The sequence below is a fragment of the Sorex araneus genome, chromosome 6, assembly GCF_027595985.1.
Source record: "Sorex araneus isolate mSorAra2 chromosome 6, mSorAra2.pri, whole genome shotgun sequence".
In the NCBI taxonomy this organism is placed as follows: Eukaryota; Metazoa; Chordata; class Mammalia; order Eulipotyphla; family Soricidae; genus Sorex; species Sorex araneus.
The window spans coordinates 29,319,632-29,391,720 of NC_073307.1; the positions used below are offsets into that span (position 1 = coordinate 29,319,632).

General features: G+C 40.8%; 1 protein-coding gene across 1 annotated transcript; it reads right to left on the reverse strand.

Annotated features, from left to right (window-relative positions):
• Positions 1–2,154: 2,154 nt before the first annotated feature.
• LOC101537729 (probable glutamate--tRNA ligase, mitochondrial) lies at positions 2,155–59,621 on the reverse strand. Its single transcript, XM_055142021.1, is given in 7 exon segments — positions 2,155–2,726; positions 2,729–2,935; positions 2,938–3,150; positions 3,153–3,234; positions 36,994–37,147; positions 43,946–44,133; positions 59,244–59,621. Coding segments are annotated over 7 exon segments (1,794 nt in total).
• Positions 59,622–72,089: the final 12,468 nt, after the last annotated feature.

A 72,089-nucleotide genomic window follows, 5' to 3' on the forward strand; every position in this document is an offset into this window, starting at 1 on the left:
CTAGTAACATCTCCATTCATCCTAGCCCTGAGATTTTAGCAGCCTCTCTTTACTCGTCCTTCCCAATGGTGCCACGTTAGAGGATCTTCAGGGTCCGGGGAATGAGACCCATCATTGTTACTGTATTTGGCATATGAATATGCCACGGGGAGCTTGCCAGGCATCCCGTGCAGGCAGTAAACTCTCGGTGGGTTGCCAGGTTCTCCAAGAGGGAGAACTAGGCTATCACATGTTGCGCAGCTGCTTGGTTTTATAGTCTCTGGATGTTGGCCGTTGATGGTATTACACAGTGCCGGGGGCTGTGGGGGGAGGGCAGTTTCTGGGTGTGATTGCCTAGCTACTAGAAAATGGGGAATCTTGGTGGAAGAAGCCCAGTCCCGATCTGAGCAGCCTTGGAGATCTCGGCACCAGGTCCCGCACACCTGGGTTCCTCTGCTGGTTCCTTCATGTGTGAGGCTCGTTTGAACATGTGGAGAGTGACCTTGAGCATGGCTGTGGCTGGGTTCCAGAGGTATTCCAGGTTAAAGATCGCAAATCATGATGCCCAAAATTAGAGAGAGAGTAAGAAAGACTGTACCTGCCACAGAGGCAGGGATTGGGGTAGGGTGGGGGTAGCGGGTGGACACTGGGAACAATGGTGGTAGAAAATGTGCACTGGTGGAGGGATGGGTGCTCGAGCATTGTTCAAATGAAATGTAATCATTCAAGTTGTAACTGTATCTCATGGTGATCCAATAAATTTTTTATTTTAAAAAAAAGATACAAAGGTGGTGTTAGTAAATGATAGAGTCAAATATTCAATCCACAGAGTCAATAACACTAACTTTCACAACTGAACTTGGAAAGATACCTATCAAGAGGACAGGCTGGAGGCAGGTGATGTGGGGAGAACCTGGGAACATTGGTGGAGGAAGATGACACTGGTGGTGGGATCGGTGCTGCAATATTGTATGTCTAAAATTCAACTATGAATGACTTTGTAAATCATGGTGCTTTAAGAAAAAATAACAAAAAATTGGACTGCTACTAACTAGGAGAAAATCTGATATTTTACATCAGATAATATCCAACATCTGTAGAGCATTCACAAAGTTCAACAACAGAAAAACCAATAATCCAACAAGAAATGGGGAAGGACATGAATAGACACTATCCTCAAAAGAAGATATAGATGGGCAGTTGGGAAATGAGAACATTTTACTGTCACATATTATTAGGGAAATACAAGTTAAAATGACAATGAGATAATCATGATACATGATAGGCATGTATCAAAATGAATGGAAACAACCAGTCTTTGGCTGGCAGTGTCTGTGGGGAAAAGGAAACCTCATTCACTGTTGGCAGGAGAGTTGTCTTCATTAGCCCCTGTGGAAAACAGTATGGCAACTAAAAATGTAAGAATAGTGGGACTGGAGAGATAGTACAGGAGATAAGCCACTTGCCTGGGTTAGATCCTGGACACTGCATGTGGCCTTCCAAATGCAATGCTAGAAGTGGTTCATAGAATGAGCCAAGAGCATAATTGTGTGTCCCTTTCCCCACCACCCAACAAAATATAAGAATAGTTTCCTTCTAACCCAATAATTCCATTTCTAGTCCTCTATCCCCTAAAACACATAAAATTAATTAAAAACGATATATGCATACCTATGTTAATTGTGGTGTTTAGTACAACAAATATACCAAATGTATTAATTGTGGTATTTAGTACAACAAATGAGGCCCATTATTGTTACTGTTTTTGGCATATCAAATACGCCACAGGGAACTTGCCAGGCTCTGTCTTCGTGGGCAGGGTACTCTTGGTAGCTTGCTGGGCTCTCCAAGAGGGATGGAGGCTTTTAGGGCGGCCTCCAGTCGCCCTTACAGGTGTTCCCATGATTCATACCATATTTGAAGCCCATCAAATATGGTGCAAAAATTATGGGAAATGTCCGATGCAGTCCAGAAAGCAGCTTGGAGTGTGGCGGTGGCTGGGTAGTGGAGGTAGTGGAGGTATTTAACTGGCTCTGGTAGGGTGGGGCATCTGCATTTGATGCCTGGAGCGCCAGAGATTGGAGAAGGCAGACAGAGGATGTTGTTTCCGGGTCTCGTTGAGCCTGGAGTCCAAGTTCGCAAAGGTTTTCTTTTCCTGGTTTTGTGGGGCTTCACTCATGCGTGAGGTTCGGCATGAGTGTCCACAAAGCGGCCTGGAACGTGGCAGTGGCTGTTGAATTCTGGAAGCTTCTCCTGGTCCAGCAGCGCTGAGTGGCAGGTGACCTGGGAGAGGTCAAACTGTGCGATCAGCTCCAGCAAGGTCCTGCCCATCTGGTTCTCCGGAAACCTCGAGCTGCAGTTGGTGATGATGTCGAGCAAGGCATCGGGCAGGAAGCTGGCGGCGGTGAAATGCTCTAGGAAGATGTCTCCCTGGCGCTTGGACAGTTTGCTGCTGTCCTGGTTGAGGAGCAGGGGCAGGTGGGCAAAGCGCGGCGGTCTCCAGCCCAGGTCCTGGTAGAGGAGCAGGTGCTTGGCGGTGGACACCAGCCACTCGGAGCCCTGTAGCACGTGGCTGACGCCCATGTGGTGGTCGTCCACCACGCAAGCCAGGTGGTAGGTGGGGAAGACGTCACTCTTGAGAAAGACTGGGTCCCCCTCCACGCTCACCACTGTGTGCCGGTTCCAGCTGTAGACCAGGTCCTGGAAGGTGGGCGCCTCCCCCTCCAGGTGGCAGTGGATGGTGGGCAGGGCTCCTGGGCCAGCTTCTGGGCCACCTGCACCTGGGTCAGGTGGCGGCAGTGGTTGTCGTACCAGGGCGTCTGGTGGTTCCACAGCGCCTCCTTCTTCAGGAGCTCCAGCCGCTGGGGTGAGCAGAAGCAGGGGTAGGCCGCGCAGGTCTTGAGCAGAGCTTTCGTGGCCCGGGCATACAGCTCCAACCGCTGGGATTGCTGGTAGGAGCTGCAGGACCGCCCTGGTGCAGGCTCTCATCTGGGGGGATGCCTGCCCACTCCAGCATGTCCGCAATATTCTCCGCGGCCCCAGGCACATGGCTGGGTCTGGTCTGTGTCCTCCGCAGCAGGATGAATCTCCCTCCATGCTTCTTGGCAAAGATGTAGTTGTACAAGGCAGTGTGGAGGCCGCCCATGTGCAGGAAGCCTTGCGGTTGTGGGTGAACCGCACGCGCACCACTGGTCTGGGGTCTGCGCCCTGGCTGGCCTTGCACCGTCTCTCCAGCTGGCCTGCGGGCCTCCGGGCCTTCAGGTGGGTGATACCATTTCACCAAAACTGTTCAGTGCCACCCTCGAGAACATCATGCAATGACTGGAATGGAAAGGAATGGGAGTGAAGATAGAGGGTCGGCAACTACACCACCTCCGCTTTGCTGATGGCATCGTTCTCATAATGCCAAACATTAGCCAAGTGGCACAAATGCTGGCTGACTTCAACCGCGAGTGTGGAAAGGTCAAGCTGCAGCTGAATCTCAACAAAACGATGTTTATGAAAAACGAACTAGTCCCTGACGTTCCATTTGCTCTCAATGGAACAAACATCTCCGAATGCAGCAGCTATGTGTACCTGGGTCGAGAACTCAACATGAGGAATGACTTGGTGCCAGAACTGCGCAGGAGGAAGAGAGCAGTGTGAATGCCTTCAAGAGCATCGAAGAAGTAGTTAAGAGGATGAAGAAACTCCAACTCCGGGCACATCTTTTCGACTCCACCGTTCTTCCTGCACTAACATACATCTCAGAGACCTGGGCCCTACGAAAACAGGATGAGAACACTATTTGGGTATCCCAAAGAGGAATCAAAGGAGGCATGCTAGGAGTATCACGTTTCACTCAAGTGAGAGAAGGAATCTGGAGTTCCGATCTTTGTAGACGATCAAGAATCAGGGACGCTGTCTTGTTTGCCAGGGCGTCAAAAATCAGGTGGGACAGACACGTATTGTGATTCAGAGATGACCGCTGGACTAGAGCTGTTACCGACTTGATTTCACAGGATGTCAAAAGACCGCGTGAGATGGTTAGACTTCTTCGTCAAAACCCTGAATGAAAGATTTGAGGCTCTTCCTGTTCCTGGAGCAAGCAGATATCATTGGGCTACACTCACACTCAACAGGGACAAATGGAAATGTTACTGGCGCCCGCTCAAGCAAATCGAAGATCAACAGGATGACAAGTTGATACAAGTGATACAAGTACAGCAGCCAAGGTATGAAAACAGACCAAATGTCTGCTGACAAATAAATGGATAAAGATGTAAAGAAACATAAACTATTGCCTAAAATGAACTGGAGGGTGTCATGTTAAGCAAAATAAGCGCAGAGGGGAGAACAAACATTGGGTAATCTCACTCATCTGTGGTATACAGAGAAGCTAAACAGGGGAATAGACAGTGCTGAACAATGATAAACCTGTGGTCTTGAATTACAAAGCAAAAATTATCGGGGTTGGAGAGCTAGTACTGGAGGGAAGGCCCTGGCCTTGTATATGACTGGCCCTGACTTGAATCCTTGGCACCACATATGGTTCCTGAGTACTTCTAGTGGTCACTCCTGAACAAGAGCTAGGAATACCCCTGAGCTTGGCCTGACTCCAAATCCTGCCTTCCTTAAAATAACAAAGTTGAAATGATCAAGAGGTAGGAAAAGGTGGGAGTAAAGGGTAAAGTTGTAGACTAGAAATAATACAACGATATTTGTAGAAGGTTTTGGACACTTTGGTATGGGGAGGGACAGTAACTGTAAATCAGAACCATAAACATTATTACTGTTGTAAACATGCTATCTTAGCTACAAAAATATTAAATAAAAAATTGGGTTTTATTCTTTTAAAAATTCAGTGTCATAAAGAACATCATGAGCACCACCATTATCAAAATCATAAACAATAATCACTATAAATAGGTTTGAGAACTATTCTAGAATAAAGGAGGACAAAGAGACCTAACATAATGCAGTGCATTAATAATAAATGGATCTTGGATTAAAAAGAGCTATGAAAGACATTTCTAGGACAATTGGGGAAATTTGAATATAAACCGTACTTTTGATGTTATTAAATTATTAATTTCCTTAGGTGAATAATTGTGTTGTGGTTTTATAATAAACTATCATTATTTCTAGGAGATGTATGCTTCATTAAATGATCTACTTCTCAGAAGACAAAGGAATAATTAAGTAGATTCCCAATATAGTATTTTTTGTTTGTTAGTATCACCTTTCTATCATTGAATATGGCTATAAATGAATCCAGTGAGAGAAGACAAGTATCATGGAATACTCATGTTTGTTAAATAGAGAATACAATCACTTTTGGGTGAGTGCTCACATAGATCAGTACTTGGGAAATACTGGCACAGTACCTAGTGGACATTGTGGTGCTGGGGAATGAACCCAGAGATCATCATAATAATAGTAACATATAAATAATAATAGTAACAATAATGTAGTAATATACAATTGTTATTATAATAATAATAATAATGACTCTCTACATATAGTCATTATTCATTGGTGCACTTAGTACAATAGTTAAGATGTGGAATCAACATGCATGTCCAACAACAGATAAGTGGAACATAAAGATATGGTATATAAACACAATAAAATACCGCAAGGAATGATGAAATCATGCAATTTATATATATATGTATATGTATATATATATATACATATATATATATATACATTGCTTTTTTGGGTCACACCTGGCGATGCACAGGGGTTATTCCTGGCTCTGCACTCAGGAATTACTCCTGGAGGTGCTCAGGGAGACCATATGGAATGCTAGGAATCGAACCTGGATTGGCCACGTGCAAGGCAAACGCCCTATCTGCTGTGTTATTGTTCCAGCCCCAATAGTAATAATGACTATTATAATCATGGCTCTCTTCTCAGATCACTTCTCATGGACTCAAGGGAACATACATGGTGCAGGGGATGGAACCTGGGTCAGCCATGAGTAGGGTAACTGCTGTACTATCTGTCTAGCTCCAACATGCTTTTGAAATCCCAGTGAAGAGCATTTCTCTTTGGAAAGTATGAAATAATTTTGTACTTCATTCTCTAACAGGCCTCAAATAAATATTTGCCTAAGTTTTGGAGAGAAAAGAAAATAAAGATTAAATACAGAGATCAAAAAACAAGGCTTGAGGGGTGGTTGGGAAAATTGGAAATAATGGTACAGGAAGGTGTAATGGTGGTAGTATTGGTGCTTGAATATTGAATGTAATAAATCATCATGAACAACTTTATGAAAATGAATAAATAAATAAATTTAAATTTAAAAACATTCAGTTTAAAGGACATATGAACACCAAGTATTCATTGGTGCACTTAGTACAATAGTTAAGATGTGGAATCAACATGCATGTCCAACAACAGATAAGTGGAACATAAAGATATGGTATATAAACACAATAAAATACTGCAAGGAATGATGAAATCATGCAATTTGCTGCCTGAGTTTTGGGCAAACAGAGAAAAGAAAACAAAGATTAATATAGAGGCAAAACCCCCATTCATTTAAAAGGGCACATGCACACCATTATTCATTGCTACACTTAGAACAATAGCTAAGTTGTGGAACCAACCTAGATGTCCAATGATAGATAAATGGATCCTTAAAGATGTGGTGTAATATACACAACAAAATACTACACAGCTGCAAGGAATGATAAAATCATGCAATTTGCTGTAATCTGGCTACAACTGGAAGGGAATCATGTTGAGTGAAGTAAACCAGAAGAAGAAAGATGAAAACATGTTGATCTCGCTTTTCTGTGTTATATAGAATAACTGGATGAGGAATTGTAATGTTACAAAGGGGATATGTCTTGATCATCCTTGACCCTAGAGTACAGAGAGGAGGACAGAGAAGAAGAAAAATCAAGAAGGGAAGGTAGAAGATGAGAAAGGAAAGTAGTGGAAAGCAGGACTCCAGTTAGACTGGTGAAGTGAGAGGGTGGTATATCTCCAAAGCACAGATTCAACGACACTGAAAACATGAAATCTAAGCTGCAACTATGGAACTTTGTAATGTGCCTGTCAATGTGGCAGTCGAGGGGGATTAGGGTGGGAAGAGGCAGGAGGGAGCATGAGAACACTGGTGAAGGGAAGTTGACTCTTGTCGTGGGATTGGTGCTGAAATAGCACATGTCAAAACCTCAACTACCAATAAATTTGTAAGTCATAGTTCCTTAATAAAAATTGTCACTGTCACTGTCATCCTGTTGCTCATTGATTTGCTTGAGTGGGCACCAGTGACGTCTCCATTGTGAGACTTGTTACTGTTTCTGGCATATCAAATACACCACAGGTAGCTTGCCAGGCTCTGCCGTGGGGGTGAGATACTCTTAGTAGCTTGCCAGGCTCTCTGAGAGGGGCGGAGGAATTGAATGCAGGTTGGTCGCGTGCAAGGCAAACACCCTATGCTATTGCTCCAGCCTTATAAAAATTATAAAATAAAATATATTATAAGGAAAAAAATGGAGATGATCATTTTGATTATGTTCTTACATCCTGAAGCTATGTGTCCTCGATAATATTCAACATACAATTAGACATTTTTGGCCCAGACTGGGGGAAGAGCAGGGAATGCGATCTCTATGAATGGAGCTGAGAATTTCCTTAGTGATCTTCCTTCACAGGATCAGGTAAATCTTTCCACCTGACTTGGGATGGAGGGAGAAAATGGGAAGGGCATAGGAAAAGGCATTTTATGGAAACCAGAAGAAGAAAGAAATTTATTCTCACATTCCCCAGTCTTAGTTTTTTTTCTTTGTCCCCACCCAGAAGTGTTTAGGGACTTCTCCCAGAGCAGTGAGTGGGTCTCAAATCCAGGTCTCCAGCATGCAAAGCTTGTTCAGTAGTGCTTTAAATTACCTCCCCAACCCAAGGGTTTCTTCTCAATCTACTGAATTAGCCACTAAACCCTCAGTCACAGTTTGTTCTGTCTTGTCACCCCTTCATAAGACTGCTCTTCCTAAACCAACTTTACATCACTCTGAAGTTGCTAGTGGGAATTCAGATTCTCTGGCTCCAGAAGGCTAAGAAATGATTGAGAAAAGAGACTAATGAATCTATACTAAAGACACTCTGTGGGAAATGACCCCATAAATGCAGGCCCAAAGATCTGGGCAATATCCTGGGTGAAGCAAGCTGAGGGCAAGGTCTTAAGGCTGCAAACATACATCTATACAGGAAACATCCTTCAGAGATAGTTTAGGCTCAGGCAGACTTAGGGGCATTACCACACAGATAGCCGGACAGGGAGAGTCATGACAAGAGAAGAGCAGAGCATTCTCATCATCTCAAGGCTTTTGCTTATCTACCCATTTGGGGGAAACTCACAATCAGTGCTTAGGCATACATGTGGTACCAAGGATTAGAACCTAGGACACCCGCATGCAACTCCAGTCCTCTGAGCTCTCTCCCCAGCCCATACCATAATTTCTTTTTAAAATTAAAAAAATCTCTTATTTATTGAGACATCATGATTTACAAAGTTATTTATAGTTGGATTTTAGACATATTATGTTCAGCACCAATCCCACCACCAGTGTCTTCTTTCCTCTGCCTAGATTCCCAGGCTCCCTCCACCAAGTTCATCTCTGGTTAATTTGAGAGTTAAAAAGAAGCATAGCTTCCAAATTTCAATCTTGAGGGGGAAAAAATGAGAGGATGAAACTGTTTGTCAAGTTTATTTCCAAAAGCAAGACAAAGTGTGTAGAGTTGGCAGTCTCAGGAGCACAACTGTTTGATTTCATACAGAAATAAAACACTACATAATCTTACTCAAATGTGGCATATAGGGAAATCAAACAAAAATGAAAAATACAAAAACAATTACTTTATCAAAAACAATTACTTTATCAAAGTAGCACACTAGACAAAACTTATGACCCAAACCAAATTTATTTGAAATTAATTATATATATCTCTTATAAAATGTGGGTATATTTAAAATTCTTTTTTTTGCTTTTTTTTGGGGTCACACCTGGCGATGCACAGGGGTTACTCCTGGCTCTGCACTCAGGAGTTACTCCTGGCGGTACTTAGGGGACCATATGGGATGCTGGGAATTGAACACGGGTCGGCTACGTACAAGGCAAACGCCCTACCTGCTGTGCTATCATTCCAGCCCCTATATTTAAAATTCTTGATGTGATAACTAGCTACTAAAAGGTATATACTTGTAAACTTAATAGAAAATAGATTGTTCAAGAAAATTATAATTTGCAATAGGTACTCATACAGAAAATTAAAATTTGTTACTAACCTGTGAAAATTAATCCATAATATAATCTCACTCATCTTCTTATAATACATTGACTATATATTATATGAAAATTTTATGCAATTATGAAAATTCTATAGCTATGATAGAAAGTACCCAAACTCAAAATTAAAAGATATCTCTTCTTGTTGGTTGGACAAATAAATATTGGCATCTCTAGAAATATATTTCCTAAAAGAACAAAAACATTTAATTCTTTAACAATAGTATGAAAATATCACAATACACTACTTACATACTAGTGAGCAGCAGATTAATTTGTACATTGATCTACTCAAACATCCTGTGACAAACACTTTAGTGCACTTTTTAGTAGATATTTACAAATATGTTCAAGTAGAAGAGATCTCTATAACTGGAATCTTTACGTCAAAATATATGTGACTTTTACATTTTGAAAAAGAGATTGTCCTCTTTAGACTAACACCCAAGAATAGTAGAAATAAGTACCAGGAGGCTGACTCCATGGCTTGGAGGCTGGCCTCACATTCTGGGGAGAGGGCAACTCAGAGAAGGGATCACCAAGTATAATGCGGTCAGAGGCCATGCGGGGGAAGGGTGATGCGGGCTGAATGTGGGCTAGAGACTGAACACAGTGGCCACTCAATACCTTTATTGCTAACCACAACACCTAATTTGAGAGAGAGAACAAAAGGGAATACCCTGCCACAGTGGCAGGGCGGGGTGTGGGGAGATGGGATTGGGGAGGGTGGGAGGGACGCTGGGTTTACTGGTGGTGGAGAAATGGGCACTGGTGAAGGGATGGGTTCTTGAACTTTGTATGAGGGAAACAAGAGCACAAATATCAGTAAATCTGTAAAAAAAAATAAAATAAAAAAAAAAAGAAATTGTCCTCTTTAGAGGAAGTGTGTTTCCAGGAGTATGTGAGAATATTTTATCCATTATGATCACCACATTGCATTTGAAAAATACACTAGCTTTATTGAATATAAACCTCATATCTCAAACTCATCCAATTAAGGTGGATAATTCAAAGGTTTTTTTAACATATTCACAGGCCCATGCAACCAACACCACACTCTAACTTTAGAATATTTTCTTCACTCCAAAAAGAAGCCTCACGGCCAGGGAGATAGCTCAGATGAATGGGGTGCCTGTTTGTACTGCATGAACCCCTGAGTAGTGCTGGGGAGTCGCACTCGTGACCCTTGGCTTTGCAGGGCTTTAGCAGTAACTGTTTTGCCCACACCTCTGGGCAGTGTATCTCTGGGAGTGGCCCACAGGTTCACTCCAAAAGCAAACAAAACCCAAAGACACCTTATACTCATCAGTAGCCACTCCCCAATCCTCCCCCAGTCCCAGCTCTAGGCAGCTACTAATTTTCTCTGTCTTGAACAATGTACCTATTCTGGAGAGTTCACTTAAATGGAATCCAACTGGATCTTCTCTGGGGATGGGGGTGGTGGTGGTGCTGATGCTCGGTCCCACCCAGTGGTGCTCAGGGCTTACTCCTGGCTCTGTGCTCAGGGATCATACCACGGCCACACCACTCTCAACAAGCCTGATCTCATTTGTGCTCAGGGATTACTTCTGGTGGTGCCTGGGGGACCATGTGTGGTCTCATAGTCACATGTGAGGAAAGCACCTTAACACTTGTACTATTTCTTCTTTTTCCTTTTTATTTTAAATTGAATTACCATGAGATACAGTTACAAAGCTTTCATGTTTGACTTTCAGTCATACAATGACTGAACACCTATCTCTCCACCATTGCACATTTTCCCCCACCAATGTCCCCAGTATCCCCCCCCCAGCCCTAACCCTCCCCCAGCCTCTATGGCAGACAATTTCCCCATACTCTCTCTCTACCTTTGGGTACTATAGTTTGCTTGAATTTTCCCACCACCATTCAAGCCTGCTTGCCAGGGGCAGCTATAGGTAATTTATTTTCTATTGCTCACTTTGAATATCACAAGAGGTTGTGTGGCTGCATTTGTGGCCATGCACTTCTGGAATTCTAAAATCGTAAATGACTGGGGTTCAGAGACATCTCTGTAGGGCACTAATCCATTTTGGGACTCATTTGGGAGTCTCTGGACCAAGGCCATTTGTGCGCTGAGATGGCACCTGGAGACAGACTGTGGGCGTGACAACCAGGACCCCAAGCGGGCAACGAAACGGGGAGGGGCAGCCTGAGGTCTTAGTCCTGGACCCTGCATATGAGGTCTTAGTCCTGGACCCTGCATACCTGGGCCTTGCTTCTGGAATCTCCTGGATGCTGGGGTTGCATCTGGAGCAGGCGGAGAGGGCACACCTGCTTCATCTGAGGGGCCCCAGTGGAATTGGATCAGTGTGGGATCTGGAGAGATCTCCGGTGAGCTGCTCTCTTCCGGGACTCACTGCTGTGTCTCTGGATCAAGGCTGTTGATGCACTGAGATGGCACCCGGAGGCAGATTGTGGGAACATTTGTACTATTTCTTTGGCCCAGATAGGACCTTTAGTGTGAACCATCTTCACTTTGCACATTTTTTTTCTCTTTAACTTAAGAAATTTATTATTACTAAAATTTTATTTTATTGAGATAATGTGGTTTATGGTAATAGTATTTATGCTTTTGGAATACGAAGTTCATTAATTTTATATTTTGTATACAGTAATATTATAGTCAGAAATTATAAATTTTATTTTAAATTTTTTATTCAAAGAAGAAGCTGCTTTTATTTATACTTCGCCTGTTTCTCTGACCAAAGGATTTTTAAAATACAAACCGATTCTGAGGTTTGAGCATTGTTCTCTCATGCAATTCTCAGTATTTCCACAGAGGGGCAGGGCTGCACCATAAAATGAACAGCCTTTAAACTGGCATTTAGGACACATCTGCAGGCCTCCAACTTACTACATTCTGTGGTTTATTAAGGCCCCTGAGAATGCTTTGTTTGTAGTTATACTTTTTTAAATGTATAAGTCCTTCCTCAAGAACTTTCAGTCCCTGAGTTTTTGTGTTTACTATAATCAGGAGGATGGTAACTTCAACTTCTAAGAACTGCTTTTCCTTTCGTTGGACGCGTTCTCCAGAGGATAAGAGAACCTAAGCTTATGTTTGAGAAAATACACTGACTTGCTGTTATGACTATCCCGAGAGACTATTAACCTGATGATGCTGTCCATCTTTTCGCTCCTTACATGTAGAAGTGAAATTTCAAAAGGATGGAGCTGTGGTTTGCATGTCTTCATAGCCCGTGTTTGGCTCCTGCTCAGGAGTGCACAGCTATTCGTAAGCCTTTCCCTGCAGCTTGACTTCTAAGAGGAGCCTGGAGAATGAAAAAAATAAAGAATGCATATAGGAAAAGGGGATAAGTGAGTAAAATGGATCAGTGACTATTTAGATTAATCCAAATCATTCATTATTAATCTTTCCATCTTGACAATACTTTCAGATCAGAAAAGATTCCATGTGAGAGAACATTTACTTTGTGACCTGATTCTTCATAAACTTGGGACTTTCACTGACACCAATGAATTGGTATAATATTACCAATGGGAAAAAAAGGTCTTTTAAGCCCTATTTTGTTTGTTTGTCTTGTTTTATTTTGGGGCCACACCAGGCAATGCTCGAAGGTTACTCCTGGTAGTGCTCAATGGATAATATGGGATCCCTGGTCAGCTGTATGCAAGGCAAACATCTTACCTATTGTACTATTTCTCTGGCCCCTAGACCCTATTTTTGAGCAAATATATTTGTGTATATCTATTTTGTTTTGTTTGAGGGGAGTACACAGAGCTGTGCTCAGGGCTTACTCCTGGCAGTGCTGGGGACCATATACAGTGCTGGGGTTGAACACAGGTTGTTCTCATTCAAGGTAAGCACCCTACCGTTGAACTTTCTCTGGTCTTTATGTACATATATTTAAGGGCTTGTGTAACAGACTGGCATACAAGTTAGGAAGAAATTGTTAATACCATCTATTGAATACTCTGCTAACAAAGGGAATTTTAAACCAGTAAAAAATGTAAACTTTATGAATGTTCACTTTGGGGTAAGACCCGAGGATGTTAAATCATCATCATCATCATCATCATCATCATCATCGTCATCATCCCATTGATAGTCGAATTTCTCAAGCGGTATCAGTAACGTCTCCATCCGCCCTAGCCCTGAGATATTAGATGCGTCTCTTTACTCGTCCTTTCCAATGGTGCAGCATTGGAGACTCTTTCAGGGTCAGGGGAATGAGACCCATCATTGTTACTTATTTTGGCATATGAATACACCATGGGGAGTTTGCAAGGCTCTCCCATGTGGGCAGGAGACTCTTGGTAGCTTGCCAGGCTCTCCCAGAGGGAGAACTAGGCCATAAATGTTGTGCGGCAGCTTTGCACCCACGCACTTCCGGGAGCTTGGTTTTAAAGTTTCTGGATGTTGGCCGTTGGTAGGATTACACAGTGCTGGAAGCAGTCCTTGGGTGTGACCTCCCAGCTACTGAAAGATGGGGAATCTGGATGGAAGAGACCCAGTCCCAATCAGAGCAGGTTTGGAGGTCTCAGCCCCGGGTACCACACACCTGGGTTCCTCTGCCGGTTCCTTCATGTGTGAGGCTCGTCCGAATGTGTGTAGAGGGGCCTTGAGTATGGCTGTGACTAGGCTCCGGAGGTCTTCGGCCGAGGAAGCTCTGCTCAGGGTGGGGAGGGAAACTGAAGCTCACCCCCTCCGAGGGGCCCCGGGGAAGACAGCCAGGCATTAAGTAACTACTAATATTAAAAAACTTGCTATGGGGGCACTGTTTACAATAGCCAGAATCTGGAAAAAACCCGAGTGCCCTAGAACAGATCACTGGTTGAAGAAACTCTGGTACATCTATACAATGGAATACTATGCAGCTGTTAGAAAAAAATGAGGTCATGATGTTTGCATATAAGTGGATCAGCATGGAAAGTATCATGCTAAGTGAAATGAGTCAGAAAGAGAGAGACAGACATAGAAAGATTGCACTCATCTGTGGAATATAGAATAATAGACTATAAGACTAACGCCCAAGAATAGTAGAAATAAGTACCAGGAGGTTGTCTCCATGGCTTGGAGGCTGGTCTCTCATTCTGGCTAACTCAGGGAAGGGACCACCAAGTAAAATGTGGTCGGAGGTCATGTGGGGGAAGGGTGATGCGGGCCGAATACAGACTAGAGACTGAACACAATGGCCACTCAACACCTTTATTGCAAACCACAACACCTAATCAGAGAGAGAGAACAAAAGGGAATACCCTGCCATAGTGGCAGTGTGGGGTGGGGGGAGACGGGACTGGGGAGGGTGGGAGGGATGTTGGGTTTACTGGTGGTGGAGAATGGGCACTAGTGAAGGGATGGGTTATCGAACTTTGTATGGGGGAAACATGAGCACAAAAATGTATAAATCTGTAACTGTACCCTCACGATGACTCTCTAATTAAAAATAAACTAATAAAAAAAAAGAAGTTAAAAAAAACTTGCTATGGAGGGCTAAAACGATAGCACAGTGGGTAGGGCGAGTAGTTTGCCTTGGACGTGGCCGATCCGGGTTCGATTCCCAGCATCCCATATGGTCCCCTGAGCATTGCCAGGGGTAATTCCTGAGTGCAGAGCCAGGAGTGACCCCTGTGCATCACCGAGTGTAACCCAAAAAGCCAAAAAAATAAAAACTTGCTGTAGAAAATAGAAAAGCACTGAGGTTTATCCAGTTCTAAAATATCACGTCTCTGATTTAGACGATAAAAGTAAAGGAATCTATGTGTAACCCGATGTTAAATTTTTATTTACAGTTCTAAGTATTTACTGCCTTTAGAAATTAATGAAGACAAAATAATTCAATATTCACTTCTAATTCCAAAAGCTATTACTAGTTAAGTTAAGAAAGAAATAATTATCTTTTTCATTCTTTTTGGAAATACCCAAAAGTTTTCTAGTCTCTGTCTCTCTGTCTCTGTATCTGTCTGTCTGTCTCTCACTCTGTGGTTTACTATTTTCTCAACAAAAATTACTTAGGCTTAAAAGTGAATACTGTAGGACTGGTGGGTGATGTGGCTCAGTGGTAAAATGCATGCCTTGCATACACGAGACCTGGATTTGATCTTTGTCACTGTAAAAAAATAATATTGAGCACTGTAAATTATTTCCAAGTGCATAGTTTGTGTACATCAATTATCTTAAAAGCTAGCTTTCACTTTAATTTAATCAATACATAACTGGGAAGACCTCTACGGTTTGCAAGGCACAAGAAATACAAAGATGAAGTAGAATAGGTCAATTGTTCTATGTTATATATAATGGTTTTGTTATAGTTACTGTGATTTCTCAGAAATAGTAGTTATTGTGGAATATACTCTGCCTGCTTTTCTCTCTTGGGATCACAAACACATAGAGAATGAGTTTCTTGTGTATCCACATGAAAGAGCCACAATATCTGTGACTTCTCAGAAGTCAGAGGCTGTTCTCAGACCATAATTTCAATATTGGCAGAATCCTCCTCTACACAAATGGCTTCCAAATCCACATCCCTAGCTTTGAACCTTCTGGATTTCAGTCCAAACTCTAACCACTTTGTAGAACTGCATTTGGATATCCTGCTCACCTCAGCTGAACTAAACTATAAGTGTTTTTGTTATCCACCCTCTTCCCTGTTTCTTTACAACCCTTCACACCCCCCAACTCTTTCCCTAATAGTGAGAATCACTTCAACTAGGGTTGAAATTTTTGGAGTTATCTTGGAGTCCTCTTTTGTACTTATTTCTCATAAAAATTGTCAATATCTCATAAAAATTGTCCTTAAATTAGAAAAAAGTCAGTTATTACCAGTTAACTTCTCTTGTTTTTGACTCCTTATTTTTGCTCTCTGAAATCATCATTACAGCTGTCTTTTACTTCCTCATCTCCGGGATCTCTGATCTTTAGTATAACTGATTACCACTTTGGTATTAGTCTTCGAAGAGCACTGCTTAAATTTATAAAGGCATTTTCTAGTTAAAGATGCTATAATTCCATTACTTACAGACATTTAGAACTTGCCTATTATTTATTTTTGTGTTACTTAATTACTTTATAATTTACTTTTTCATTTATTTAGACACCAGGATTTACATGGTTGATTACAATGGGTTTTCATGCACATTAATGTTCCGTATCCACTCTCACTGCCCCAAACTCCTTCCATGCTTACTCCAGATTCTTCCCAACTCAAGCCTGACTCTTTGGCTGTTACATTTTAAAATTTAATTAAAGTTTGGGTTCCCTGCTTATGTTAGTGTTAGATCTAGTGATTTGGATACATACAGATACTTCACCCCTATACCAGTGGGCCAGGGGAGGTGGGGGATTCCAAGGCCCCAGACTGTTTCCCCCCATGTTTACTACTAGACCTCTTCTTTTTGCTTCCACCATTCATTTCTCTTTTTCCTTGGAATTTTTGTTTCTGTAATGTAGAGCCAGTGTTTTACCCACCTTTGCTACCTTCCATTCCCCAGACATGTTACTCCAGATGCCAAAGATAGCATCTAGAACATAGCAAAGATAGCAAAGTTAGAACCTCTGATATTTGACATTGTCTTTATTTCTTTTTGTTTTGGTGTTTAGGCATTTTATTTTCATAAAGTAGTTCACAATTGTTCATTACAGATAAAATTCAAATATCCACCCCATCAGCGAGATCTTCCCACCACAATAAGAGGAAAGTGTGTGAAGGTTGTTGAATTTCATTCTGGATCCATTTAAGCCTGTATATAAGAGAAATAAAGCAGGTATGTAAAAACAAACAAATGTGTGCTACTTTAGGTACATTAGTGGGTTAGTGTATAAGTGGTCGCGTGGCTGTGAATGCTGCTGCATGCTCCAGGAAATACTGTATTGCTGTCTTCTAGGAGCTTTATTTTATAGTCTCTGGATGTTGGTGGCTGATGAGAGTACATGGCACTGGGGGAGGTCTGTGGGTGTGACTGCCAAGCTACTGGAGAACTGGGGAGCTGGGTGGAGGAGGCTCAGTTCCGATCTGAGCAGGCTTTGGAGATCTCAGCCATGGGTCCTGCATACCTGGGTTCCTCTGCTGGCTCCTTAATGGGTGAGGCTCGTCCAAGCGTGTGGAGAGTGGCCTTGAGTACAGCTGTGGCTGAGTTCTGGAGGTTTTCGACTGCCAGGGTTCTGCTTGGGGTGGGGAGGAAAACTCAACCCTCCCCCTCCGAGGTGCCCCGGTGAAGACAGCCTGGCATGGGGATCAGGAGATTCTGCTGACATTGTCTTCCTGACTTAATTCATTTAACATAAGATTCTCCAGTATTGGGGCTTTACACTGGTAAAGGGTAGGGCACTTGCTTACATAAGGCTCAGATTCATAGCCTGGCGTCACATATTGTCTGCCAGAGCGTTGACAGGAGTGATTGATAAGTGCAGACCAAGAGTAAGATCTGAACATTGCTGGGTGTGGAAACCCTCCCCTGCCCCAGCAAATCCTCCAGTAGAACTTACCTGTTATTTTAAAGATTAAAACCCAGGGCTGGGGTTTAGTAGTAGGCATGTGCTTTGCATGTCTTAGGCCTGGGTTCTAATCCAGCATCAAGAAAAGTAAAAGATTAAATCCAAATAGCTATAAATAGATTTCTAATTTGCTTCCAATAGACAGTTTCACTTTAGAATTTCCTGTAGCAGGTCTGGCAACACATTTGTTTTGAGTACTACTGCATCCCTTGTTTATATGCTGTTTGTAACTTGGTAATTTGTATTCATGTGTAAATCAAATGTACATATAAGCCCTAAAATCATTTAAAAAAATTCAACATTCATAGAATCTTCCTTGCCTCTCCACTGGCTTGAGTGCTTGAGTCAACAATGTCTGATTCCACAAACGGCCTTGTTGTATGTATAAAGTTTAAAACTCTCCCATTTATTTATTTTTTAAATTTTATTTATTTATTTATTGAATCACCATGTGGAAAGTTACAAAGCTTTCAGGCTTAAGTCTCAGTTACACAATGCTCAAACACCCATCCCTTCACCAGTGCACATATTCCACCACCAAGAACCACAGTAAACCTCCTCCCCACCCCCGCCCCCAGGTCCCCCCCCTGCCTGTGTAGCTGATAAATTTCACTTTACTTTCTCTTTACTCTGATTACATTCAACATTTCAACAAAAAACTCACTATTATTGTTTAGAGATTCCCCCCTCCCCCCAAAGTGAGACCTGCTGGAAAGGAAGCATTTGATAATTTGTTTTCCATTGCTGAAAACTCTCCCATTTAAACAAAGGTTGTCCCTTATCTCCTATGTCTTGTTTGCAGATAAAGCAGCTCAAAGTGCAGATTTATTGACTAGCCAACTGAATGAATGATTTAGTAAATGGTGAATGAGTGAGAGAGTTTGGTTAAGCTGATTTAAACTCAAAATCTTGCATATGATTTTGACCACATAAAACTTTGAGAATGGCATTATCTTCTTCCTGAATGCTTCAAATGGACTGTAATCAAGTTAGAAGATATCATCTGTCCTTCTGGAAGAAATTATAGGCTGGAGAAGTCAGAGAATTTTTGCTGGCACGTTCAAAAGGCATTTGTAATCTTACATCCTTCTGAATCTCAACTCTGATTATTCTAAGATTTTCACGAAAAGATAAGAGTTCAATACTTGCTTTTGTCCTATCCAGAATAAATTAAAAGCCAAAAGTAATATCTTTTATCTTTTCAGACTTTTGAAAAATACCTTCTGGAAGAGGCATCCCTCTCACCAAGACAGCACAGTTTTGACAAATATTCAGTGACCTTTGTTGGAAATTCACCGTCATCAGATTTTCAGTATGGAACACTTATGCTTAGAAGAATCCAAGGACAGGACTTGATTAGAATTACCCTTGGAATAAAGGCTAATAATTTATCTGCCCAGATTAGTATGCATACAAATCCACAAAATACATAAAAGATGTTAACATCTTATGGAACTGAGAGAAAAATATGGATCAACTTGCTCTGATCCTCTATAACAACATTATGCACCATTTAGGCATTGCATGAATAAGTATGAAAAAATATTGGCAAGTTGTTTATTTCACTTTGAGATTTTAATTTTGGGCCGCACTTGTAGTGCTCAGGGTTTACTCCTGTCTCTGGGTTCAGGGATCACTCATGGTGATCAGGGGATGCTGGGAATTGAACCCCAGTCAGTTGTGTGCAAAGCAAATGCCCTACCCGCTGTACTATTGCTCTCATCTTTGATATTTTTTTGTTATGTTTCCCTTCAGAAAATGAAATTAAACATTGGACTAAAAACTTTCATTTCATTCCTAATCAGTTATTCGGTATATGGGTGAGTTATTTCCCTGTGGCCATTTCAGTGATCATTGCTGGTTTGGTTCTATGAGGCTACTGACCAAACCAGTCAATTTTCATTTCATATTATACAACTTTTCTAGGAGTTGGTTTTCTGCATAGCAGCAACAAGGGGATTTCCTGTTTCCTTTCATATATCTGCTGTTTGGGAAGGAAAGAAACTACTCTTCATTGGCACTGTCATAAGTGATTTAGAGTGAAGTTGGGCACTCAGAATAATCAAATAATCAAAGAAAATTTCCATGTTCTTATCACCAGGTATTCTTGAGTCTTCTATCTCTACTTATCTTATAAAATTCACAGAATATTCCTTGAGTTGAGTTTCTGCTCCTACTTCTTTAAAACACAAGTAGAAGCATTGTGTTTACTCAATCTCCTCCAAAAGCACTTTTAAAACTCTAGTACAGTTCCTGTCTTTGAGGATTTCTATGATGCTATAATTAGGTCTTGGTGGATTTTAAATAAATTACTACTTAATATCATCATGATGACAAAAAGAATCTCATTGAGAAATACAGTAATAAGTGATTGACCCTGAGTACTGAAGAAGATACTTTTGACCAGGAACCATTCATTAGACAAACAATCCCTAAGCACTTAAAATTCTATGACAAGTACCATGCTGGTGATTAGGGATATAATTTAAACATGGTAACGAAGTTCATCTTCACAAATCTTATGTTCCAGCAGATAGGAGAAACCACAAATAGACGGACAAGTAGACAAGTGAGTGAGAAACCCAACTGTACATTGTATGTGATATTAACGAAGTAACCAAGCATTGCAATTGGTTGGTAGGGCTCTAGGTGTGTCCATGATAAAGGACCTCGAAAGCATTTGACTGTAGTTGGCATCCATGATGCTGTTGACTGCCCCCTGCCCCCTCACTCTTACCCCTCAGCACTCGGGCTGAGGCTGGATGCTAGTCTGCTGAACATGCTGAACTTGCTGAGGTGGCTCAAAGTGGTTGGCACAGGGTTGGCTGGCAGGCATGTGACATCCACTTTGTCATCCAGTGACTCCTCCAGCCAGGTCAAAAGCAACATTGTGGGCCCCCGGGGCCAGGGCCCTTTCCTGTGTGTAGCACTCCTTTGGTTGACTTGTGTCCCACCAGTGACCCTTTGCCTGGAGGCTTATCACTGCCCCATGAGATAGATTCGGGCTGCGTGAATTTCATTTGTAAGATCATTCTGGGTGCTGTAAAGACAAAAGGTTGAGGAAAATATCTGCAACTGGCCCAGTTAGGACTTAAATGTGGTGACTGTCTGTGTGCTTCGATAGATCCACCTCACACTGATCTAGGGGGCTAGTGTTATGGATTACTTCAACAGGGTTTCCTGGCCTTCTGCCTCAGCAAGACTTGAGCAACGTCTAACTGGAGATCAGAGTAAGGAGTGAGGTTAGGTTAATTATTTGCTGGATTTTTTCCTGCAAGATCTGTGTTCCTCAGTGAAGATCCTTGCTTCTTGCAAGGTGTTTACTGTATTTGATTCTCCTTTTGGGTTCTGATAATGTTTCTCTTCCTTCTTTGGAATTTTGTTGCCATTCTGGTGCTGCTCCTTGGGTTCCTGAAATCTGTTTGCTACAACTTGCACACTTTGAAGGTGTTACCTAGAAGATTGAGATGACCAGGTTCTGCTGGAGAGATTTTCTCTCTCTCCCATGGTTTTGGTGCCATTCCTGGCAATGCTCAGGGATTTCTCCTGGCTTTTCACTCAGGAATCACTTCTGGTGGGTTCAGGGGATCATATGGGATGTTGGGGATTGAACCCAGGGCAGCCCTGTGCAAGGCAAGCCTCTGATCCACTGTACTATTTCTCTGGCCCTGGATAGATTTTCTTATACTCCTTAGTATTTATTCTTTTACTTTGTTTTGGCTTCTGCATATTTAGTTTTCCTGCCATCTCAGCAACCCATTTAACATGGAAATTTCCATTTTTATTTAGCTTTTGTAGTCATTTCATTGGGAGAATTCTTAGGATAGCTAATCAATAAACATGTCCCCATTTACCCTTGTACCAGCGCCAGAATATCCTGGTCACATCATGGTCACTTGATACAGGCTGAGCCCATCTTAGATTCTAAAATATCTAGGTTTATGATTGGTCCAGGCTAAGCTGGACCCGAAATGGGGGCCAAAGAATCTCTGTCTCTCTCTGTCTCTGTCTTTGTCTCTGTCTCTCTCTGTGTTATATTTGGCAGTGTTCAGGTATTACCCCTGGCTCTGTGCTCAGGGATCACTCCGGGTGGGACTTGTGGGGGCCATATATAGTTCCAGAGATTGAATATGGGTCAGTCATATGCAAAGCAAGTGTCCTACCTGCTGCTGCTGTTGTTCTTTTTCTTCCTCCTCCTCTTCATCATTCTTTTCCTCGTCCTTCTCCTCTGGCAGTGCTCAGGGAAGATACTGTGCTGGGGATTGAACCTGAGACTTCTACATGCAAAGAATGTGATTCAACTCTTACAGACATCTCCTCTAACTTCCTCTTGGCGTTAATCAATGCAGAATTTGTGACATCCCTTTTTTCCTCTGTTCTGGGGCAAAATTCTATTTGTTCTGGTAGATGTTAAAATCAAACAGATATTGGCAAAGATTAGAAAGAGAACGAGAAAGAGTATAAGAGATACTAGTTCAGCCAGTTTACAATTGCTGAGGAATTTCTTTGAGACTCAGGAGTTATTGTGACACCAACAATAGTTCCAGTAAGTTATCATGGTGGGCATTATAGGAAACCTTAAGACTTCACACTAGGGGATATTCAGGAACCAACTCAAGAAGCACATTTTCTTCTTCCTTCCTTCCTTCCTTCCTTCCTTCCTTCCTTCCTTCCTTCCTTCCTTCCTTCCTTCCTTCCTTCCTTCCTTCCTTCCTTCCTTCCTTCCTTCCTTCCTTCCTTCCTCTCTTTCTCTCTCTCTTTCTTTCTTTTTCTCTCTCTCTTTCTTTCTTTTTCTCTCTCTCTCTCTCTCTTTCTTTCTTTCTTTCTTTCTTTCTTTCTTTCTTTCTTTCTTTCTTTCTTTCTTTCTTTCTTTCTTTCTTTCTTTCTTTCTTTCTTTCTTTCTCTTCTCTTTCTTTCTTTTCTCTCTCTTTCTTTCTTTCTTTCTTTCTTTCTTTCTTTCTTTCTTTCTTTCTTTCTTTCTTTCTTTCTTTCTTTCTTTCTCTCTCTCTCTCTCTCTCTCTCTCTCTCTTTCTTTCTTTCTTTCTTTCTTTCTTTCTTTCTTTCTTTCTTTCTTTCTTTCTTTCTTTCTTTCTTTCTCTCTCTCTCTTTCTTTCTTCTTTCTTTCTTTCTTTCTTTCTTTCTTCTTTCTTTCTTTCTTTCTTTCTTTCTTTCTTCTTTCTTTCTTTCTTTCTTTCTTTCTTTCTTTCTTTCTTTCTTTCTTTCTTTCTTCTTTCTTTCTTGGTTTGTCTCAGTTATACAATGATCAAACATCCATCCCTTCACCAGTGCACACGTTCAAGACTAAGAACCCCATTATACCCCCTATTCCACCCCTCACCCTGCCTGAGTGGCACATAATTTTCACTTTACTCTCTCTTTACTTTGATTACATTAAATTTTTGATAGAAAACCCACTTATTATTTGGAATTTTCCCCCAACAATCAGACCTGTCAAAAAGGCATCATTAGATAATTTGTTTTCTATTGGCTGATAATGGAGAGCATATGATGTCGCACAGATGCGACAGCGGCCGCGAGGTTTTGGAATTCTGGTATTTTAGTAATTAAGTCCAGAGGGTGTTTCTGCCAGCAGCCGCTGCATTCTGAGATTGGTTTATGTGCCTTTGGGATCATGGCCATTCAGGAGCAAAGGAGCCATTTGTGGGTGGCCTCTTGGGGTCTTGTCTGGGCAGGGAGCAGGGTCGGTTCTGTTCCTCCTGCCCCCATCGTAAGATTTCCCGTGCAACCCCATCACTGCAAGCTCCTACCTCTCTGTCCAATTGGCTCTGAAAGGTGGTGGCGCCATGCTGCCGCAAAGGAAAAAGGCAAGGGACAAAAACCCTTCCCCTCTGGGGCGGCAGGATGTCGCAGCTTAGTTCACAGGCCAGGAGCATTTCTGCCAGCAGCCGCTGCATTCCGAGATTGTTTTGTGTGCCTCTGGGATCATGGCCGTTCAGGAGTGTAGGAGCTGTTCCTGAGCATTTTTTGCATATTAGGAAAGGACACGCGGCCACTTGTGCAGTTTGGAGAAATGGTCCTGGTCCCCACATACTTCAGCCATGTTTGTAGAAGCTGGGATTCCATTTGGAGAAGGTGGGGAGAATGTACCTGCTTCATCTGGGGCACCCCGGTGTTATTGCTTGGTTTGGGGTCTGGAGCACTCTGGTGTTGTGGTACCCGCCAGCAGGATTCTTTGCTCAAGAAGCATATTTTTAACAGAATGATCTTGCTGCAGACAGGCAGCCTGTGCAAACAGTCTCCTGGTGGTGCTCAGGGAACCATATGGGGTGTTAGAGATTGAACCTGGGTTGGCTGTGTGTAAGTCAAATGCCCTACTCACTGTATTATCTCTCTAGCCCCCAAACTACCAGATTTTACAAGAAATTTTCTCAAAAAGAAATGAGAAATGGTATTCATGCTATGTTTATTTTTCAAGTTTGTCATAATTAAGCTTTTAAATAGTTGAAAAACAAAACTGAGTCACAGTACTATCACTGAGTCACTTACCTTCCTCTCTGGGATGCTGGGGTGTTCCTTTTGTTCAATCAACTCACAGTAAATAGAAGCAATAGGTGGGGGTCAAGTGTGCATCTATTTATTCTCTCTGACCAAGAAGCTCCATTTCCTCACATCTTCCTGAGAAACAAGAGAAACTCAAGACATGTCAAAATTTTATTCTAATAGCATCAACATCATCATTTGTGGGGTCCCTGAACTCCAAATGGGCAAATCTAATAATCCAAGAACTATAACTTTTTTTATTGAATCACTTGAGATACAGTTATGAACTTTCATGATTGAGTGTCAGTCATTCAATCATCGAGCACCTGTTTCTCCACCAGTGCACATTTTCCACCACAATGTTCCCAATATCCTTCTTGCCACCCTCACTCCATCCCAGCCCCTGCCTCCATGGCAGGTACATTCCTTCTTTATCTCTAATTTTGGGCATTATGGTTTGCAATACAGATACCAAGAGACCGTCATGTTTGGTCCTTAGTCTACTTTCAGCACATCTCTCCCATCCTGAACGATCCCTCTGACCATCATTTACTTAGTGGTCCCTTCTCCATCCCAACTGCCTTTTCTTGCAGCATGTGAGTCTGGCTTCCAAACTGTGGAGGGATCCTCCTGGCCCTTATCTTCAAGAGCTATATTATAAGATTTTTTCATTTAACTACTTTAGAAAATCAAGTGAAATAAAAGACCAGCTCTCAGTGGGTCTACATTTGTGCCCAGTTCCTAAAGGTGCCTTTCCCTTTCTTCATGCTCTCCTACCTACTCTCCTCCACCACATTGACTGTTGACTTTCTGCTGTTGCTGTACAAATTTAATGGTCTGAACACAAAGCCACTACCTTCCAGGCCAGATGTCAGGATGGATCTTCCTGAACTGCAATCAATATGTCAGTGCAGTTGCATTCCTTCTGGAGTCTCTTGGGGAGACTCTCTGACCTCGCCTTTTCAGCTTCCTAGAGACCTCTGCACTCCTGTTCTGACCTCTGTCTATTATCACCTCTTCTCTTCTGCCTTCAACAAAGATCTTTTTGTCCCTCTGTCATTTTTAAGGACCTTAGTGATTCTATTGTGTCTGAGCAGATAATTCTGGAGAGTCTCCCATATTGGACCCGCTGATTAAAGCTTTATTTTCATCTATAAACTTCTTTGCCCTTATCCATGTAATTTAACAAACTCAGGTTCTAGAAATAAGGATGAATAATCAGGGGGTTGGGTATATGTGTATGTGTATATCTGTGTGTGCATGTGCATTATTTTGTTTACTATACACACCCCCTCTCAAACCACTATAATGCAAATACGCTTTTTAAAATTAGAGTGAGGAGGAGCTTTGGCCCACATAATGCAGTGCCTCAGGATCTCTTCTTGACTGTGGCTCAGGAGTGACCCCTGCTGGTGCTCAGGGAACCGTATAGTGGTGCTGGGGAACAAACTAGGATTGGCTCAAACAGCTGCATGCAAGACATGTGTCTTACTTCCTACACTTCTGCTTTGGCCCCAAGAGGTGAAAAAGTAAGACTTGGAGGAGAAAATGTTCTGGAAATAATATGGGTGGTTGCACAATCATGTGTCTATGTCAGAAAACTGTTTAATTGTATTTTTTAAAAAGGTGTATTTTGTGACCTCTAGATTATATAACAAAAATAAAAAAAATCTGTTGACTATGTGGGTTCTATTCACTCTCCTGTTTTTTTCTGTTGTTTTATGTATATATAATATGTATGCAGGAAATATCATGTGTAGTCATTTCTTCCTCAGCTTCACTCAATTCAATTTTCTCCTCCTGAGTGGAACAAGGTTAATGAATCCAGACATCAATTTCAAGAAAGATTAAAGAGAAGACTGATAAGCAATAAAATAGGGTGTATTGGAGCTTCAGAGTAGTTCTAAGTAACTGAAGCTTTTAGTTCCAAGACCAACCTTAGTCACACTCTAGCAGATCTTCTTATTGAGCTCTATATAATTTGGAATACTCCCTAAGCAAATGAAGTATGCAGTTGAAAATGTCCTGGGAAGGTAGATGCTGTAGTTAGAATTGCAGATGCTAATAAATTGAAAAGGGGGAATAGCTGCAATTATAAATCAGCTGCAGCTGCATTCCAAAATGAGTATGAAAAAGTCCTATGTAACCAGGGAGAATTTCAGACGGGTTTTCCCCAGTTTTACTTATAGCATAATATACAGTACTATATAAGCTTAAGATGCATGCTATTTGACTTACGTATATTGTAAAACAATTATTTCGGTAGGTTTAGTTGACATCAATGACCTCATATAGGTGTCAAATATTTTAAAAATGAGAACTTTTTCTCTCTTCACAAGTCACAGATATTTTATGCAACAATATTGACTATAGTCATCATTTTGCACATGACATTCCCTAGTACATCATTATCTTATATTGGAAATTTTTAACTTTTGACAATCAAGTAGATTTTAATGACATTAAGTAATGAGGAAAATGCAAGAATTGAAGAACTCTGGGGCTCTTCATTTGTATTTGCAGGCTTAAGGAATACTAGTAATTCTACAGAGAATCAGCTAGTTTGTTCCATTCTGTCTGATAACAGAGGTTCAGTAGAGCAAGGGTCCCAGGACAGAGGGATAAATATTGTGTGGACAGAAGTTAGGGAAATTTCTTCATGTTCTACACCTCAAATAAGTGGGAGCAAGTTTTTCTAGATTTTTTTTGGCTTTTTTGGGTCACACCCCATGATGCACAGGGATTACTCCTGGTTCATGCACTCAGAAATTACTCCTGGTGGTGCTCAGGGGACCATATGGGCAGTTGGGAATCGAAACAGGATTGGCCACATTTAAGGCAAACTCCCTACCCGCTGTGCTATCGCTCCAGCCATTCTAGACTTATTTCAAAAGCATCAAATTGTTTAGAAGGGAGGAACAGTGGAAACAGGAGCAAGGCAACAGAGAATGTACACTATCAGTTCATTCTGAAAGCCCAGCCCTTGAACTGCCAATCACATTGTGTGTGCTTCAGCAGAACTAACAATACACCAGAGTGTCTCCATTATCTGTCTACTCACCTGAGGGCAAATACAAAAGTTATGTGGGTAACGGTACATGCATCTGTTTTACTTATTCTGAACAATGTATTTATTCTGTAGGAACTCACAACATTTATTAATCCTCCTACACAGTTGTCATAAAAGTCAAACTTGATATGAGGGTGTTTTGGTCTTGATTTGTTTTTGCTTTGAGTTTTCTTTTAAAAGGAGATGGTGCTATTTGCTGTCAAGGATTTCCTTCACCCACACCAAGGAAGCACAGGTACTAGTTTCCCTTGGTACATCTAAATATCTGAGAAACTTTCAGAAATAAAGGGAAGTGGGGAATAGTATACATTCTTACTCCACAGTTAGAAAGACTAAAAATATCCCATGATAGCAACGGTTTAACTGCTTCACATATATTTCTTGACTATAGCCTGTGTCAGTGTAGTTTGATTTTTCAAATTGTGATCATTTTGAACGTGAAATCCATTTTCGTGTTGCTCCTACAGCTGGATGTACTTTATATTTCAAAGCCTCTGAAAACATAGGTTACAAATTTTCTGGTTTTATATGGGGTGGGAAAAACCCTTTGATGTTCTTGAGGTGAAAATTACCCATCAGAGAAGTGGAGTTCGGCAAGTGTGCAAGAAAATAAATACCCTAGTACCATATTTGGGGGAAAAAAGGAAAAAAGATAGAAACCAAATACATTGTAATTCAGAGAATATGTTTGATTAATTTTTTCGCTTCCACAGTAACTTTATCTCTGGCTCCTCTTGGAGCCCAGGAAATGTAAAGACAATCAACTTCACATTATCAGTAGGTTTATCATCTAAGTCATGACTTCGCAACAAGTTCTTAAACTTCAAATTGCTTCCTTGTGGAGAGGTGTGTGTGTGTGTGTGTGTGTGTGTATGTGTGTGTGTGTATGTGTGTGTGTATGTGTGTGTGTATGTGTGTGTATGTGTGTGTGTGTGTGTGTGTGTGTGTGTGTGTGTGTGTGTGCGCGCGAGCATGTGTAGGCCATACTTGGCTGTTAAGGGTATTTCCTGCCTCTCTGCCAAGGAGTGACCCCTGGTGCTGCTCTATATGCTGTGCATTATATGCGGTACTGAGGATGGAACCAGGATCTGCAGCCTGTGCCTTACCTCCTGCTCTATTTCTCTGGCACCTCAACTTGCTTTCCTGTGAAATATTTGCACATCTCTTTCCCCAAAATAATTCCTCCTGCCCGCCATCACTTTCTCTCGCATGTATTGTATAAATGAATTCGTTTTCATGGATTAAAAAAATCCTATTAAGGGACACCTCGTTCTCTCACAGATTCAGAGGACAACATGAACTATTCAATTCATTTATTTCTCAAGCTGACGTAGTTGAGTTTCAATGCAATTTACTTAAGTTACACACGTCAGGAGAAGTGGGGAAAAATTAAAATAAAACAAAAATCCCTCCCCCCCCCACTAAGACCAACTCAGTTCATTCAAACACAATGTAGAGCAGGGATTCTCAGCCTGAGCACTGCAGACAGTTTGGCTTAGATGATGCTCAGATGAGGGCATCTTATGCAGCCTAAGGGAAGTTCAGAGGTGCCTCTGACCTCTACCCAGGAAACATGAGTATAATTCCTCCCCCTGTTGAAATAATAATGCTTTTGCATATTGCCATAAGTCTCCAGAGGGGCAAAATCACCCCTCATTTCATCAGTGATGAAAAATAATTAAAATAAAAAATTAAAGTTCTTATTTAGTTGAACTCTACTTTTCTGCCTCCTTACTCTGCATGAATTGGAGGAGCAGTCTCTCTCTCTCTCTCTCTCTCTCTCTCTGTGTGTGTGTGAATCAAGGTGGCTTTTATTGAAACTTATTTAGAAAGATGTGAGGGGAAAGAAAAGGAGATGTGTATTCAAGAGAGAACACTGACTTCTCCAGAGTGGAAAGAGGCCAGCAAGACATGTTTCAGGGAGAACACAGGCTTGAAGAACAAGCCAAGATGTGAATATTTTTGTAGCTTATATAAAACCTGAATATTTATGCAAAATGGGTTCTTAGACTTTATGCAAAGACTTAGTCCTCACCCAGTGGCACTTTCAATGGGCAAATACCTTCCAGATTGATTGTCAAATTGCTTTACTCACAAGCTGTCCAGTGGTTTTCCCCTTTTCTCATATAAGCCCAGATCCCTACTGTGACAATCAAGGAGGTCTTTCTCCCCTGCAGAGACGATTCATGGCCCCACACCTCGCACTTCACACTCTCACAAGCACACTGCCTTGCTTGCTTACAACAGAAATCACTCAAGATCCTCTCAACTTAGTCATATTCACATTTTCTTGGGAGACACTTTTTTTTTAAAGTGCATATTACACTGTACTTTAGGGTTTTAATTTGGTTAACTGGAGGCTTTAAAAATGTCTTGTCAGAGAGTTCCGGGACTAAGACACCAGTGGCAGAGGTTATTTTGTTCCCAAGAGAATGGCAGGACACTGGGAAAGGTCCACAGCTCAGGACCAGGGTAAGACTGAGGCCCCTTCACCTTAGCAACCCACATGATGAAAAAGCCTTGGGGGAGAGGAAGGTGAGTGAGGGGAGATGTATAGAGGCTACTGGGATTCGGGGTGGCAAGGCATGCAGCCAACAAGTTGGGTGGCCCAGCTGGGGATCCGAGAAGTGGGGAATGAGCAGAAAAGGTGTGGAGGCACAAATTGTGGATGTATGTTAAGCCCAAAGGATGTATGTTAAACCCTATGTGCTCCATATAGCTGGGACTCCAGCAAGGAGGACAACAGAGAAAGTTCTCTCTGCCAGAGTCTTTCCATCATTAACCTTAGCCCAGTGGCTGCAAAGCACTGCTCGGTGACACCCTCCCTCCCACAGGCCTCCTGAGGCTCTGAGTACTGAATCCCAGGCAGGTTCTAGGAGAGGATGGACACTGAAGATGCCACAAACACAAACAAATCCTTTTCCCCTAGTTTTTTTAAAACAACAATTTAAGGGGGCAGGAAGGTAGCTCAGGGGTCTGAGGACACATGTCCCTCCCCATCCAACTGCTTGGTGTGGCCTAGAGGCCCCCAGCACTGCTGGGCTCCTTGAACTGCCCAGCCCAGAAAACCAAGAATCACTAGGATTGGCCCCTGGGTCTCCAGAACATTGCTTGGAAGCCTCCCTGAATAAAAGTTATCAGATTAAAAATAGTGATAGAGCTATAATTGACATATTAAATTGTATGAGTATAATGTGCACACTATAGTGACTATGTATATACATATATACACATAGTGAAGTGCTTACCACAACAAGTTTAGTTAATAATCCATAAGCTCACTTAGTTATGCTTATTTTTCTTGGGATAAGAATTGTTAAGATGTACCCTCTTAGAAACTTTCAAATATGCAATGTAGTACTGTTTATTATAGTCACATGTGATTTCATTAGATCCCTAGAACTCACAAAATGGGGAGAGGAGATAAACAGACACTTCCACAGGGAGAAAATAGGGATGGACAATAAATATATGAAAAAGTGTTCATTATCACTTATCACCAGGAAAATTAAAATGAAGGTACTAATGAATTATCATGTCATATTAGCGAGAATGGCAAATATTAAGAACATGGGAAACAACTGGTATTGGGTGAAACATGATCAAAAAGAAATGTTGGATCACTGCTGGTGGCAAATTGTCTGGTTCAGCCTCTATGAACAGCAATACAGAGGTTTCTCAAAAAAAAAAAAAAACCCAAACAACTAAGTTTACAGTTGCCATATGGACCAGTGATTTTTCTTTTTATTTTTTTAAAAAAATATTTATTTTTTAATTAGTGAATCACCGTGAGGGTACAGTCACAGATTTACACATTTTCCTGCTCGTGTTTTCCTCATACAATGTTCGAGAACCCATAACTCCACCAGTGCCCATTCTCCACCACCAATAAAACCAGTATCCCTCCCACCCCCCAATCCCATCTCTCACCACCCCACCCTGCCTCTGTGGCAGGGTATTCTCTTTTGTTCTCTCTCCAACTGGGTGTTGTGGTTTGCAATAGCGGTATTGAGTGGCCATTGTGTTGTCTCTAGTCTTCTTTCAGCACGCATCTCCCTTCCCGCGCGTGGTCTCCAACCACATTTTACTTGGTGTTCCCTTCTCTATCTGAGCTGCCTTTTCCCCCAGCATGTGAGGCCAGCTTTCAAGCCATGGAGCCAAACTCCTGGTACTTATTTCTATTATTTTTGGGTGTTAATCTCCTATTCTGTTATTTTATATTCCACAGATGAGTGCAATATTTCTATTTCTGTCTCTCTCTTTTTCTGACTCATTTCACTTAGCATGATACTTTCCATGTTGATCCACTTATATGTAAAGTTCATGACTTAATTTTTTTAACAGCTGCATAGTATTCCACTGTATAAATGTACCAAAGTTTCTTCAACCAGTCATCTGTACTAGGGCACTCGGGTTTTTTCCAAATTCTGGCTATTGTAAACAGTGCCGTGATGAACATATAAATGCAGATGTCATTTCGACTATACGTTTTTGCTTCTCTGGGATATATTCCCAGCAGTGGTATTGCTGGGTCGAATGGAAACTCAATTTCTTATTTTTTTTTTGAGAATTGTCCATATTGCTTTCCAAAGGGGCTGGACCAGTCAGCATTCCCACCAGCAGTGTAGCAGGGTCCTTTTCTCCCCAAACCCTCTCCAACAGTGGTTGCTTTTGTTCTTTTGGATGTGTACCAATCTCTGTGGTGTGAGGTGGTATTTCATGGTTGTTTTGATCTGCATCTCCCTGATGATTAGTGATGTAGAGCACTTTTCATGTGCCTTTCGGCCATTCGTATCTCTTCCTTGGAAAAGTTTCTGTTCATTTCTTCACCCCATTTTCTGATAGGGCTGGATGTTTTCTTCTTGTAGAGTTCAACCAGTGCTTTATACACCATTGATATCAACCCCTTATCTGATGGGTATTGGATGAATATCCTTTCCCATTCTGTAGATTGTCTTTGTGTTCTGGTAACTGTAACTGTATCTTTTGCGGTGCAGAAGCTTCTACTTTAATGTAGTCCCATTTGCTTATCCCTGTTTCCACTTGGTTAGTCAGTTTTGTGTCATCTTTGAAGATACCTTTAGCTTCAATATCATGGAGGGTTTTGCTGACCTTGTCTTCAATGTACCTTATGGTTTGTGGTCTGATGTTGAGGTCTTTAAGCCATTTTGATCTGACTTTGCATGGTGTCAGGTCGAGGTCTAAGCCCACTCTTTTGCATGTGGTTGTCCAGTTGTGCCAGCACCATTTGTTAAAGAGGTTTTTCTTGCTCCACTTCACATTTCTTGCTCCCTTATCAAAGATTAGATGGTCATACATTTGGGGTTGTGTGTAGGGATATTCCACCCTGTTCCATTGGTTTTCGGCTCTGCCTTTGTTCCAGTACCATGCTGTTATAATTGCTACCATTTTGTAGTAAAGTTTAAGGTTGGGGAGGGTGATGCCTCCCATTGTCTTTTCCCCAAGAATTGTTTTAGCTATCGGTGGGCGTTTGTTGTTCCATATGAATTTCAGGATTGCTTGATCCATTTATTTGAAGAATGTCATGGGTATCCTTATAGGGATCACGTTGAATCTGTGTAATGCTTTGGGGAGTATTACCATTTTGACAATGTTGATTATCCCTATCTATGGGCAGGGGATATGTTTCCATTTCCTCATGTCCTCTTTTATTTCATGGAGTAGTGTTTTATAGTTTTCTTTGTAGAGGTTCTTTACTTCCTTGGTTAAGCTGATTCCGAGATACTTGATTTTCTGGGGCACAATTGTGAACGGGACTGCTTTTTTCATGTCTCTTTCCTCTGTCTCATTATTGGCGTATAGGAAAGCCATGGACTTTTGGGTATTGATTTTATAGACTGCGACTTTACTGTACAAGTCTATTTTTTTTATAAGAGTTTCTTAGTAGAGGCTTTAGGCTTCTCTAGGTATAATATCATATCGTCTGTGAATAGTGAGAGTTTGATTTCTTCCTTTCTTATCTGGATTCCCTTAATCTCTTTTTTTCCTGCCTAACAGCTATAGCAAGTACTTCCAGTACTATATTGAACAGAAGTGCTGAGAGTGGGCATCCTTGTCTTGTCTCTGATCTTAGAGGAAAGGCCCTTACTTTTTCCCTATTGAGGATAACATTTGCCATAGGCTTGTGGTAGATGGCTTTGACTATCTTGAGGAAAGTTCCTCCAAAACCCATTTTGGTGAGGGTTTTTATCATGAACGAATGTTGGATCTTGTCAAGTGCTTTCTCAGCATCTATTGATATGATAATATGGTTTTTATCTTTACTTTTGTTGATATGATGGATTATGTTGATTGATTTCCGAATGTTAAACCATCCTTGCATCCCCGGGATGAATCCCACTTGGTCATGGTGTATGATCTTTTTGATGAGTTGTTGGATCCTATTTGCTAATATTTTGTTGAGGATCTTTGCATCAGTGTTCATCAGGGATATTGGTCTATAATTTTCTTTGTTAGTGGTGTCTTTGTTAGCTTTTGGTATTAGGGTGATATGTGCTTCATAGAAGCTGTTTGGGAGAGTTCGTGTTTTTTCAATTTCCTGGAAAAGCTTGAGGAGAACTGGCAACAGGTCTTCTTCAAATGTTTGGAAGAATTCGCCAGTGAATCCATCTGGACCTGGGCTTTTGTTTTTGGGGAGACTTTTGATTACAATTTCAATTTCCTTGATATTAATGGGTCTATTCAGATATTCCAAGTCTTCTTGGTTCAGTGTTGGGAGATTGTAGGAATCAAGGAATTCATCCATTTCTTCTAGGTTCTCTTGTTTTGTGGCATATAGACTTTCAAAGTAGTCTCTGACAATCTTTTGAATTTCATTGGTTTCTGTTGTGATGTCCCACTTTTTATTCCTGATTCAGTTTATTTGGGTTCTTTCTCTCTCTTTCTTTGTGAGCCTTGCTAGCGGTTTATCAATCTTGTTTATTTTCTCAAAGAACCAGCTCTTGGTTTCATTGGCCTTTTGGATTGTTTTCTGGGTTTCCATGTCGTTCATTTCTGCTCTAATTTTTGTTATTTCTTTCTTTCGGTCTGGTTTGGGTTCCTTTTTCTGGTCCTTTTCTAAAGCATTGAGCTGTGAAGTCAAGCTATCTATGTAGGCCCTTTCTTCCTTCCTAAGGAATGCTTGCAGAGCTATAATTTTTCCCTTTAATACAGCTTTAGCTGCGTCCCATAGCTTGTGTCTTCATTCTCATTTGTTTCGAGGTATCTCTTGATTTCTTCCTTTATTTCCTTCCTGACCCACTCATTGTCCAACACTGAGCTGTTTAATTTCCAGGTTTTTGTTTTAATTCTCTGCATCTGTGTGTGATTAGCTTCTATCTTCAGCACATCGTGGTCTAAGAAGTTGATACATTTCTATTTTTCTGATTCTATTGAGGTATGTTTTGTGGCCCAGTACATGGTCTATTTTGGAAAATGTTCCATGTGCACTGGAAAAGAATGTGTATTCTTTCTTTTTGGGCTGTAGAGCCCTGTATAGGTCTATTAGGCCTCTCTCTTCTATTTCTTCCTTCAGAGTCAGTGTTTCCTTGCTGAGTTTTGTTCTTGTCGATCTATCCAGAGGTGATAAGGCAGTGTTGAAGTCTCTGACTATTATTGTGCTGTTAGTGATGTCCTCCTTAAAATCTGCTTGGAGACGTTTTAAGTATTTAGCCGGTCTCTCCTTAGGAGCATATACATTTAAGAGTGAGATTTCTTCCTGTTGCACATATCCCTTGATAAATAGAAAGTGACCTTCGCTGTCCCTTTTAATCTTTTTCAACCTGAAATCTATGTTGTTGGATACTAGTATGGCCACCCCAGCTTTTTTGAGGGAATTGTTTGCTTGCAGGATTGTTTTCCACCCTTTGACTTTGGGTCTGTGTTTGCTCTGACTGTTCAGGTGTGTATCTTGCAGGCAGCAGAATGTTGGGTTTAGTTTCTGAATCCGTTTTGCCACTCTGTGTCTCTTAATTGGTGCATTTAGGCCATTGAGATTGAGAGAGATTATTGTCATGGGGTTTTATGGCTTTTTTTCTGTGAGGTTTGTTGTTCTTGTGGGGTTCTTATTTGACTTACAATAACCCCTTTAGTCCTTCTTTTTTTCCCCTTTTTTTTGGGTCACACCTGGCGATGCACAGGGGTTACTCCTGGCTCTGCACTCAGGAATTACTCCTGGTGGTGCTCAGGGGACCATATGGGATGCTGGGATTTGAACTCGGGTCGGCTGCATGCAAGGCAAATGTCCTAGCCGCTATGCTATCACTCCAGCCCCTAGTCCTTCTTTTAAGTTTGGTTTTGAGTCTATGACATTCCTGAGCTGTTGTTTATCTATGAAACAGTTTATGGGTCCTTCGAGTTTGAGTGAGAGTTTAGCCAGATAGAGTATTCTTGGTGAGGCATTTATTTCGTTGAGTTTTTTCACTATGTCCCACCATTGTCTTCGGGCTTGGAGGGTTTCCTCTGATAGATCTGCTGTAAGTCTAAGGGGTGCTCCTTTGTATGTGATTTCCTTCCTTGACCTTGTTGCTTGCAGTATTGCATCTCTATCCACAGCATCCATCATTCTGACTATGATATGCCTTGGAGTCTTTTTATTTGGGTCTCTTTTTGCTGGTACTCTTTGGGCTCCTTGGATCTGGAAGCCTGCCTTCTCCAGCTCTGGAATTTCTTAGCAATGATGTCTTTGACTGTGTTTTTTTCATTGGGGTTACTTCCCTGTGCTTCTGGTACTCCAATGATTCTTATGTTGTTCCTCTTGAGGTCATCCCCTAGGACTCTGACATGCTCTGAACCATTTTGAAGTCTTTTGCCATTATTTGTTGTTGCCTATAAGCTTTCTGCAGCTCATCTTCAAGTTCACTGTTATTCTGTCTTCGGCTGTAGTCATTCTACTGTTGAGGGCACCTACTGAGATTTTTAATTCATCTACCAATTCCTTTATTTGTGTGACTTCTGTTCATAGCTTTGTGACAACTGTTCGTAGCTTTGAAATTTCTGCTCTCATTTCTTCCTGCATTTTCTTGGCTGACCCTTCCAAAGCTTCATTCATATCCTCCCTTAATTTATTGGATGTCTGTTCCATGGTTGCTTTGAGTACATCGACCCTCTTCAAGATTTCCTCTCTGAATTCTTTTTCTGAGAGGTTCTGCATGTGGGTAACCCCTGTGGAAATTTCTGGAATCTTTTCTTCATCTTCTCTTTGTAGACGGTATTTTAGCTGCTTCTTCATATTGTTATGGAAGTGCAGAGTTGGTACCTTCTAGTTGTCTATCCCTATTCCCTCTTGCTGCAGGGGGGATTCTGTTTGTACTAAGTTGACGCTGGTAACCTTGTTCCTATTCTAGAATGCTTCCTTACTCTCAGGCGCTCCTCCTGATTTATGTGGGGCCTCTATTGATGACTTAAGGCTATGCTCTCTTTACGAGGAGTTTGTGCACCTTCTATTGTTCACTGACAGTTTTTGTGAAGTTAGAATCAGGTAAAGGACTATTTGGCATAGAGTGATTGAGACGGCCAGCGTGTTTTCCAAAGAAATAGGTTATACAGAGTATAATGTAAGAAAAATTACAACTGCTCCCACAGGTGGCCCTTTTGAGGCCACAACCCCTGAGATACAGGCCATGCCCCCAGTAATCTCTTGGGACACTGGGCGGGGTAGGCGGAGTCAGGATGGTCTGAGTGAGTACCTGATTGAGAGTTGCAGCTTTGTGGAGGAGCGGAGAGGCGTGTCCACGCAGCGCAGGGGGTTGGGAGGTTCCAGGGGAGCCCCCGTCGCCCAGAAGCTGGTGGGTGAGTGTCTGGACCAGTGATTTTATTTCTTGGCATTTACCCTCTCCTTTCCTCAAATACAAAGACATTAATTCAAAAAGACATAGATCCATACAATTTATATTGGATACAGAAATTCCTTAAAAAAATCTCTAAGGTCATACTCAGCATACTGGGGGGTGGAGTGTGCCTACTTTCTGGGGACCACTTTGTGGTGGAGAGAACCTGTGACTTTCTATGCAGAGCACAAATTCCAGCCCTCTGGTATGCTATAAGGATTTTCACTAGATTCCCCCTGGCCCCCCTCCTCTGTTTCCAGCAACCATCCATCTGTTATGTATTTTGAGTTTAGTATTTTTCTGGGGGGTGGTGGGTACTTCTGCTGTGTTCAGAGAGTCTACATATAACTGTAGACTACATATCAGTCGTAGTTTTCTTTGGCTTATTTCACTTAGCGTAATGCCCTCAAAGTTTGTCATACCACAAAAAACAAAGGTTTCCTTCCTTCACAGGGATAAATAATATCTCATTATAGACACTATGCTATATTTTCTTCCTCCCACTCTCCTTCCCTCCCTCCTTCCTTCTTTCTTCACACCTCCTCGTAAGTTCCCACCCTTTACCTCTAACTATGTAATCTCTGCTTCATTTCAACCATTTCTATAGTAAATGGGGTTTTGACCCATGGAAAGAAAACAGAAGTGAATGCCAAAGATGTTGGTATTACATTCTCAAAGTTAACAGTTTAAACCAAGAAGAGGCAGAATTTCCTTCTCCTATGGTGCTAGTTAGAACACAGAAGAACGTCTCTGATCACCAGCCCTTCCACTGTCCCCTCCTTCCAAAACACACTTTGGGTCCTTGTTCAGGATGGACTAACAATCATGAACACAAAAATAATGGAGTATAACATCATCTCTGGCTGTGGCCTGAGTCACAGGTGACCATGCCATGAGAGTATATTATAAGGATAAAATACTGTAAGGGTAAAAGGAGGGTGTGTTTGTTGATAGCTCCTACGTAAATGACTCTAAAGAGCTAAATAATAGGTAAGAATCATCATAGTAAATGAGTTGCTGAGATGGTAGGAGAGAAAAGAATCTGGAATTAAAAATTGAAAAAAAGGATCCTGAAAAGTGATTAGCCTCCAAGAATCTGTCCAGCTCTGGTGACTAAGAGCTTCCATGTTGACTGCCATGTCATGTATAAAGACAAAAGTTTTTATTGTAAGTTAAAAAGACTGGCCTTCAAAAAGAAAGAGAGAGGAGAGAGAAAGACAGAAAGAGAGATGGGGAGAGAGAGACAGGAAAAGTATCTGTCATAGAGATAGGCTAGGAGGCGGGGGGTGGCAGGAGGGAAACTGGGGACATTGGTGGTGGGAAATGTACACTGGTGAAGGGACAGGTGTTGGAACATTGTATGACTGAAACCCAATCATGAAGAAGTCTGTAACTGTGAACCACATGGTGATTCAAGTAAAAAAATATTGCTTAAAAATACAAGTAAACAAAAACAGAGTATAAAAATGTTGAGCCTTGTCACCCCTTGATAGATAAATGAGACTAAAACTCAGCAAGGCAATACTGACTTTGAAGGATAAAATGGAACGAGATGGGGATAGAACATATATACAGGGCTTTTCAACCTCCCCTTCCCCCCAAAGAAGCTATATTCTTTTTCAGTGATATATTCTTTTCCAATCCATATGGGACATTCTCCAAGACAGACCACATGCTGGGTTACAAAACATACCTATGAAATTAAGAGAATAAAAATTGTTTCAACTATCTTTCCAGACCATGATGCACTGAAAAGAGAAGTTAATCACACACAGAAATGGAGTATCAAATAAAACATTTTGAAACTGAACAGCTTGTTACTGTTGATTTAGAAAGGAGATCGAAGAGGAAATCAAAAGATTTCTGGAAGCAAATGAGATTGTGGACACGAGCCACCAGGACTTGTGGGATATAGCAAAAGCAGTGTTAAGAGGGAAGTTTTTAAGCTTTGCAAGCATATATCTGGAAGGAAGAAAGGGCCCATTTAAATTATTTGACTTTACAGTTAAATATCTTGGAAAATGACTAACAAAAGGAGCCCAAACCAGGCAGGAGGAAGGAAATAATAAAACTTGAGGCAGAAATGAATGAGCTAGAAGTCCAAGAAACAATCTGAAACTCCAGTGAATTCAAGAGCTGGTTCTCTGAAAAAATAAACAAGATCGATAAACCACTAGTGAGACTCACAAAGAGAGAACCCTAATAAACCAAATCAGAAATGAAAGAAGTGACATCACAACAGAAATCACAGAAATTCAAAGGATCATCAAAGATTGTTTTGAGAATCTTAATGCCATGAATCAAGTAAACCTAGAAGAAATGAATAAATTCCTGGATTCCTATAACCTTTCAAGGCTGAACCAAGAATATGTGGAATACCTGAATAGACCTATAATTATTGAGGAAATTGAAATGGAACTCAAAAGTCTTCCCCAAAACAAAAGAGCAGGTCCAGGTGGATTCACTAGTGAATTCTTTCAAACCTTTAAAGAGGGATTACTGCCAATCCTTTTCAAGCTTTTCCAGGAAACTGAAGAAACACAAACACTCCCAAACAGTTTCCATGAGGCAAATATCACCCTGATACCAAAAGCAGACAGAGAAAGCACAAAAAAACGAATTACAGGCTGATACCAGTGTTTAACACAGAAACAAAGATCCTCAACAAAATTCTAGCAAATAGAATTCAACGACTCATCAAAAAGATGATGACCAAGCAGGATTCACCTGGGGGATGCAAAGATGGTTTAACATTTGCAAGTCAACTAACATAATATACTATACCTATTAAAAGGAAAAAAATCATATGATCATATCAATAGACGCAAAGAAAGCATTTGACAAGATCCAGCACCCATTCATGATAAAAACTCTGAATAAAATGGGAGTTGAAGGAATGTTCCTCAATATAGTCAAAGTTATCTACCACAAGCCCACAACAAGCATTATCCTCAATGGAGAGAAATAAAAAGCCTTCCCTCTAAGATCAAGCACAAGACAAGGGTGCTCACTCTCACGCTTCTATTCAATATAGTACTGGAAGTACTTGCCTATGATAGCAGTTAAGCAAGAAAAAGATATCAAGGGCATATAGATAGGAAGGGAAGAAGTCAAGCTTTCACCATTTACAGATTACATAATGCTATACTTAGAAAATCCCCCAAACGACAAAAAAGGTCCTAGAAACAATATATCTGTATAGTAAAGTGGCAGGTTACAAAATCAGTACACAAAAGTTCTTGGCTTTCTTATACACAAGTAATGAAAGAGAAGAAAGGGATATTTAAAAAAACCCAACAATCCCGTTCAGAATTGTGCCTCCTTAGTTAACCTTGGCTTAACTAAGGAGGTTAAGGACCTATACAAAGAAAACTACAAATACTACTTTAAGAAACAAAAGGGAACACAAGGAAGTGGAGACATACCCCCTGCTCATGGATTGGGAGGATTAACACATCAAAATGGCAATACTCCCAAAGAATTATACAGATTCAATGCAGTACCTATAAAGATACCCATTACATTTGTCAAAGAAATAGATCAAATACTCCTGAAATTTATATGGAACAATAAGGCCCCAAGAATAGCTAAAGCAATCCTTGGAAAAAGAAGATGGAGGCATCACCTTCCTCAACTTCAAACAGTACTAATCAAAACAGTATTGGAGTAGAGTAGAAAAATGGGATCAAAAGTCAGATCAAAATGATCAAAATTGATTAAAGACCTCAAAATCAGACCTGAACCCATAAGGTACCTGGAAGAAAACACAGGCAAAACCTCTAAGACACTGAAGCTAAATGCATCTTCAAAGATGAAACAGCACTGATCAAGCAAGTGGAAGGGAAAAAATGGTACTAAATAAAATTAAGATGCTTCTGCACCTCAAATGAAATGGTAACCAGGATATAAAGACAGTCCATGGAATGGGAAAAAATTTTTACCTAATACCCATCTGATGAGGTGTTAATATCTAAGATATACAAGGCACTGATGGAACTTTACAAGAAAAGAACAGCCATCCCATCAAAAAAAAATAAGGAGAAGAAATAAATAGAAACTTCCTCAAGGAAGAAATTCAAATGGTCAAAAGGCACAGAAAATGTGCTCTGCAGCACTAATAATCAGGGAGATACAAATCAAAATGATAGTGAGATATCATCTTATACCAGAGACTAGCATACATCAAAAAGAACAAGAACAACCAGTGCTGGTGTGGATGCGGGGAGAGAGGAGTTCTTATTTATTGATGGTGGGAATGATGAGTGGTCCAGCCATTTTGGAAAACAATATGAACATTCCTCCCAAAACTAGAAATTTAATTCCCATTTGACCTAGCAATACCACTTCTAGGTATATACCCTGGGGGCCCAAATACACACAGCAGAAACACCATTTGTACTTCTATGTTCATTGCTATATTCACAATAGCCAGAATCTGGAAAAAACCTGAGTGCCCAAGACAGATGTGTGGATAAAGAAAATATGGTGCATTGACACATGGGATATAATGCAACTGTTAGGAAAAATGAAGTAATGAAATTTGCTTATAAATGGATGGACATGGAGAGTATTGTGCTGAGTGAAATGAATCTGAAGGAAAGAGACAGATAGAGAATGACTGCACTCATTTGTGGGATATAAAAAAGAATTGTATGAGACTAATATCCAAGGCCAGGAAAAATAGAGTTGGAAGTTTGCCACAAGTGTATGTGGGGCAGAGGGCAGTTAGGATAGAGAAGGTACCACTCTACAATAATAGTTAGAAATGATAACTCTAGATAAGAACTGAGTGTTGAAAGTAGGGAAAGAGATATACATTATAATCTTTCAATATCTATATTGAAAATCATAATGCCTAAAAAGAAGAGAGAGAGGGAGAGAGAAATGGGGGTGGGAGGGAGAGGGAGAGAGAGAGAGAGAAAGAGAGAGAGAGAGGGAGAGGGAGAGAGAGAGAGAGAGAGAGAGAGAGAGAGAGAGAGAGAGAGAGAGAGAGAGAGAGAAAGAAAGAGAGTACCTGTCATAAACGCAGGCAGAAATGTGGGTGGGTGGGAGGGAAACTGGGAACATTGGTGGTGGAAAATGTATACTGTGCAAGGACAGGTATTGGAACATATAACAGGTATTGGAACACATGACAAACCGAATCATGAACAACTTTGTAACTGTGTATCTCACTGTGGTTCAATTAAAAAAAAGTCTAGCTGACTTGAACAAGAGTCAAAATGAGCTTTATAGACTGTCTGCCCCGTTTTGCTCCAGAAAGACAGAAGGGCTACCTCAAGTCATCACTCCTACGTGGCAGTGATGCTCTCTGCAGTCTGATCAGAGGAGTCAGGCCTGTGATGAAATTGCCCTTCTGTGTTCTAAGGCGCCCCAATTCTGCTCTGTTTATTTACTTTTCCTAGCAATATGCCATGCAGCATTCTAGCTCTGCCCTTGAGGAGGGCAGAGTGCAATAAGAACCGGAGTTCACTGTCAGATCACACTAACTCCAGGTGACAAGGGCAGTTGTGAGAGAGGAGACAGGGGTGAAGGGAGTTCAGAAGGCAATTCTCAAGTCTAGCTGGGCAATTAGGAGTTTCATGCTATGGCTGGAGGCAGACAATTGAGGTGAGGATTTCCAGAGGGGGTCAGGGCTGTGGGGGGGGTGGGGAGGGCCCTTGTGGACACACACAAGCATGTGATACAGCAGGAAGCTCTGGAGGGAGCATGGTGCTTCTGGAGACTTTCCAGAGGTTCAGGATAATTGACTCACAGTGGGGAAAGAAGGTTCAGGAGAGGGGGAAAAGATATAACACTAAGCAGCAACAACCAAACCCCCAACACTTTCCCAGTTATGCTTAAAAGCTGAGGATTTTTACCCAACAGGGCAAAGGAGATATCTAGCATTTCACTCTGGGATGTGACACGTGTGAAGTTACAGGGATAAGCTCTCAGTGACACAGCAGCAGCTCACCAAAACAGAGTGAATGAGGCCTAATCAAGGCAGGGCTGGCAGGGAGATGAAAACATGATATCAAGGAGGTTAAACTCCCGATACCGGAGGTCCCCTCCAAAAAGGAGAAGTTGGGCAAGGAGGACCCTCAAGTTTCTGGCTGATATGTTTGGGTTTAAAGTTTGAATAAATGTTTAATTCTGAAAATGAGAGGTAAATGTGTGTTAATAAAATATAATTTTAAAACTATGATACACCATGAGCAAAAACTCCCAATAAAGGGGAAATGGCCTGAATCTGTCAGTTCAGAATAAAGAAATGTTTCTGGACACCCAAGGAGAGCTCTGACTTTCAGAATGGCTCAGGCTGGGAAAACAAGCCAGAAAGAGAAGGAAGGAGATTAGCTTAGTTTCCTGGTACCATTAAATGCAGGTGCCCAGGATCCTATTTTTTTGAAAAAAAATTTTTTTTCTGTTATTTTACAGAGAGTAACTATTTCTCTAAAGGAAGAACAAAATATGACTTTCTCCTCTCTGGCTTACAGATACTTCAAGGCTACATTGGGTCAGGCCCGGGATGTGGCTCAGTGGCAGAGCACATGCCTTGCATGTATGAGGTGCTGGATTTGATCCCTGACACCACAACAAAATGAAAGGAATTAGTGTTTAATTGCAAATATGCAATGCTTAGTTCTACCTACTAAACAGTATACATATTTTGAGATAAATGCTTCTTCCTAGCTTGGAAATGTCCAAGAACAATGTAGCCAAATGTGTGGTTTTCTAAAGAACAACTTGGAAAAAGAACATTGTTAATATTTATCTAATTGTTCCTAGACATGTTGATTTTTCTCCCTTCTCTTTCTCTGTGACTGACTTGAGCCATAAATCACAGGCAGGGGAATATCTTTGCCTCAGCAACTGCTCATGCTTCAAGCTGACTGTCACCTCTGAATTTTTCCCTTTCATTCCTGTCTCCAGCATGTCCCAGACACCTTCACAGGTATTTCTCTTGTAACCTTCATGAACCCAAAGGCTCCGAGCTGACCATCTCAACATGTTGTCCTGTTCAAAGAATTCATTAATCAAAATTATTTAAAATTAATTCAAATCTTTACTTAGGCATCTCAAAGAAAATTAAAAATGCAATTCAAAAGTCCCTATGACCACATTTAAAACTAGTCACTTTTCCATCTCCTCACTTTTTATCTTTCTCACATCCTCAAGAAATGCTTCCATGGGCCAGAGCGATAGTACAGTGGGTAGGGCATTTGTCTTGCATGAGACTGACCCAGGTTTGATCCCCGGCATCCCATATGGTCTCCCAAGCATTGCCAGGAGTAATTCAGTTCCTGAGTGCAGAGCCAGGAGTAACCCTGAGCATCTCTGGGTGTGACCCAAAAAGAAAAAAAATACTTTCATGAATTAACTTTCTTTTAGATTCAAAAAAATTTTTGGCTCCTAATTATTTCTTGATTCTGTAAGAGTTGGAGATTCTATTGATTAAGGTTACAAATGCTCTAAAACTTTTACTACTTGCATGTTGGAGAAAGAGCTGAACAGATTGGTCATGTTTGCATACAGGAAGCCTGAGTTGGATCCCCAATACCATATCATCTCCAGATTACCAGGAGTGGCTTCTGAACACTGCAAAAAACTTTGCATATTTTGTTGTAATGATCAATATGTGTATCTCTGCCACCTAGGTAGGCTATCCTCCACAGAGCTATCCTAGACAACTAATTAGTGGAAATATTTGACTTGAGGAAGGGTTGAAGTAAAAATTACTACTCAGGGAATTGTGCTAAACTTTCAGTGGATGCAAAAGTCTGGAGTGAGTGTGTCATTGCTCCGGAGTCACCATTTCGCAGTGACCTAGGGGTTCTGTGGTGCATTTGGGATGCTCCCTGTCCCCCGTGGCTGGCTGACAGATGAACGAAGGAACAGGGGCCACAAGCTAGTTGGTAATCAGTGGCCATTTATTTAAGTCGCTCAGCATTAGTAATAGAGAAATTATGAAGGGTTGGGGGGTAGCCATTACACATAGGTGTGGTTGAACATTATAATAAACAATGAACAGATGCAAAACCTTTCTAGGAAATCCACCCAGGGAGAGAATCTCATTTAGGAGCTCCAGCATTCTAGATTCCTACTAGGAGATCTGCCCAAGGGCCGAATACCATCTAAGGGTATATTGCTTTCTCCTTTCCTTTGCTAGTAATCCATTTAAACAATCATATCAAATTTACTTCTTAGTATTCAGTATTTCTACACATTTTGTATGAACACAGTAAGAGATATATGAAACTTAAAGGGTGGCTCTTCTTTGGGACATCTTGCTATATATCCCAGACTACAGTCTTCAGACCATGTTAATTTTTCCTAACCCCAACAGGGTCCTTATTCACTCACTTCTTTTTGGGTCATGTCAGAGTTTGTTTCATGATGGTGCTCTTAGCTTATTATACTTCTTATGGCACTTAGCCTGTCCCTTTTCGATGCCAGAGCAGCTTATGGCTTGCCGTGGGTCCATTCATATCCCTTGGTGAAATCCTTTTGTAGGCTGTTAGGAACTTACTTGACTTCAGTAACTGAGGCTTAAGTCAAATAAATATGACAGATGCCCAGGAATAAATATTTAGATTAAATTAACTTCCATGTTACAAAAGCATAGCATTAACTATCTTCCTGTGTCTACACAAAAGTCCATTGCACTAAAATAAACTATGCAAAGGACATAAAGGAAAGAGAAAAGCAATAATTCACTTACATACACAAAATCCATAGCCCTCAGAAGATTTGACTTACAGATTACAGGGTGTGATTTGTGGATAATTGTGATTAACAAATAGAGGAAGAGGAACACAAAGAAGAGGTTGAAGATAAACACAGAGTATTGGGAATGCCGCTATGGAACTGAGTGTGCCTCGGGAGCACTATTATGGGAGTAACTCAATAAACCTAAGCGCCCTGTGGGGGGGAGAAAGGACAAACCAATGTTACTCCTTAAAATTCTTAGAACTATAATACAATATGGATGATCATAGAAATCTGAATATATTGACACAGTAAAATCCTAGATAGTAAAAATATGAGGGAGAGCTCTATTTGCTATTGTTTAGCTATAGCATTAATGAATAGATACACTTCCACCATGTAGATTGGGGTGTATTTTAATGTCTTAAGTCCTAGAAGTTGCACAGAAATCAATTAGATGCTAGTGATTTCAACTTTAAATTATTGACACAAAATTTATAATTAACATATTGCTAAAAGAAATAAGAGGGAGAAAGAAATACAGCAAAAGCCAATTCCAAACTCATCTGATAGATGCAGATTTGGGGGAATTTGTCATTTTTTTCCCTTCAGGAAAATTATGAGTCTCACATTATCAGTCCAGATGTCATGAGGCAGCTGTTAGAAAACCAGCATGGTATTTGCTGCTAACATTTTCATTTAACTGTGTATTGATTCTGTCATAAAAATATAAGAAATAGTGTTTAGCATCCAGTAAATGTATGTTGAATATTTTATTTTTTAAAAACTTTGCTCTTATGCAAAGTTATCTATTATTGCCAAGTCTCTTGAACTTATGTGCTCATGTGATTGTGTTCCTTTTTTTTTTTTTTAAGCAAAAACAGATTTTATTTGGAGGTTTTTAAGAAGGGGAAGGAGGGAGAGAAAGTGAGAGTAACATGCTCAAGAGAGAACCAGGCTTCTCCCAGGGTGGAGAGAACCCCTACACACATCCCAGAGTGAGATATGAAGGCATGAAAGTACACATCTCAAGAGGGAAGATGTGGGAACCACATGTTCTTGGCCATGTGGACACAAACAGCACATGGGCTTGGGCAGCACATGTGTCATAGTTGTGTTCTTGAGGGTAGCATTCATTTTGATTTAACAAACATGAGAAGCTGTTGCTTTGGTTTGGGAAAGGTAGGAGATGTGCTCTGGGTGTAAGAACATAAAAATTCTGTTTCTATTAATATGCCTATCAAAGCCAGAAAATCACCAGGGAAGTCAATTGTAGAATCATAATTACACTCTTAGACCACAGCCAGATTTTTGCATGTAAGGGCTAATTATTTAAAGGTCTAATTTGCTATATTAAATCATCACTAATTGGGCATTATTCCATCTAATAAGGTTCAAGGTATTCCAAAAAGTTGTACAAAACCCAATGTTTTTATAGGCTGAAAGAAGGCAAAATAATGGAAGAGAGTATTATTTCAGGCCTAGGTTACCAGCCTACAAGGAATGAATGGAAAGGTATTGTGATTTATCATCTCATTTTCCTTTAGGGAAAGAAAAGGATGAGCTATTATTTCTGCTGGCTAGAATTCCATGCTGATCAGTTAAAACTGTATCCCTGGGGATATTGCATTTAGCTAAGGTATTAAGTCTTGGTGGACTGTATACTATTACCTCTATTTGGGAACTGGTATCTTTTTTCACAAAGTTAACATTATTTTTCACATCCCAACAGGAAAATGAACTTGCCTAATTAATTTGTTACATTTTATTGTCTATCAGTCACAGGATTATTTAAATTGAGAATATGAAAATATCTATTATTTTATACTATAAAGCGAAAGGGTCTGTAATCTTTAATAAATAGGATAGGGATGTGCCTTGATAAATGGTCTGGATTTAACACAAGAACTGTTACACCTTTTTATTTTCCTTGATTGTACTAAATTATTAGTCACAGACATTACCCCAAATACACAGTGAACTCACTCTTCTTGGCTTCTTGCCTAAGATGAGAAATGGAAAATTCGTGTCTGCTCTTCATGCTGCCTGACTTAAATAATAAAACTTCCAGAAGTTGCATAGTAAATTCATTCTTCTCCACAGTAACGATGGACTGGAGCGATAGCACAGCAGGTAGGGCGTTTGCCTTGCATGCTGTGGACCTGGGTTCTATTCCTCTGTCCCTCTTGGAGAGACTGGTAAGCTATCGAGAGTATCCTACCCGCATGACAGAGCCTGGCAAGCTGCCTGTGGCAAATTTGATATGCCAAAAACAGTAACAACACATCTCACAATGGAGACATTACTGGTGCCCGCTTGAGCAAATCGATGAGCAATGGGACAACAGTACTAAATTATTGTAGATTTGAAATTAAATCTTTATTTGCAGTTTAATCTATGTTTTTGGCCCAGTAACAAAAACTTATTATTTATGGACCATCATGTATTTGTAAAGTTTAAAAAATATTTCCAAATGAGTAACAGGTATTATTTAAGCCAGGCAGGAATTTGATGAAGTAGTGATTTACTTTAATTGTTCTTTATGGTGCATATGTGCCACTAAAATTTAAAGTGACTACCTGTTGTAAACTCATTTTTTACAGATTCACGACTAATCTTGAAGAGATGCAAAGCAAGCCACTAAAATTCACGGATACACAGGTCCGTGGCTGAAAATGCAGGAGTGCCCTCGGGAGAGAGGGATGGACCATATCCTGCCATATTGAAACCCCTGTAAGCTGCATCCACACCCCATGACCACCGCCATGTTAACAGCCCAACTTTAGAGAAGCCAAACGGACAAAAATTCCAGGTATACCTGGTTTTGGGCTGAAAACTCTGGGATCTTCATGGATTGGAGGCAGGAAGTCTCCATTAATATCATTTATCTACAGCTATAACCACTGAGTACATTACTATCATTATTTTGAACAAACTATTATTTCCTTCATCAATGTAAAAACTATAGAAAACGTATTCCTTTCTACTGACCATTCTTTATGTAGATTCAAATTTCTAAACTTATGTAATTTTCCTCCTGTATCTGAAAAACATCTTTTAGCATTTCTTACGTGACAGATAAACTCATAATAAATTCCCTTAATTTTCAGAAAATATGTTTTTTTTTTGTTTTTGTATCACATCCGGTGGTGTTCAGAACTTACTTCTGGCTCTGCATTCAGGATTACTCCTGGAAGAGCTCAGGGGATGATATGGGATGCCAAGGATCGAACTTGGGTTGGCCACGTGCAAGACATGGCTCCCCTGCTGGAAAATATTTATCCTTCAAAGGATATTTTAGCAGGGAAAAAAATTTTAGGTAGGTGATATATTTTATTTAATTTTATTTTACCCTCTTCTTATTGGTTTGGTTTCTGAAGAGGTTTAGCATATAATTCCTATCATTAATCTTCTGTGGTTAAATTACTCCTGTACCCAATCTGGTTTATTTCAAGATTTTCTCTTTGCCTTTATTTTCTGCCGATTAAATATGATATGCTTATGTAGATTTTCCAGTATTTATACTCCTGGTATTCTCTGAGTTTCTTGGATCTGTGACTGGGGTCTGTCATTAATATTTGAAAATTCTTACCACAGCATTAACTATTTCCTCTGTTTTTATATTGTCCTCCTGCTTTTTTCCATTATGCACACATTACACCTTTTGTAAATACCCCAAAGTTCTCACACATTCTGTTTCATCTTTTTCATTCTCTTTCCCCTTGTGTTTCAGTTTTGAAAATCCTTTGACATATCTATAAGCTCAATAATGTCTTGTTGGTCATGTCTTCTCTACTAACGAATGTATTCAAGACATTCTTTGTTTATGTTACAGTGGTTTTTGTTTATTCCAGTTCTTTATTATTCATCCTGGCTATTTATTTCAGTTCTTTACAAGTCTACATTAAACCAAAAACTTTGTCAGTAATAAAGTAATGTACTCGATCTGCTTACATATTTCCTTTTGCAATTTCTATTTTTCAAAATTAGAGTTCATAATGTAATAGTTATCTTAAATCCCCATTCTGATCATTTAAAAACTCTTTACCATACCTGAGTGCTGCTCTAAAATTTGCTTTGTCTCTTAAGTCTGCTTTGGAAGTTTTGGTTGAGAGCTAAATATACTGTATTTAGTAAAAGACGCTGAGGTGGGTTGGCTTTTATGTGATGTTTTACAGTCATCTGTTTAGGATTTGAGCTGTTTTGTTTGCTGTGACTGTGATGTGAGAACCTAAATTTTTTCTGTCCTTTTTTTGTCTCCCTTGTTTGTTTTGGACTTCAAGAGATTTCTTACATTGGGTCTGAGACTTGCAGTTCTTTTGGCTATAATCTTTCGGGTATTTCTCTTCCTCTCTGGCAGGCTGGAGGGGGCTGCACGTTGTGCATGTTGGCCAGTTCCCTTCTCCCAGGTTGTTTAGGTTCAGTTAAAATTCCAATCTTTTAAACTCTCTTGGTTTCTTTTGAGAGAAGGTGTGTGTGTGTGTGTGTGTGTGTGTGTGTGTGTGTGTGTGTGTGTGTGTGTGTGTGGTTGGGCAACACACACAGTGCTTGAGGGCTATTTCTCTGCTCAGGGTTGTTCCCAGCAGTATGTGTGGTACGACAGATTGTACTAGGGCCTTCGGCATGTGCTGCCTTTTGAAATATGTCTGCAGTCCCTGAAAGGCCTTTTAAAGGCAACAAGAAAAAGCTCAGGGGAATATTTTAAGATTGTTACTCTGGGCTGGAGCGATAGCACAGCTAGTAGGGCGTTTGCCTTGGACGCAGCTGACCCGGTTATTCGTCCATCCTTCTCGGAGAGCCCTGCGAGAGTATCCCGCCTGCACGGCAGAGCCTGGTGAGCTACCCACGGTGTATTTGATATGCCAAACCAGTAACAACAAGTCTCACAATGGAGACACTACTGGTGCCTGCTTGAGCAAATCGATGAGCAATGGGACGACAATGCTATAGTGCAGTGCTACTCTTCCCCTGCTCCCTTGTGTTGGCCCCTCCTAAGACTGGGTCCCCTTAGCGCTGGAGTTTTTACTCTGGAACAAGTCTACACTAAGCCAATAATTTGTCAGTAACTGTTTAAAGTGTTCCTGCTATTATTGGTTCCAGCGGTGGACTTCTGCTCCTGGGTTTCTCCTCCCAATAAGTCATATTCTCTCACTTTTGGGGCAACAGTTTGCCTTGTGACCCCAATTCTTTGAAGAATGTAAGAAGAGAGTTTTGTTTCCAGTTTGTTCAACTTTTTCCTTATTGTGAGGATGGCAGTGAGTATGCTAAGCTCTTTACAATTAAGAACAGAAACTAGAAGTCAACAAACTGCTATTAAAGAAAAAGGAAATAAAATTTTAAATTTAATTTAAAGAAATTTTATTTTTCGAGCCATACCTAGTGACGCTCAGGGATTACTCTTGCCTCTGCACTCAGGAATTACTCCTGGCGGTCAGTGCTCGGGGGACCATATGGGATGCTGGGGATCAAACCCAGATCAGCTGTGTGCAAGGGATGCACCCAACCAGCTGTACTATTGCTCCTGCCACAGGAAGTAAAGTTTTTAAACAAAAACTAAAGCCATTATTCCAGAACAATTTATAATAAGAATTCTTATTTGAGTACCGTCTAGCCCTTACTAACTTACTTGCCACATTGCTAATGTCCAGAGTAGACACATTAAATATGTATGCTTTGGTATCAAATGACAGCAAGTTCTTGGCCCCAGATTACAGTATTGAGAATTGCAGGAAAGAGGGGTGTAGTGGAAATGATGAGGTGGACTGGAGGTACCATAATGGCACTAGTTGAGGGTCTTGGACACTATATAATAGCTAAATGAAAAACAGTGAGTTTGCTAATAAGATAGCAGGGTGGGGGCAGAAGGGGACCTTAGGACATTAGTGGAGAGACACTTACAATGGTGATGGGTTTGGAGTTGGAATAGAATAAGCCTGAAACTGGTAGGATTGTAAATCATGATGCCTAAGCACAAATCAATAAAGAATAAATTTGATATCTATTTTTAGTTTATTTTTTGTTTTTGGGCCACACCTGACAGTGCTCAGAGCTTACTGCTGATTTTGTGCTTAGAGTGCATTGCTGGCAGGGCTTGGGGGGCCATATGAGGTGCTAGTGATTGAAGGTGGGTCAGCTGCCTGCAAGGCAAACACCCTATCCACCCTATCCCTCTGTCCTGAGCATGCTACTTATAACTGAAGTATGAGAATTTTAAAAATGCTTTGTGGTTATAACCATTCTTTTTTCTCAGGGTTAGAGATTGACAAAAGAATACAATTTTTTTATTCTAAGTAAAATTTCCATTTTATGGTGCTGGAATAACAGACAGTTCAGGAAAGACACATTAATATAAGGCAGAAATTGGAAGAAGTTTCAGAATAATATTTTTGTAGAAGGACTGACTAGCTCTGTTTCAAATGGAAATGTTTAAGAGAACATATATATGTTTAATCACAAATGCAGGTTGATGTTTCTTTTTTTTAATTTATAGGGGACAGATTTAAATTTGTTAGCTGTCACTAGTGCTTTCAGCATTCACATATGCATCATTTATGTACAGGGAGAAGACTTTGAAGCATCTGTAGCCTGCTTGTGTTTTTTTTTTGCATCTAGGAAGCACTTATATATCTTTTAATTGACTTGACTTTTTTTCTTCTGTTGTCTGAGGTCTTCTTTGTAGTATTTCATGTCATTTTCCAACTGCAGTCTTAGGGTAAATAAATTCACCCAGGTGTAGCAATTCCTAGGACCCATATTTAGTAATTACTGAGATAGAAAATTCCAGCTTTGGAGCCATTCCTAGATCACTGGTTTATTATGAAAGGATTTAACTCTTGAATAGTGAGATGGAGGAGGTATTGGGGGAAATGCCTGAGGAGAGGGCATGAGCTTCCGTGCCCTGCCAGGCCTGGCCCACTCCCTGCATCACAGGCTCACCAGCGCAGAAGCTCTATTACTGTTCTTGAACTTACAAATATCGTGCTGAATAGAGGAAAGCATAACTAAAGCATGGCCTCTTCCTGAACTCAGCTATATTGCATCTAATCTGAAGCCTACTACAAGGTTTCAAGAGGGGAAAGTATGGGGTGGTTGATCCAAGGTACAATAGGGTGAAATTTCTAATGCCTGTAACATTTCCACTGTGAGAAGTAATGTGGAAGAGAACAAAAGGAAGATGAAGAAAACATTTCTGCAGGAGCACTTTCTTTTTTTTTTTCCTTTTTTCAGTTTCTGGGACACATCTTGTAGTGCTTAGGACTTACTCCTGGCTCTGTGCTCAGGATCACTACAGATGGACTGGGGGAAGGTGGAGGCCATACAGGTTGGTGGGATCAAATACAGATTGGCCACGTGCAAGGTTAACACCCTACCCGCTGTCCTAAGGCTCCAGCTCCAGCACTTTCGTTTTCTTTAAGCTCATGTGAAAATTGGTTGCAAAAATCACAGGAAGCTAAACCCGCTGAGACATGAGCAGATTTTAAGTGGGGCGAAGCTCCCACACTTAACATTCATCAGTGTCACACTAACAGTTCAGTCAAGTACAAAGATCTTCACTAAGCCCCATGCCCTGTGCTTCATGATTTGCTTCACAGTTACCTTTTCATTCTCTTCTTCCATCCCCTTTACACCCCCACCTCACTCTATAATACCCCCAAAGTGCCTTGAAGTCCTAGAATTGTATTGGTGTCTTTTCCTCTCCGTTTTTCCAAATCTGTAGATGCCTTTGTCTTGGACAGTCTCCCTCCCTGCACCCACTCAATGAGACTGTGCTGGGGAAGAGGAATCAATGTTTTCTAATAAATTTTGCAGATGTTTTCAGTTATAAAATGCAAGCTCTTGAACTATCAGATGATACTGCCTATGACAAATTCCTTTTTCACATTACTTCCCACCCCTGTATAGTATTATCTGAGTCCTTGGCCCCTTCTCTATAATTCTTTGTCTTAGCACTTACCACATTCCACCGTGGTACCTATGAGTCCAGAGGGGAAAGCCTCTATCTGGGCTGGTTACTGGCTCCAGTGTGTGGTAGTCTGTAGGATAACATTGGTTTGTCCTTTCTGTCTTGCCACAGGGAGCTTAGGTTTATTGGCTTACTCCCATCACAGTGCTCTCATTCCTCTGTGTTTACTTGTAACCTCTTTCTTTGTGCTCTGTTAATTTGTAAATATTGCTTCCCTCTTCTCCTTAAGTCCTTTGCATAGTTAATTTAGAACAATGTCCTTTTAGTATAGACACAGGAAGAAAGTTAATGCTATGCTTTTGTAACTGGGAGTTAATTGACTCTGAATGACATTAACTCCTGGGCATCTGTTCTCTCAACTTAAACCTCAGTTGTACTTACTTCCTAGTACCCCAAAAGCAGGGTCCTGGCAAGAGACTGGATGGACTCATGGCAAGCAGTGAGCTACCCTGGCATTGAAATAGGCCTGGCCAAAGTGTCATAATACTTACCTATAAGTTAAGAGCATGGTCATGAATAAATTCTGTCTTGACCCAAAAAATGACATCTAGTTTAGGACCCTGCTGGGGTTAGGAAAGATTAATCTGGCCTGAGCACTGTAGTCTGAGATCTATAGCGAGATATCCCCAGGAGAGCCACCCTAAAAGCTCAATGTATCTCTTACTATGTCCATACAAAATAACTAATATTAAGAAGTAGAATTAAGATGTTAAGTAAGTTATTGGACTAAGGAGAAGAGAAACACCCCTAGGTGGTACTTCCCTCCCTTGAGCCTGATCTTCGATCAGGAAGGTTTTTCAATATGTTGATTGTGCTACCTGACGGGGTGTGGTGTCTACCCCCAATGTGGGAAGTTGGGGAGAGACTAGAGAGAGACCAGGGCAGCAAGATGGAGCACGGAGAGACTAGCAAGGGGGACAGAGGGAGAAGAATGTAGAAGAATGCAGGAGCAGGTGCGTGGAGAGATGAGAGATGCAGATGCAAGACGGAGCGGGGAGAGATGAGTGGGAGAGACAGGAGGAGATGGGAATGAGAGGCAGTGTGAGACTAGAATGGGGCGCCTAGTGAGACTGGACCAGGCACGTCAGGAGAATGGAATAAACGGCAGCTAATCACCAACCAGCCTGGCCCTCGTTTCCTCCTTTGTCTGTCTATGGTATCAGCTGTCCCTGGTGCGGGAGCAGCTCGAGACCACCGAACATGGGCGGTATGAGGGAGTCGCATGGGGGACTTTCCCTAGCTGTCCGGCGACTACACAGTAGTCATCATGTGTTCTGCTCCATCAGGACATCAGGACAACTGAAGTTTGTTCCTGTCTTTCTGACACAAATCCCTTTTAATCTCAAAGTCTCTTAGTTTGAATGACAAACTATGATTTCCATGGTTTTAAGAGTCTGTGATCAAGTCTTCTTCAAGAGCCTGAAGATTGTTTTTCTTTTTCCTTTTTTTTTGAGGGGGGTTGCATAGCCGGCAGTGTTCAGGATTTACTCCTTGGGCTGTGCCCAGGGGTTCATTCCTTGGTGGTACGCAGAATATGCTGTGCCATGGATAGAATCAACATCACCTCTTGAAATGGCCACATACAGGCCAAATGTCCTACCTCCTGTACTATCTCTCTGACCCTGAAGTTTTTTTCACTATTTTTTGAGGGGGGCTGGGGGTGACACCTAGGCAGTGTTTCTGAGCTACTGGTGGGTTTGGTTCTTGGGAGATCAGGCAATGATAAGAAATGAACATTGGGTTTCTACATAAAAGCATGCAAATAGGCTGATAGTTTTTATTCATTCACCATGTAACGATTTACCTCTCTCCCCAGGAAGTAGGTATAATTAACAGGCTGTGATTATTTCTAATTTTCCTATTATTGTAACATACTATACAATGGCTTGTGTGTTCCTTTCCCAGAAGGAAAATCACACTGAAAGAGAAAATGCAAATCTTGCTGAACACCCAGTATTTTTCTTGGGCATTACCCTGTCTTGCCTATGATCTATGAGAGAAAAGGAAAAATGAAAGAATTTCAATGTAACTTGAAATTAGACAACACATTAATACTGAATGTGATCATTAAACTTCTAGATGTTAGAACAGAATTAGAATACAGAGTCACAATGTCTGCCTTAGAGGGAAAGACCCTGCTCTCTTGAAGCTCTATATCTGGTTGGGTCCTGCAGCTTGGCTAACAAGCAAATCCACCTTATTGCTTTCATGGTTGATGAGTTCTTCCATATCGGGGGCCCAGACTGTTCCATCAACAGGCGAACATTCCTTCAACAGAAGGCCAGAAAACATTTGAGTGATTTTTTTTTGAGGGGGGAGGATCAATCCCAGTGATGCTCATGAGGTTACTTCTGGCTCTGCACTCAGAAATTACTTCTGGCAGTGCTTGGGTGCTTAGGGGAACATTTGGGATGTTGGAGATTGAACCCAAGTCAGCTGCATACAAGGCAAATGCCCTGCCTGTTGTACTATCGTTCTGGCCCCTGGAGTGTTTCTTAATATTATCTTGGAGCTAAAATAGACAGTAAACACCCATTCAATCTGTTTCTGCTGAGTTTGGTGTCTGAAGCTTCCTACTCTTAACTATAGCTTCCGTTGCTAACCAAATCAATCAAGTTTAAATAGGGAACAGATTTCTGCTATTGGCACATTGTAAAACAAAGTAGACACAAAATAGACTTGTGGTTTGAATAAACGGAGTTATCACCATGTAGTACTTTATATATCCTTCCTGTTCAGTTAGTTGGGAAAGGTATATTGTCCTACAAGGATTGTTTGTTACTATACATTTTAGTGACATATAGGGTCAATATTTATTAAAAGTGCTCAACTTCTTCAATATGCCTTTACAACGGTTGAGTAGAAATCTGACTTATTACTTTACATAACAACAAATAGCTAAATGTGTGGTGGAAGGATAAAGACAATTTGGATTCTGATTTGGTTTTCTGGTGTGTCTGTTGTTAAGTCAGTCATTTGAGTTCTGTCAGCCTCATTTTTAATTTAAGGGGTGAATGTAGGTGCAGTTTAGAAGAATCCAAAGAAGTAAATAAGAAGAAAGTTATTGTAATGGTAATCTAACAGACAAAACTAACTTGGACTCACTACAATCACTGAAAATACCTCAAAACCAAGACAAACAAAAAAATGAAAAGTAATACTCAGTTGAACTAAGCATAAATAAATAGAAACCCATAATTTACAGAAACAACTGGGGAACAGAGATTTAGAACTGCAAGTGTAGGAGCTATCTCTGTGACAGCTGAGGGGTTGCAGAACTCAGATGGGCTCTGGTAGCTAGAGGCTTAGATTTTAGTTCTCTCTTTTTATTTTCTTCTTGGGACAGACCCAGCATTGCACAGGGGTTACTCCTGGCTCATGCACTCAGGAATTACTCCTGGCAGTGCTTGGGGGACCATATGGAATGCTGGGAATTGAACCCAGGTCGGCCGCCTATAAGGCAAATTTCCTACCCACTGTGCTGTCACTCCAACTTGTTAGCTCTCTCTTATACTTACTTACACTTACACACACAGAGAGAGAAACAAAGAGAGAGACAGAGAGAGACAGAGAGAGAAAGAGAGAAAGATTGTAATAGAACTGCACAACACTGGACCTAGTCCTGAGATCCTGGCATTATCAGAGGCTTTGCAATAGCTTTTCTCTGGGGAAAGGAAGTAGAGGCTCCCTAGTAGTTCCAGAAAGCAGCAAGAAAGCTTTGATCTGTTATGATTCTGTTCCGAAAAAAAAAAATCTCTTACGACAATTTTGTTTTTGTCTTTTTTTTCATAATGTACGAGTACTGCTATTTATTCAGCCATTGATTAAGCTGATTGAATTGGGCATGAAATCCACATTACATTTTTTTTAAATTAAGAATGTTATTTTTATTTTATTATTTTATTATTGGGCTGGATGATAGCACAGTGCGTAGGGTGTTTGCCTTGCACGCAGCCAACCTGGATTCGACTCCTCTGCTCCTCTCGGAGAGCCCCGCAAGCTACTGAGAGTATCTCGCCCCCACAGCAGAGCCTGGCAAGCTACCCGTGGTGTATCCAATATGCCAAAAACAGTGACAAGTCTCACAATGGAGACGTTACTGGTGCCCACTCCAGCAAATCGATGAGCAATGGGATGACAGTGATTCTATCATTATTATTCCCCCCCTCCCCTTTTTTTGATTCATCGTGAGCTACAGTTACAAAGCTTTCATGTTTGAGCTTTGGTCATACAATAATCAAACACCCATCCCTTCACCAGTGCACATTTTCTACCACCAAAATCCCCAGTATTTCTTCCCTACCATCCCCTTTCCAACCCTTCCCCTGCCTGTGTGGCAGACAATTTCCCCCATACTCTTTCTCTACTTTGGTTAGATTTGATATTTTGACACCAGTCCCACCACCACTCAAATCTGCTGAAAAGTCAATGCTAGATGATCTGTTTTCTATTGCTTGTTATGGATAGAATATAATGTTCAGGAAATTCTGTGTTGTTCTCTTCTGGGAGCTTTAGTTTATAGTCTCTGGGTCTTGGTCACTGATGAGATTATGTGGCGCCGGAGGAAGTTTGTGGGTGTGACTGCCAAGCTACTGGAAAATTGGGGACGGGGGAAGGAGGGGGAAGAGGCCCAGTCCTGATCCAAACAGGCTTGGAGACCTCAGTTACAGGTTCCCATGTACCTGGGTTTTCCTGCCATTCTGCTCTTGGGTGAGGTTCATCCCGTTTTGGGTGAGGCTCATTCCTTCTTGGGTAAAGCTCGTCCGAGCATGTGGATTGTGGTCTTGGGCATGGCGGTGGTTGGGTTCTGGAGGTTTTTGACTGCCAGGGTTCTGCTTGGGTCAGGGAGGGTTCAAATCTAGAGTTTTATACTCTTAGAAAGGTGCTCTATAACTGAATCTATATCCTGGGTTTATGCAAAACCCTCTTGATGGGTCAACTTTACAAAGATACTTAATACTAGGGCTAATACTAAAAGTTTCCTGATAAGAAAATGGTTTAATATTGAATATGATCTAATGATCAAAAAATTACAAGTCAGAGAAGGAAATTATTTATCATTTTAGAAGTCAATGGACACAGTTGTTGCAGGCAGGAAGATAAAGGGGCCCTGGTAATTTATGGTGGGGAAACAGCGTTTAAGGTTTAAATGATCCCCAAAGCATAGAGGCCTTTGACACGAAGGATCCATCTCAGAAGCCCAGAAAGTTAGAGATTCAAGTTCCCAGGCCCCAGCAGAGATGCAGCCCGGGTCCCCGAGAGGAGAGGTAGCTGTGCCCGGGGGAAGAGAAGCTCCACCACCAGAACGGAGGCCATATGAAGAATATAAAAGAATATAAGAGCTTGGAGCATCCTCTGCTCCAATCTTTCCCCCTTGGAAACTGCCCTAGCAACAACCAGGTGGTGGTGGGGTGGGTGAGGAGGGTGGCATGGACAGTACTTCATATAAACTAACTTGACAGAGGAGAGGCGCACACATGCTGCCCACACACATGCCACCTGCATCTCCCCTCTCGAGATGTGGCCTTTCATACTTGAACGCTGGGATGTATACTGTCTCGTTCTGTTCTCGAAGCCCATGTTCCTGCTTGACTCTGTATCCTAACCTACCTTCCTTTTTCCCTTCCTCCATTTCCGTAATAAACTCGCCATACTTCACTAATTCTTCTCCTCTGGAAATTCTTTTCCATGAGAGAAAGGTGACAACTCCCAAAGACGTGGCTAAGATTAGGACTGACTTTCCTTTCCAGCAAAATGCAATTTGCTCCAGCCTGAGTCCCTGCGAAATCAGGTAGCAGGGGTCACCTTCCACGCCATGGAGTTGGCAGGACATGAGCTTCCTTGCGGTTCAGGGACTCAGGACAGACTTTCATCAGTCCTGTATCTCCCAGGCACTTCCCCAGATGAAAGAAGTGGGTAGAGAAAAGTAGTAGAGTTCGTTCTGGAGATGGCTGCCTCTCTCTTCCCCACTTCACATAAGCCATCGGGGAACCAGCGCGGGCAATACAATGAACACAGCATTGACAAACTTAGATGTCAAATAATATACACCATTTTAAAAGGCCATTAAATATTTCAGATGACCGCAGCAATAAAAAGAAAATCAAAAGGTAAAGAAAATATTTTGAAAATTTTCTTCTAGAAATAAAAAAATACAGTCACAGGAACTAAACATGCAGTAATTTGGATTAAAGAATAACAATACTATTAAGTTATGAATCAATAGTAAATAAGAGAATGAAAGATTTAGTATTAGAGATATCTAAGTAAAGTACTGTGGCAAAGTTGAGCTTTCTGTTCACCAATAATCTATGCTCCTTCTCTGCCATGTGTGTTTGTGTCTGGGAATGATATCTAACTTCTCTTCTCTCTTACACACTCCCCATGACCACCTCTAGGACCAAATCATGGAGGAAAGAGAAAAAAAAATAACATCAATTCTCCCACGTTTTGAGGACCACAGTTCTTTTCTTCTACACTCCTTTACCAACCACTTCCCTTTTCCAGGGATGAACCCAGTATGGAACACATGGAAGGCAAGCACTTTTCTTGCTAAGCTATGTCTCCTACTTGGGAAGGGGTCTTATTTCTCCTCTGAGTCACTTGTTTGTACACCTGCCGCTGCCAGGTCTCCCACCCACCTATTTTCTAACCGTTGATGCTGTTGTGGGAGAGAGCAGGATAGTTTGTGGTGGGTTCTTTTCCTAGACCTTGGACCAGAGTGGGAGGATTTCTTTCTCTTGGGGCTTCATCTATTTATACTAGTTGTACTAGTGTAGCTTCTAGTATTGAAGTTTGAGGATACCTTCGATTCTAAGACTAGAGCAGAAAGTTTGAGTTTTCTTCTTCAGCAAGTCTGCTTTCATTCACATTTTTAAAAATAGTTTTTGAATCTATTTATTTATGTTTGCTTTTTGGGTCACACCTGGAGATGCTCAGGGGTTACTACTAGCTCTACACTCAGGAATCACACCTTGTGGTGCATGGGGGACCATATGGGATGCCAAGTATTGAACCTGGGTCAGTTGTGTGCAAGGCAAGTGCCCTACCTACTGTTCTATCTCTCCGGTCCCTGCTTTCATTTATTTTTTGGAAACACTAGATAAATGTTACATGCATTCTGTTCAGGATTTTAGTTGCATTCAAAGAGAGAGAAAGGATGGTGGGATGGTGTGTCCATTTCATTGAATGGAAACTACCTCTGGAATAATCATCTTTTAGTTGAAAATCAATGGTTTTAACTACTAGAATGGTCCACAATCTCTTCCAGAACCAATTGATTAGAACTCATAGCAACTCCTCTTCCTTAAACTTTCCCATTCAACACCAGGAGAAAAAAGGAGATGATTTTTAAAATGTTTATAAATTCACACCAACTTTCTCGCCTATAGACATGAGACAGAGGCAGTTGGAGGAATTGCTTTCCCAGTGAAGACACATGCCCTTGAAGACCATAAGGAATTTCTTAGGAAGATTTTCTGCACTTATTGCACATTTAGGCTCAGAATAAGCTGAAAAGCCTTAGAGCAACAGATCCCTCAGTGTGAAATTTTGTTTTCTGTTCATCTCATTGCAAAGTTTGCCTCTGAAAGCATGGAGGAGCTACCCATTCACACACCCAGCCAACTTGTTTTTCCAAATCCAACTCTTGTGCTCACAGTGTCACTCAGAATTTGGTGGGTGACATGGCTGACCTTCATTTTAAAAGTGTTTTAAAAGTTTGGAAATAAAACTAGAGAAAGAGCTTAGAGTATATTCTCAAAAAAAAAATAACAAAACAAAACAAGAACAAAAAAGACCTCCCTGTTTATTCCCTAACATGGCATGGCTCTCGGGTATAAAAAATTCAATAAATGCAAGAAGAATTTTTTCCACATGTACGTAACCACAACAAAAATATTGTCTTGAATTTGGTACAGCATAATTTCTTGAGAACAAAGGGTTGCAGCCATCACTTCATATTACCGATGAGAGAGAGCAGAAGATAATGGGAGAATGAGCAAGAGATTCAGAGAAACAAGGAAGATGACAGGAAGAGAGAGAGAGACAGACAGAAACAGAGACAGACAGAGACAGAGAGACAGAGAGAGAGTCTGTGTGTTTGAGACACAGACACACAGATATACACACACAGATACAAACACACACACACACACTCACACACACACACACACACACACATGCACACACGCAAACAAGGGCAGGGCGGGTAAGGTGGGGAGGCTGCCCTTTAATAATAGATTTGAGAAATTCATTGTAATTCAATCTTAAAACAGCAGGTGGCTCTTTAGGCCTGAAATGGCTGAGACACATTTTTTAGTATATGTGTTGCCGAAGCGAGCACAGTGAGACACATTTTTGAAAGGACAGTGAAGAAATACAATTCAAGTAGAGAAATATGGTGCCAGGTCTTTTTTTTTTTACTAGAAATGCAATCTGTACTTAAAATTTGAGGTCAGGCAGTGAGAAGCGTATTTCTAAAATTCCCAGAACTGTTGTTATTGTTGAGTAGAAATCAGTATTGATAAGGAGTCATAAAAACCAATTTTGTTATACCTTTGCAGTGGGATCTAGCTGAGTATTGTTGGGATTCTTGCCATGAGTACAGTTGTCTGTAGGGTCAGAAGGTGCACCAGGGAGTTGAGAGACAGTAGCTGTAAGATGAAATAGAAAATATCACCATTTAGCAAGATATCTTGGAAAGAACGTGCTAAAGAGGCTGGCAAAGGGGTGAGGGGTGGGGGGTGATGGGAGGGAACCTGTGGGTACTGGTGTAGGAAAATGTACACTGGTGGGGGAATGGGTGCCGGAATACCGTATAACTGAAATCCAATCATAAATGACTGTATAATGCTCTAAAAAAATAAAAATAAAATAAAAAAGTAATAAAAAAGATTTCTTGAAACAGTTGCAACTATTATTTGGGGGTAACATTGGAAAGGAAAACACAGGATTTTGCAAATTAACAAGGCAACAAGTCATTATGGAATTATTTTAAATCAAAGTGAAGAGAATGGGCCGAATCTTTTTTTAAAAAATGCAAATGAGATAGAAGCTCAGAGAACACTAATTTTTTAGCTTTTTATTGAAGCCATCAATATATATGGCAAAGGGAAATTCTTGTATATCTAGAAATGAGGAGCTGTCAGGTCTCTCTGGAAGAGAGGTGGAAAGTGAGTATACAATCCTAGTAGTGGGTATTCTGTAACTTACTAAATTATTTGCAATGCACATCAGTGCTCAGAGGGCCCAGGGAGCTTGAGAATGTGCTGCTGCTCAGGCCCTTTGGTGTTGGGGGCCATCAGGGTTATACCCAGATATGCAGTGGACTTTGATGCTGGAAGGCACTTAGGACCTTTTGCCTGAAGGTATGTATCTCCAACTCCTGAGTTATCTCTCCAAGCAAGTATTCAGCCCTTAACTTGAGTCTTTATTCTCTGCCTTGCTCTGTCCTGATAACATTTGCTTCATCTGATCTAACAAGTTTCACTTCCTTCTAACTTTTGTTTACTCATAGTTTTTTGATTGTTTGTTTTGTTTTGTGATTTGGGCTACAGCCAGTTATCCTCAGGGCTTACTCCTGGCTCTGCACTCAGGGATCACTCCTGGTAGGTGGGGGGACCATATGAGATGCCCGGGATCAAATGTGGGTTGGCTGTATGCAAGACATATGCCCTACTGGCTGTACTATTGTCTGGTCCCAACTAATAGTTTTATTTTCTTCATAATTCACATTTAAACATGGTGTGTCATGGTTTATTTTCCAATTCATTCATTAGAGTATCTCTGCTTAATTTTGTTAACTACCCCTTTCACTTGTTTTTTTCATTGGTTAATATTTCAAAAAAGGAAATTAATTGCTAATATTTTTTCCCCAAGCCTTATTGGCCAGTGTGAATTAAGATGCTCTTGGATCAAGTGCCTATCTATATATCTCAAAGTGAAAAAGGAAAATGGTAAGATAATTTTTTTCTCAGGCAATCTTGAACTAGAATTCAACTGATCTCAAAACAGTGTGATTGTATGTTCCAGTTTTCCTGAAAAAAATTTATATCTGTTGTTGTACATCCAGCCACTTTAGCATTTGTATCAGATTTTTTTTAATGAATTAAAAAAATTAGTATGTGCCATTGGGACAGTTACCTTACCCATATCTTCCTTTAAGGAAGTATGGAATGTGCAGCCAGTAGTCACCTTCAGTGTTAGCTTCTTCATAATCTACTTGAACTGCAGAGCAAAACCTCATCTGAAGTCACTGGGACTCTGGTGGGAATGAAATGAATCATATACACATGCAGAGGTGGTACCACTTGTATCACTTAGCTCATTGATTTGCTCAAGTGGGCACCAGTAACATCTCCATTCGTACCTGTCGCATACTAGTGTAGCCCAATGGTGTCTGTTCACTCCAGGAACATGAAGAGTCTCAAACTGTTCATTCAGGGTCTTGACAAAGAAGTCTGACCATCTCGTGGGTAGGCAGCCAGGTGTTCTTTTGATGTCCCGTGCAATCCAGTCAGTAACAGCTCTAGTCCAGCAGTTGTCCCCAGTTGCATTATGTGTCCGGCCCATCTGATTTTTGATGCCTTGGCAAACGAGACAACGTCCCTGATTCTCGATCGTCGATGTAAGTTGGAACTCTGATTCCTTCTCTCACTTGAGTGAAACGTGATACTCCTAGTATAGCTATTTTGATTCCTCTTTGGGATACCTGAATAGTGTTCTTATTCTGTTTGCGTAGGGCCCAGGTCTCTGAGGTGTATGTTAGTGCAGGAAGAATGGTGGAGCCCGGAGTGGAGGTTCTTCGTCCTCTTAACCACTTCTTCGACGCTCTTGAAGGCATTCCATACTACTCTTTCTCCTGCATGGCTCAGGTGCCAGACAGAGGTGGTATACTCCTGATATTCTATAATATTATAAATCAGTATTTTTAAAAAAAGTGAGCTATGGGCCTAGAGGGCTAGAGCGATAGTACAGTGGGTAAGGCATTTGCCTTGCACGTGGCCGACCAGGGTTCGATTCCTCCGTCCCTCTCAGAGAGCCCAGCAAGCTACAGAGAGTATCTTGCCTGCACAGCAGAGCCTGACAAGCTACCCGAGGCGTATTCAATATGCCAAAAACAGTAACAAGTCTCACAATGGAGACGTTACTGGTGCCTGCTCAAGCAAATCGATGAGCAATGGGATGACAGTGATACAGTGATACAGTGATGGGCCTAGAAATAAATCATTACTTTATGGTCAAATATTATCAACAAAGGAACCAAAAACAACTCAATGGGGAAAGGAATAGACTTATCAATGAATAAGGTTGAGAAAACTGGTACACACATGCGAAAGAATGGAAATAGAATCTTAACGAATACCATAAGCAAAAAATCAACTCAAATGAATAAAAGACCTAAAGAAAGATGTGAAACTAAACTGGACAAGGGAGTGTGATAGAGCAAATGGCGGTGTGTGTGTGTGTGTGTGTGTGTGTGTGTAGATCACCCTCAACCCCAGAGGATAGAAAGGGAAAAAAAAAAGTTGAGAGGGGTTGGGGAGAAAGAAGAAGAGGAAGGGAAGAGGAGAGCAGGGGTCAAGGGCCTCAGGTACAGAGTAGTGTGGAGGAGTCCTATAGCCATGCATTTAAACCACAGAGTCAATCATATTGAAGACGTGAGATTCAAACCACAACCAAACTTTAAAATGTGGCTGTCAAGATGGCATGCTGGGTGGGTAGGCGGTAACTTACCCTGGTGGAAGGAATTAAATTAAGGTCGAGTGTTTGCCTTGCACATGGCCTACCTGAGTTCGATTCCTCCGTCTCTCTCGAAGAGCCTGGCAAGCTACCGAGAGTATCCAGCCCACATGGCAGAGCCTGGCAAGCTACCCGTAGTGTATTCGATATGCCAAAAACAGTAACAACAAGTCTCACAATGGAGACATCACTGGTGCCCACTTGAGTAAATTAATGAAACAACAGGATGACAGTGCTACAGTGCAGTAGTGCTACTGGCGGAGGGAAACACTGATGAAGAAAATTGACACTGGTGGTGGGATTGGTGTTAGAACTTTATGTCTAAAACTCAACTATCAATAACTTTGTAAATCACAGTTACGATCAAAGTCTCGGCCTCATACACACGTGTTACTACTGAGTCATATTACCAGCCACTTGTTATATCTGCTTTAGAAATATGTTTGTTCAGGTACTTTACCCATTAAAAAATTGAGTTTGTTATTGTTGCTGAATTATTGAAATTTTTATATGTTCTGCATATCAACCTCTTGTAAAACATATGATTTGCAAATAGCTTTACAAGTTGCCATTTTACCGTTGATTGCCCTTTGATACAGAAAAGCCTAAAATTTTTTTTTTTATTTATTTTTAATTAGAGAATCACCGTGAGGGTACAGTTACAGATTTATACACTTTTGTGCTTATACTTCCCTCATACAAAGTTTGGAACCCATCCCTTCACCAGTGCCCATTCTCCACCACCCGTAAACCCAGTGTCCCTCCCACCCTCCCCAATCCCATCTCCCCCCAACCCCACCCTGCCACTGTGGCAAGGCATTCCCTTCTGTTTTCTCTCTCTAATTAGCTGTTGTGGTTTGCAATAAAGGTGTTGAGTGGCCGCTGTGCTCAGTCTCTAGCCCTCATTCAGCCCGCAACTCCCTTCCCCCACATGGCCTTCGACTACAATGTAGTTGGTGATAGCTTCTCTGAGTTGACCTTTCCCCGGAACGTGAGGCCAGCCTCGAAGCCATGGAGTCAACCTCCTGGTACTTATTTCTACAGTTCTTGGGTGTTAGTCTCCCACTCTGTTATTCTATATACCATAGATGAGTGCAATCTTTCTATGTCTGTCTCTCTCTTTCTGACTCATTTCACTCAGCATGAAACTTTTCATGCCCATCCACTTGACTACAAAATTCTTGACCTCCTTTTTTCTAACAGCTGCATAGTATTCCATTGTATAGATGTACCAAAGTTTCCTCAACCAGTCATCCGTTCTGGGGCATTCGGGTTTTTTCCAGATTCTGGCTATTGTAAACAGTGCTGCGATGAACATACATGTGCAGATGTTGTTTCGATTGTACTTTTTTGCCTCTCTGGGATATATTCCCAGCAGTGGTATTGCTGGGTCAAATGGGAATTCAATATCTAATTTTTTGAGAGTCGTCCATATTGTTTTCCAGAAGGGCTGAACCAGTCGGCATTCCCACCAGCAGTGAAGAAGGGTCCCTTTCTCCCCACATCCTCTCCAACAGCGGTTGCTTTTGTTCTTTTGGATGTGTGCTAGTCTCTGTGGTGTGAGGTGGTATCTCAAAGTTGTTTTGATCTGCATCTCTCTGATGATTAGTGATGCAGAGCACTTTTTCATGTGCCTTTTGGCCATTCGTATTTCTTCCTTGGTAAAGTTTCTGTTCATTTCTTCGCCCCATTTTTTGATGGGGTTGGATGTTTTCTTCTTGTAGAGTTCAACCAGTGCTTTATATACCATTGATATCAACCCCTTATCTGATGGGTATTGTGTAAATATCCTTTCCCATTCTGTGGATAGTCTTTGGATTCTGGTCACTGTATCTCTTGCGGTGCAGAAAGAAAAGCCTAAAATTTTGATGCAATTTAGTTTATCTAATTTTTTCTTTGTTGCCTGAACTTTTGGCATTACATTAAAAAAAAAATCATTGCTGGGGCTGGAGCGATAGCTCAGCGAGTAGGGTGTTTGCCTTGCACACAGGCTTCGATTCCCAGCATCTCATATGGTCCCCTGAGTACTGCCAGGAGTAATTCCTGAGTGCAGAGCCAGGAATAACCCCTGTGCATTGCCGGGTGTGACCCAAAAAGCAAAAAAAAAAAAAAATAAAAATAAAAAAAAATTGCTGATTCCAATATCATAAATATTTCATCTATATTTTCTTCTAAGAGTTTTACAGTTTCAAGTCTTTCTTTAGGTCTCTAATTTGTAGTTATTAACTAAATTTATTTTTCCATATGGTGTAAAGTAAGGCATTGGTTACATTCTTTGTAGATGTGTATATTCTTTTAGCTTAGATAATTAGCTCCACTGCTAAAGGTCATTAGACCATGTAAGTATGTCTTTATTTCTGGGTTTTGCTATTATATTCCATTTGTTTATGTATACTCCATTTGCCTTTATGTCAGGGCCACCCCTATTTAATCCTGGAAGCTCAGAAGTTTTAAAATTATGAATTAAATTTCTTTAAATGATGTAAAATAATAATATAGATTTATTATTTCTTTATTGACTTTGGAATTTGTATCTTTCAAGAAGTTTGCATATTTCCTATACATGTTGAATACATGGTACAGTTTTTGTAAGATATACTTATTTTTTTTTTTAGGGGACTAAACCACATGTCTCATCACAAACACTGAGCTATCCTGCTATTCAAAATACATCTTAATTTCCTTTTTGTATTTTTCTTTGAGCCATAAATTGTTATTAATATGTTGAAATTTCTAGATATTTGAAACATTTTTTTCCTTATTACTAATTGAGGGATATTTAAGTTCCTTTAATTTTATCTTTTTTTTCTTTGTTTTGGGAAGTTTAGATATTAAAAACATGCAACATTTAGCATTTTATGTTATCTTGATTTTTTAATATTTTTATTATGAAACAATTTTGCCTCTAGTAACATTCTTTATCTTGAATAATAGAATGATATTCAGTGACCCTCTGGGTCCTTATTTGTTGTTAATATGGCCATACCATAAATATTAATTATAAGGCTAATTGTTTCATACCTTTTAAAGTTTCATCCTATGTGTATCATTATTTCTAAATTGTGTTTGCTACAAACAACATAATATTGGGTCTTGTATTTTTATCTAGTCTGGTAATCTGTGTCTTATGATTGCAGTGTCTAGTTTATTTACATTTTTTTTTTTTTTTTTGCTTTTTGGGTCATACCCGGTGATGCTCAGTGGTCATTTCTGGCTCTGCACTCAGGAATCACTCCTGGTGATGTTTGGGGGACCATATGGGATGCCGGGGACTGAACCTGGGTCGGTCGCTATACTCTCACTATGGCTCTATTTTATTTGCATTTAATGTAACTGTTGAATAGTTTGGTTTCTAATTGTTCATCTATGTTTTGTTTCTTCTTCCTCTTCTGCCATTTTTTGAGTAAATTAAATATTTCTAGATGTTCTATTTTATTTCCTGTTTTGTTTATACCTCTCTGTTATTTTAACAGTCTTGCAAATGCTTTTTGAAAATAATTTTCTGAAAATATTATTTAATATCTTTTGGAGTTCCTTCTATATTTTTCAGTGCTGCCACTTTCCTTCTTCTCTTTCTATATCTTGCTTTTGATTACAGAGAGCTTTGTCTGTAACAGACTCCCACATAGTTCGGCTTGTATTCACAGATGTCTCGTCCTGTTTTCTAAATGTGTGTTCCCACTAGAAAAAGGACAAAAGGTGTGGTGGGAAGTGGCAGTGAAAAATGTGGGTGGAGGAAGGACAACAAATGGAAAACAGAGACACTGTTATTTCATCCAGACTTACTTGTTGAGATAACTCAACTTGTCAACAGCATTCCATAGTGGTTTAAGAACAGGAAAGTCTTCAGATAAAACTATAATCAAATAAAGAATTTTCTGTTTGATAACTATTCAGGCAAGATGTTTTTACCTTTTTGATCTATATAGTTTTTTCACTCAGACATTTATTATGTATTGAGTTGAACTTGAAATATACCATTAAAATAAGCATGGTCTAATTTGATTCACCTGCATTAAAACAAAACAAATCATAGGTTATTTAATGGTGTAAACTTTTTAAAAACCCACTAAAATCTAATAAAATCCAATTGTTTTTTATTTTATTAAAGTATCATGATTTACAATTTGAGCTTTGGACATTCTATGTTCTAGCACCAATCCCACCACCAGTGTCTCCTTCCCTCCACCAGTGTTCTGAGGTTCCCTTCACCCACCACCTCCATCCCCAGTCTGCCACCTTGGCAGGCACATTTTAAAAATTGGTTGTTGAAGTTCATATCTCTTATTTTCAGTGTTGTTGACTCTGTGGTTTGGATATTTAGCTATACCACTCTTTTATGCAGACTGGAGCGATAGCACAGTGGGTAGGGCATTTGCCTTGCATGTGGCCGACCCGGGTTCAATTACTCCATTCCTCTTGGAGAGCTCGGCAAGCTACTGAGAGTATCTCATTCGCATGGCAGAGCCTGGCAAGCTACCCTGGCATGCCAAAAACAGTAACAAGTCTCACAATGGAGATGTTACTGGTGCCCACTCGAGCAAACTGGACGACAGTGCGACAGTGCTACAGTGCTACTCTTTTATGCAACCAATGTACTCGGATGCCTTTGATCCCTGCTTCCTGTTCCTTCCCATCCATCTCTTCCTCTTTGATGTCTTTCCTTCTCTGTCCTCCTCCCTAAACTCGGGCCAAGAGTGACCTAGAGATCCCCATTTCAAACACTACACTCTTTTGTACAGCTGTTCTACATCTCACATGTAAGTGAGATTATTCTATGTTTGTGCTTCTTCTTCTTGCTTACTTCATTTAACATGGTATCTACCCTGTTCCAACCAAAATTTTCAATAAAAAAATGATCAAGGATGGAAAAGATTGCTCTGAATGAGAGATGTGTGCTGAAAGTGGGCAAAGGACCAAACATGATGGCCTCTTAGTATCAGTGTCTGTACTGCAAACCATAATGCCCAAAAGGGGACTGGCGGGGGGAAAAAAGAGAGAGAGAATAAGAGAGAGAGAAAGAGAGGGAGAGAGAGAAAGAGAGAGAGGGAGAAGGAGAGGGAGAGGGAAAGAGAGAGGGGGGAAAGAAAAAGAGAGAGGAGAGGGAGAGAGCGAAGGAGAGGGGGAGGGGAGAGGAGAGGGAGAGGGGGACAGGGAGAGAGGAGAGAGAGAGAAAGACAGAGAGACAGAGAGGCAGAGAGAGAGAGAAGAGAAGTGCTAAGTGCCCAAGCGCCTGCCATAGAGGCAGGCTGTGTGTGGGGGGGGCGGGGGTGTGGCAAGAGGTTATACAGGGAACACTGGTGGTGGGAAATGTACATTGATTGGAGGGTTGGGTGTTGGAATATTATATGACTGAAATCTGATCACAAAGCTTTGTAACTGTATTGCACAGTAAGTCAATAAAAAAACAAAAACAAAAACCGAGTTAAAAAAAAGTATCAAGCTGAAAATAAAAGCAGTCACAGACTCTCATCTTTGTAAATTTTAAATTATTAAATATAACTACAAGTTTCACATTTATAAGTTTGTATGCTACTTATGCTCAATGAATATTATTAACAAATATAAGTGGTTTCTACTATTATTTTGTCTCATGTGGTTTAGTAATAATTGATACACCTGTACAACAAATGAATCACGCCTTTTTTGTTATAGTGTGAAGGTATTAAATGACCCTCATGGGGTTTTACAGATATATCAGAGCAGGTTTTAAAAATAACAATCTCGGGGGCTTTCTCAGTAGAAGTCACAGCTTGTGACAGTGTGCTTTAGTGGATTACCCTGGATGACACCTGGATATGTGTATCTCATCAGCTCTGCCAAATAATGATGTTCTGCTGAGAATACACATAGATGCCTTTAAAAAATATGGTTTAGGATTTTTTCTTATGCCGGGAAGAATATAATTTTTTTGTAAGTTTGTAGCAGCACAGGCTGTTGGAGGAGAACACCCTATGCTCATTGTGAATTGTGGGAAGCACTGCCACTTATGTTGGCGTTTGGTAACATCCGTGTATTTTGTGAAATTTCTGTGGACTCAAGACAAAATGCACAGAATGACTATTTGACTGTTTTTCTTAGCTATTGCTAACACCTCTCTTTTATAGGCATATGCAAAAAGTAAAAATAATTATCCTTTTAGTGTTATACTGCTTTTTTTCTCCACCAAAAAAGACAGGTTTTATATGTGAGGGCTAAACATAAAAAATTCTCATAGCAGAAATTTTGTTAAAACCCTTAAATGAGGATGAGATGTAATGGGGGATAACTGTATTCTAATAAAGACCCTTCAATGCAAAGGTCTCTTCGTAGGGCACACTGCCAGTAGTTTCAGTTATAATTGCTAGTAAAATGGAAAAGCACTTGGCTGATGATTGTGATGGAACTACAAAGTCTTGGGCTTTGTATCACATGTCCAAGTCATTTTTTCATTGGAAGTATTCAAAAGTAAATTAAACAATTGTGGTTAATGGTTTTAGAGATTATCATATTAGATAGAAACATTGGAAAAATACAACCTTTGAAATTTTGCTCTCTTGAAATCTGTTCCTCATTGCTC